This window comes from Rosa chinensis, chromosome 2, assembly GCF_002994745.2.
Source record: "Rosa chinensis cultivar Old Blush chromosome 2, RchiOBHm-V2, whole genome shotgun sequence".
NCBI classification, from domain to species: domain Eukaryota; kingdom Viridiplantae; phylum Streptophyta; class Magnoliopsida; order Rosales; family Rosaceae; genus Rosa; species Rosa chinensis.
In genome coordinates, this window is record NC_037089.1 from 14,042,410 (window position 1) to 14,100,381 (window position 57,972).

General features: G+C 42.2%; 1 protein-coding gene and 1 long non-coding RNA gene across 4 annotated transcripts; one reads left to right on the forward strand and one right to left on the reverse strand.

Moving 5' to 3' along the window:
• Positions 1-8,194: 8,194 nt before the first annotated feature.
• Positions 8,195-10,774, reverse strand: LOC112190341 (eukaryotic translation initiation factor 2-alpha kinase 3). The gene is made up of 8 exons (XM_024329777.2): positions 10,625-10,774; positions 10,132-10,205; positions 9,986-10,040; positions 9,726-9,855; positions 9,586-9,640; positions 9,375-9,472; positions 8,840-9,018; positions 8,195-8,705 (listed from the first exon to the last, which is right to left on the reverse strand). Exons 1-8 carry the CDS (start codon positions 10,653-10,655, stop codon positions 8,365-8,367), a joined length of 963 nt encoding a protein of 320 aa, XP_024185545.1. The 5' UTR covers positions 10,656-10,774; the 3' UTR covers positions 8,195-8,364.
• A 2,474-nt stretch (positions 10,775-13,248) lies between these two features.
• LOC112186077 lies at positions 13,249-29,561 on the forward strand. Of its 3 annotated transcripts, XR_005807389.1 has the most exons (4): positions 13,249-13,377; positions 13,459-13,696; positions 29,008-29,125; positions 29,322-29,561. It is a non-coding gene; the product is annotated as an uncharacterized LOC112186077 (long non-coding RNA). The 3 variants fall into 3 exon arrangements; XR_002930627.2 differs by lacking the exon at positions 29,322-29,561 and having other exon boundaries at positions 29,008-29,308; XR_005807390.1 differs by lacking the exon at positions 29,322-29,561 and having other exon boundaries at positions 29,011-29,308.
• The last annotated feature ends 28,411 nt before the right edge of the window (positions 29,562-57,972 follow it).

A 57,972-nucleotide genomic window follows, 5' to 3' on the forward strand; every position in this document is an offset into this window, starting at 1 on the left:
TCGAGTAACAAAACTGAAATTGTGTTTTGTGTTTTAAAACTATGCTTCAGTTTTATCTTCCAAAGAAGTGGTCAAGTATGGTTTTAGAATACAAAACAGCAATATGCATGCTTGATGAAAATAAATATGGATACTTAGAAATTTTTCTTCTGTCTAAAGATGTGGATAAATTTCTTTGGATAACTTGTTTTCATTGAACATGGTATATTGATAAAGAACTTCAGGATGTTATGCTTCTGCTCAAAAGTGTTGCTTAACATTATTTTTTAGTTATGGACTGATATGAATGCAAGTATGGTTTGTTTAGGTTTTCTGTATGTTTTTGTTTTGGTTGCTTAAAGCTTAATAAAACACAGAAAACTTAAAGTTATTTTCTTTACAAATTGAGAACTCACATGAATTTTTGTTTTGCTCCTTAGGTAACTCTTACATGAACTTGAATAGTGTCTTGATGTTAACTGGAACCAACTATAGAGCTTGGCTAGATTCTATAGAGAACTATATGGGAATGCATGAGAACATAGACTATTGCTTCACTGAGGACAAACCTGAAGAGTTAACTGAAAAGAGCACTAAGAAGGAAACTGATCTTTACAAGAAGTGGCATAGATCCAATAGAATGGCTAAGAACCTCATTCGTACCTCTATGTCCAAGACTGTCAGAGGAAGTATAGAAGAACCTGAGCTAGCATCAGATTTTTTGGAACTCATAGGTGCTAAGTTTAAAGAAAGTGAAAAGGCAGAAGCTGCTAGGCTAACCAAGGAGTTTCATGATTTGAAGTACATGGGTTCAGGGGGAGTCAGAGAGCATATTATGAAGATGATCAATATAAATAGCAGACTCAGGGAGCTCTTGATGGGGGTTAGGGATGAGCAGGTAGTGCATTATGCGCTACATTCCTTGCCTAACAGTTTTAGTCATCTTAGGACCAGTTACAACTCTCAAAAGGGTAACTAGACTCTAGATGAACTTATATCCATCTGTGTGGATGAGGAATCTAGGATCAAGGAAGAAAAGGAACCTGCTACAACCATTAACCTCATTGAGAAGCCTAAAAGGAAAAAACCCCAAAATAAGCTCAAGCCTATCAAAGCCATAACTAAGAGTTCAACAGCTGCAGTGGCCAAGGAAAACAGGCCATTTAGGTTCAAGTGCTACTTTTGCAAAAAAGTAGGACACATGAAAAAGGACTGCACTGGCTATAAAAACTGGTTAGCCAAAAAGGGTAAGATTTTTTCTAATACAGTTTTTTCCTTAGAAATTAATCTTATAAATGTTGAACCACAGTCTTGGTGGATAGATTCAGGCTCACCTATTCATATTACTAATTCTTTGTAGGGATTCATAAGGAGGAGAATCCCAAAAAGTGATGAAGTGAACCTGTGTGTAGGCAATGGCATGAGAGTGGCAGTCAAGGCTATTGGAACCTTAAAGCTCGATTTAGGATTAGGAAAATTGTTAGTTTTGGACAATGTTTTTTATGTACCTTCCATGAGAAGGAATTTGGTTTCAGTTTCTCTTTTAGTAAAATCTGGTTGTAGACTTGTTATGGATAGTAATGAAATTCTTATTTCTAAAAATTCTGTTCAAATTGGTTCTGGTGTTATTATGACTGATTATTTACAGTTAAATTGTTCAATGGCTCAACAAGAAATTTTACTTGTTGAAAATAACACAAACAGTACTAACACTTTAACAGGTGTTAAAAGAACCAAACTAAATGAAAAGTCTGCATTTTTATGACATAGAAGACTCGGCCATGTTTCAAAAGAGAGACTGAAAATTTTGGTGAAAAACAACATCCTAAATGAACTTGATTTTTCTGATCTAACAGACTGTGTTGAATGCTTTAAGGGAAAAATAACTAATACTAGAAAGAAGACTGCATATAGAAGCCAAAATTTATTAGAACTCATACACACTGATATATGTGGACCATTTAGGCATCAAACTATCTGTGGAAATGTATATTTTATCACATTCATTGATGACTTTTCTAGATACAGTTATATTTATCTACTTTCAGAAAAGGCACAAGCATTGAAAGCCTTTCAAATCTTTAAGTCTGAGGTAGAAAAGAAAATCAAAACAGTGAGGTTAGATAGAGGGGGAGAGTTCTATGGAAAGTACACTGAATCCGGCCAACAAAAGGGTCCATTTGCCTTGTTTTTGCAAGACAATGGAATTAAAGCTCAATACACAACACCCTATAATCCACAACAGAATGGTGTTGCAGAGAGAAAGAATAGGACTCTTTTGAACATGGTTAGATGTATGATGTGTACAACCGGTTTGCCTAAATTTCTGTGGGGTGAGGCTTTAAAAAATGCAAATGATATTTGCAATAGGACACCTAGCAAAGCCATAGAAAATACTGCTTTTGAGCTTTGGTGTGGCAGGAAACCTAGTCTTCATCACTGTCATGTTTGGGGATGTCATGCAGAAGCTAGGATTTATAATCCAAGCTTGAATAAACTTGATCCCAAAACTGTTAGTTGCTATTTTATAGGTTATCCAGATAAATCTAAAGGCTATAAATTATATTCTGCTCATCATTCACCTAGAATTTTTGAAACACATCAAGTAAAGTTTCTAAGTGAAAAAGTTCACAATACAAACCTTGAGGATTTAACCTCAGATTTTGAGGAAATTGTGTCAGATGAGAATGTAAGTGTAGCATTGCCTTTAGAACAAGATGTAACTGATCATGTCACTGGTCACGTAACTGACCATGTCACTGACCAAGTAACTGTACCTGGTCGAGTAACTGGCCAAGTAACTGACCATGTCACTGACCAAGTCACTGACCAAGTAACTGTACCTGGTCGAGTAACTGACCATGTCACTGACCAAGTAACTGTACCTGGTCAAGTCACTGACCATGTAACTGACCACGTAACTGGTCAAGTAACTGAACCTCACCATCCTCCAGTGGCTCAGCCTAGAAGATCACAGAGAGCAAGAAAACCAACTTATGGGGGGGGGGGGGGAAGAAAGTGACTACATTGTTTATCTGCAAGAAGCAGAAATTGAAATGGACTGTGCAGAGGACAATGATCCAACTACATTTAATCAGGCCATTGAAAGTAGTGAATCTCATCAATGGCAGCAAGCAATGGAAGCAGAAATTAATTCCATGAGTCAAAATGCAGTTTGGGAATTAGTTGAACCTGACCCCAACCAGAAGCCTATAGGTTGTAAATGGGTTTTCAAAACCAAAAGAGATGCAAATGGCAATGTAGAGAGACATAAAGCAAGATTAGTTGCCAAAGGTTTTACACAGAAGGAGGGCATTGATTTTACTGAGACTTTTTCTCCAGTTTCTACAAAAGACTCGTTTAGGATAATCATGGCTTTGGTGGCTCATTTTGATATGGAGCTGCACCAGATGGATGTTAAAACAGCTTTCTTGAATGGTGAACTAGATGAAGTGATTTATATGAGGCAGCCAGAAGGGTTTGAACAAGCTGGAAGTGAAAACTTAGTGTGTAAGTTAAGAAAATCAATTTATGGCCTAAAACAAGCTTCTAGACAGTGGTACAAGAAATTTGATTCTGTGATTTCTACTTTTGGATTTACAGAAAATCTTGTTGATGAGTGTGTTTATTTGAAGACAGTTGGGAACAATTTTATTTTTCTGGTACTCTATGTGGATGATATACTTTTGGCTAGCAGTAACATTAAACTGCTTAAAGATACCAAGAGTTTTCTGTCAAAGAATTTTGACATGAAAAACTTAGGAGAAGCATCCTATGTACTAGGCATTGAAATTAAAAGAGATAGAGCACAGAGACTACTTGGTTTGTCTCAACAGAATTATATTATCAAAATTTTAAAGAGATTTGGTATGGAGAAGTGTGCAGCTGGAGAAGTTCCCATGTCCAAAGGAGATAAGTTAACCAAGAAGCAAAGTCCCAATAGTGATGTTGAGAAAGAAAATATGGAGTCAAAGCCTTATGCCAGACTTGTAGGAAGTCTCATGTATGCATAAGTCTGCACTAGGCCGGACTTGTCTTTTGCAGTAGGGATTTTGTCAAGATTCCAATCTAATCCAGGCCATGAACATTGGGTAGCTGGGAAGAAAGTGTTGAGATACCTGTAGAGAACTAAAAGCCACATGCTAGTTTATAGGCAAGTGGAGGATCTGAAACTCATTGGATTCTCAGACTCGGATTTTGCAGGAAATTATCCAGACTCCAAGAAGTCGACTTGTGACTACATTGTTTATCTGCAAGAAGCAGAAATTGAAATGGACTGTGCAGAGGATAATGATCCAACTACATTTAATCAGGCCATTGAAAGTAGTGAATCTCATCAATGGCAGCAAGCAATGGAAGCAGAAATTAATTCCATGAGTCAAAATGCAGTTTGGGAATTAGTTGAACCTGACCCCAACCAGAAGCCTATAGGTTGTAAATGGGTTTTCAAAACCAAAAGAGATGCAAATGGCAATGTAGAGAGACATAAAGCAAGATTAGTTGCCAAAGGTTTTACACAGAAGGAGGACATTGATTTTACTGAGACTTTTTCTCCAGTTTCTACAAAAGACTCGTTTAGGATAATCATGGCTTTGGTGGCTCATTTTGATATGGAGCTGCACCAGATGGATGTTAAAACAGCTTTCTTGAATGGTGAACTAGATGAAGTGATTTATATGAGGCAGCCAGAAGGGTTTGAACAAGCTGGAAGTGAAAACTTAGTGTGTAAGTTAAGAAAATCAATTTATGGCCTAAAACAAGCTTCTAGACAGTGGTACAAGAAATTTGATTCTGTGATTTCTACTTTTGGATTTACAGAAAATCTTGTTGATGAGTGTGTTTATTTGAAGACAGTTGGGAACAATTTTATTTTTCTGGTACTCTATGTGGATGATATACTTTTGGCTAGCAGTAACATTAAACTGCTTAAAGATACCAAGAGTTTTCTGTCAAAGAATTTTGACATGAAAAACTTAGGAGAAGCATCCTATGTACTAGGCATTGAAATTAAAAGAGATAGAGCACAGAGACTACTTGGTTTGTCTCAACAGAATTATATTACCAAAATTTTAAAGAGATTTGGTATGGAGAAGTGTGCAGCTGGAGAAGTTCCCATGTCCAAAGGAGATAAGTTAACCAAGAAGCAAAGTCCCAATAGTGATGTTGAGAAAGAAAATATGGAGTCAAAGCCTTATGCCAGACTTGTAGGAAGTCTCATGTATGCATAAGTCTGCACTAGGCCGGACTTGTCTTTTGCAGTAGGGATTTTGTCAAGATTCCAATCTAATCCAGGCCATGAACATTGGGTAGCTGGGAAGAAAGTGTTGAGATACCTGTAGAGAACTAAAAGCCACATGCTAGTTTATAGGCAAGTGGAGGATCTGAAACTCATTGGATTCTCAGACTCGGATTTTGCAGGAAATTATCCAGACTCCAAGAAGTCGACTTGTGACTACATTGTTTATCTGCAAGAAGCAGAAATTGAAATGGACTGTGCAGAGGACAATGATCCAACTACATTTAATCAGGCCATTGAAAGTAGTGAATCTCATCAATGGCAGCAAGCAATGGAAGCAGAAATTAATTCCATGAGTCAAAATGCAGTTTGGGAATTAGTTGAACCTGACCCCAACCAGAAGCCTATAGGTTGTAAATGGGTTTTCAAAACCAAAAGAGATGCAAATGGCAATGTAGAGAGACATAAAGCAAGATTAGTTGCCAAAGGTTTTACACAGAAGGAGGGCATTGATTTTACTGAGACTTTTTCTCCAGTTTCTACAAAAGACTCGTTTAGGATAATCATGGCTTTGGTGGCTCATTTTGATATGGAGCTGCACCAGATGGATGTTAAAACAGCTTTCTTGAATGGTGAACTAGATGAAGTGATTTATATGAGGCAGCCAGAAGGGTTTGAACAAGCTGGAAGTGAAAACTTAGTGTGTAAGTTAAGAAAATCAATTTATGGCCTAAAACAAGCTTCTAGACAGTGGTACAAGAAATTTGATTCTGTGATTTCTACTTTTGGATTTACAGAAAATCTTGTTGATGAGTGTGTTTATTTGAAGACAGTTGGGAACAATTTTATTTTTCTGGTACTCTATGTGGATGATATACTTTTGGCTAGCAGTAACATTAAACTGCTTAAAGATACCAAGAGTTTTCTGTCAAAGAATTTTGACATGAAAAACTTAGGAGAAGCATCCTATGTACTAGGCATTGAAATTAAAAGAGATAGAGCACAGAGACTACTTGGTTTGTCTCAACAGAATTATATTACCAAAATTTTAAAGAGATTTGGTATGGAGAAGTGTGCAGTTGGAGAAGTTCCCATGTCCAAAGGAGATAAGTTAACCAAGAAGCAAAGTCCCAATAGTGATGTTGAGAAAGAAAATATGGAGTCAAAGCCTTATGCCAGACTTGTAGGAAGTCTCATGTATGCATAAGTCTGCACTAGGCCGGACTTGTCTTTTGCAGTAGGGATTTTGTCAAGATTCCAATCTAATCCAGGCCATGAACATTGGGTCGCTGGGAAGAAAGTGTTGAGATACCTGTAGAGAACTAAAAGCCACATGCTAGTTTATAGGCAAGTGGAGGATCTGAAACTCATTGGATTCTCAGACTCGGATTTTGCAGGAAATTATCCAGACTCCAAGAAGTCGACTTGTGGATATGTATTCATGCTTGCAGGAGGTGCTATTGCTTGGAAAACCATGAAACAAACACTTGTTTCAACTTCTACTATGCAAGCCGAATTTATTGCAGTATATGAAACTGTGTGTGAAGGACTTTGGATTAGAAATTTTCTCATGCAGACCAAAGTATTGAGTCACATTGTGGCAGACACACTTGTGATTTATTGTGACAATGAGGCTGCAGTTTTCTTTAGCAAGAACAGTAAAAGGTCAAATAATTCCAAGCATATTGATCTAAAGTATTACAGTGTTAGAGAAAGAGTAAAGCATGGTGAAATAGCTGTTTTGAGTATTGACACAAATTCACAGCTAGCAGATCCTTTCACCAAGGCATTGTCAGTAGCAGCATTCCAGAAAAATACAGCAAGCATTGGAATTTTAGCTAATTTAGATGCTTAGGTTCAGTAGAGAGTTAGTCTAGTTGGAGCATTAAAATTCTAAAGTTTTTTTTTTTTTTTTGACTACTTGTGTTTTAGTTGTGATCTTTTATTTTGTTTATCACAACTTCTTTGTAATGACAGATTTTATTATTAATAAATTTTGAGGTATTTTCAGATTTTGGTTATTGCTGCAGTTTTTGTTGAATGTTCTGAAAATTATCGATTTTGTGTTTAAAGTTATACTTGCTACCAGATGGCTTAAATCATGTATAGCATGATGTTAAGGTTCAAGCAATAATTTTAAGCCATCAGTGTTCAGTAAATTTGCTTGAGTTTCTGGTTTTAGAAACATAAAGTAGGACCTAATATATGTTTACTTGTTGATACACATTAACATATATTGTATCACTTCTGGTTTGACATATGTGGATTGCAGGAGCTTGTGTTTGTGGTTTTGAAACTCTGCATTTTTGTTAAAATGTATACTGTTTCTTGCTCTGCATAAGTAAATGTGATCTGACCATGTTGGAATGGATTTTCGATTTGAGTTTGTTATCTGGCGCGCACTTCAGTAAGTTAAGTAGGTTTTGATGTTCTCTGGTGCAAATCATCGAGCATGATATGTGTGAGTCCAAGGGGGAGAATGTAAGATCAAATATGGACATAACACATATCATCATAAAGTAAGTGATGATTAGCTTAATATCAATCCTAGTTAACATGGATACAAGCAGTAAATCAATACTAGTGACTTAATGAAGTAGTGTATCAATTCATTAAGGATAGTAATCTATTGCTTAGTCTACAAGAAAGGCTACAAGTTGTGATACATTAGGAATCTAACAGTGAAACCTAAATCGACAAGGAATGCTTTAATGGGAAGCTTCTTGAGGTTTAAGTCACCTATATATACAGATGAATTGGTCCCTGATTACTACCGACGTTTTGCATATTGTTCTGTCCATTGAGAAGCTAGTTGGTAAGTAACAGAAGGCCATATTCAGTGTTCGTGTTTGCAGCTGCATAAGATGGAATCCATGCCAATGATTGCTGAAGGTAAGCCTTAATCCTTTTATGATTGTGTGCATATGTTGTGAGCATGTATATGGTTTCTAACAAGCTTCTCTATTGATCAATATTTCATGTCTCTTAGAATATCATGTATCACATGCCCACGGCACACCATACAAAGCTGATTAATTGCGTTATAGGAATGAAATTGAGATTTACAGTTATCATAGCTGAAATGACATGTTCTTAGCATTGAAGAATATCTCCTAGAATGTCTCAGATGCCCAATACCTGCTGTTGCTTTAAGAATCAAACTCCTGAATAGCATCCTCTATCTTGCGTAGGTTCTCCACGATATCTGATGATGATGGTCTTTCTGATGGATTTTTTTTCAGCATGTTTGTCACCCAAGTCTTCAGCACACCGTTAGGCCAGTAGGCAGGAAACACTGGTTCTTCTTTTTTCAGGTCAGGAAACACCTTTGATGCTTCTGAATCTGTTCTGATGTTGAGAAACATCTGCACCAGCAGAATCCCCAGACTGTAGACATCCGCTTTTGCATTGACACATTTATCATCTGCAGCGTATGGAGGTGGGGGATTTCCTAAATGAATTACATCATCACCTTCACCTATGATCCGGGCTGCAGACCATAAAAAGAGAAGTGTCAGTCAGGACACTCTTAACAGACTTGGCATTCTCTAGTCAAGTTTTAAACTACCAGTTCACGTTACAGTAACTCTTAGTTCTAGATTGCAATGCCAAAAGTTGACTTACAGAGTCCAAAGTCTCCAATTTTTGCTTGGTTCTTGTTCAAGAATATATTTCCTCTGCCAAGATCACCATGCATTATGTTGTGACTGTGGATGTGTGCTAGGCCGCGTGCCACCTGTGAGAAAATATATGCACATTCTTCCTTTGAAAGTTCGGCACTCCTCATCTTTTGCTCCAACGTGCTGTAAAAAAGACAACAGTAGTGTTAACTCAATATTAATATTTAAATTTCAAGATAAAATGTTGCGAATGCAGTCAATTGCAACTTCAGATTGAACCGTGTATTACTTGTTTCCATAGTGAATTCCATGCAGTTCCTTATCAATCATTCAATCTAATGAGTTTGTGACTTTACTTGCAGGAAACAAAGACTAGAACAAGAATCATGGAATGCTAATAGTGAATCTTGTATGCAAAGAGGTGACAAGAACTTGTTGCTTTAAATGAAGAGTTATAAACATGCAGAGTAGATAAGCAACTCATGTATGCATTTTAAGGCTATATGAATCTCTTGCTTCTAATGAGGAGTGGCGATTACCTCTCACATAGTTGCTGTTGTATGTAAAGACATGGATTGGTTTCCACAATATCAGGTTCACCTCCAGTAGTGCCAACAAAAGTGCACTCCATCCAGGTCTAAACCAGAAAAAGGAAAAGAATAAGAGATAATAGATGTTAGTCTTCATATATAAATCAAGAACTCAAAATACAAAAGGCAAAATACGAAAGGGTCAAATGTTGCAAATTACCGAGTGATACCGAACAACAGCAGGATGATCAAATGTGGCTAAAATGATAGACTCCCTGCACTCAGTATGTTCTTGGAGATTTATATATACAAAACACACAGAATGACAGAGTAACTAAAATTGTAGCTTAATCTTGCTACCTTAATAGGTCTCTATAGTTGCCATATCCATCAGTATTGTCCCTGTTACCAATTGATATTTTCTTTATGGCATAAGTTTGGTTGTCTATCAGGTTCTTGCATCGAACGACCACGCCGAATGCGACAGCCCCTTGAAATGTATAACAGTATAAATAAGCAAATAGTATGAAACTATGAATAAACCTAGTGTGAGAGTGTATGAATAAATTCAGTTTTATAAGAGGTAATCCGAAAACAAAAACTTAATTTCAATTTATTACCAATAAACTCTTCTGCTGCCACATCATACTCAGAGCGAAACTTGGAGTAGGTTCTCTACATCCAAAGTACCAAAAATCAAAATAAGTACAGAAAACAACAACAAAATTATGTAAATAGCAACTAAACGATTTTAATACTTTCTTACCTCATCAACATTAGACACCTGGTAGGTCTGGATAGTGACTCCAGTGTCAGGACATATAATTCCCGGCGGCACATCTAAACAAGCATTAGCAAATACAATTACTACACTATATCACTTCCTCTAGAGCCAAACCAATCGTTAGAGATTTTTTTTAATTTTTTTTTCAAGTTGAATCGCTAATCTCAAATGTTGCATTTCATGAAAAACCTCCAAATCTAACACACAAGTATCCAGAAGCACAGCGAATTCACTAGATCTCAAGCAAACGAAATTCAAATAAGCAGTAAACCACACTGCATAGTCTTCAGCTCAATTAGGATCCAAATCACAGAGAAACTCAGGAATCCTCAAAATCGAACTAAAGGAAAGCAATATCAGATATTTTATCAAATTATCAAAGCATTTTGAAGCAGAATTTGATCGTAGGAATCGATTTACGAGGACCAACAAGAAGTAAAGCAAGCAAACGAGAAATTGAGATCGGTGAGCATACATGGAATTTGAATAGGATTCGCGACTTCCATTGTGGCTTGCTCCGATTCTTCCACTGAGCTCCTGAAGAAAACCTAATTCAAACCAGAGAGAGAGAGAGAGAGAGAGAGAGAGAGAGAGAGAGAGGGAGGGAGGGAGCGATTGAGTCTGTTTGGCTCTTTGGCTCTGGTTTTGAAAATGCGGAGGAGGTATATAAAGGCTGACGCTCGGGTCGGGTTCCTTTCTCGGTGCGGGTCCGCACGGGTCTTTACTCTTTCTTTGAAACGCGGGTCTTTACTCTTTAGTTTTATTTATTTATAATTGGTTTTGTTTATTAAAACTAGAAACTGCTCACACCCTCTGGGTGTGGAAAAGTGGGTGGTTATCAGTTTAAAAATGGGTAGTTAATATATATTTTTATTGTTTTAGTGTTTTGAGGATTATGTCCTGTAGAATGAAAATTGTGCTTTGTTTTTTAATATTTTAAGGGTATTTTAGTACATTTTTTTAGTTTTGGCTAACAAAGCATGTTCTATTAATATTAGTATAGATTTGAACATTTTTCTACTTCATCACTAATTAAACTGTCTTCTAACCTTTTTCTTTACCACACAACATGCGACGAGAAAACCCCCATTTCGTTTTACTCTTCATTTTTTTTTTCCTTAATCGAAAGATTCAAAACTAATGATAGGTCTTATATTTTTGCACATTAATAAACTGAAGCTTCGACGGAATCATTTGTAACCAAAATAATTTTATATTAACTCTAATTTTTTAATGGAACAAATCTTTCAGAATTCTTGCAAACCATAGCCGTCATGGCTGGGAATCCAAGCAACGCCGGTCAGCGCCTACCCCAAGAGGAATCTTCTCCGCCGCTCGCTGCCTCCTTGCAATGATCCAACGTCGATCTCAGTCGATGAGCTCTCAACCAGACTGCCTCTCCACAATTTCTTGGGAAAGGGATAGTTTTGCAATTGCCGAACTCTCACACTGGAGTAAATTAACGAGGGAGATTTCAGTCAGGATTCTGGTCGAATCAGACAAAATAGAGCGCGGCTCAAGGCCGATGTTGGGTTGCCAGGGTTGGCGACGATTGGGTCACATTGGACGGGAAATCGTGGTGGCTGGCATCCTGTAAGTGCAGCAGCGGTTTCGAACGTGAAAGGGATCAACTTGATGCCGGATGTGGTTTGGCGGAGTAGAGGCTCTCACTACCATATAACATGAAAGGGAAGTTATGTATCCGTACCATTCTGGCTTGAATTAAATGAAAGTTGTCTGGCTTGATTCAAAAAAAAAAAATGGAACAAATCTCTCTCTAAGTGGTTGGCGTTGCGCTCTTTATGTGTGGCCAACCAAGTACAATAAAACAACTTGTTTATTTTGACATAATTGGCTCAATTGCTATAACAATTCTAAAACTATTTGGGACTTTCTGTGTCTTATCTCTATTATCCTACTTTTTGATAAATTGTTGGTGTAGTATCATATTATAGTTTGTTCTACCTTAGCTCTAGTATCAAGTCATTTGTGGCTTGTGTCTGCTCCCAAACTTGTTTAGACATCATTTCTAAACTATTGCAACAGTGTATATACTCTTCATGGTCATCGTGATCATGTTCGAGTTTATAATGTTGAGAAAATTGTCAAATTTGACACTTCCACTTTTTGATAACCAACTAGTCCTTCCCTAACATCACATAAAGGTATTGAGGACCAGAATGGTGCACAATTAATACCTTCATAATTGATTTGAAAATTGGATAACAATTCTTCATTTTTTGCAGGGATACATGAGGAATTGGACAAACAATACGGTTGTTTAGATGTTATTGGCCCATAGGGAAGCCCCAAGATCGCCCAGAAGAACAAATGAGAAACTCCTTGTTCAGAGAAGGCATCGCTTGAAGACCCAATTCTTTGATGAGCACCAAAAACTCTCTTGACGATTGACTGCCCAAGATGATGATGATGGTGATGGGTTCCACTTTTCCAGCTTCAGATCCGCAGCCAACCATAACCAGTCTAATAGAGGTAACTATTTTCTCTTCAGATCCGCAGCCAACCATAACCAGTATATAAAGGCTGACGCACGGGTCTTTACACTTTTTTTGAAACGCGGGTCTTTACTCTTTAGTTTTATTTATTTATTTATAATTGGTTTTGTTTATTAAAATTTGAACATTTTTCTACTTCATCAATAATTAAACTGTCTTCTTATCTTTTTCTTTACCACACAACATGCGACGAGAAAATCCCAACTTCGTTTTACTCTTATGATAGGTCTTATATTTTTGCACATTAATAAACTGAAGCTCCGATCGAATCATTTACAAATTTTATATTAACTCTAATTTTTTAATGGAACAAATCTATCTCTACATTGTTGGCGTTGCGCTCTTTATGTGTGGCCAAACCAAGTACAATAAAACGACTTGTTTACTTTGACATAATTGGTTCGATTGCTATAACAATTCTAAAACTATTTGCGACTTTCTGTATCTTATCCCTATTATCCTACTTTTGGACAAATTGATGGTGTAGTACCATATTATAGTTTGTTCTACCTTAGCTCTAGTATCAAGTCATTCGTGGCCTGTGTCTGCTCCAAAACTTGTTTAGAATGTTATTTCTGAACGATTGCAATAGCGTATATACTCTTCATGGTCATCGTGATCGTGTTCGAGTTTATAATGTTGAGAAAATTGTCAAATTTGACACTTCCACTTTTTGATAACCAATCTAGTCCTTCCCTAACATCACATAAAGGTATTGAGGACTAGAATGGTGCACAATTAATGCCTTCATAATTGATTTGAAAATTGGATAACAATTCTTCATTTTTTGCAGGGATACATGAGGAATTGGACAAACAATACGGTTGTTTAGATGTTATTGGCCCATAGGGAAGCCCCAAGATCGCCCAGAACAACAAATGCGAAACTCCTTGTTCAGAGAAGGCATCGCTTGAAGACCCAATTCTTTGATGAGCACCAAAAATTCTCTTGACGATTGACTCTCCAAGATGATGATGGGTGCCACTTTTCCAGCTTCAGATCCGCAGCCAACCATAACCAGTCTAATAGAGGTGACTATTTTCTCCTTATTCATTATATATATATGGAATCTCAGTAAATCCCAGTTTTCATTTGCAGTGATGTTTTCTTTTTATAACTTTATAACCCACCCAAGCTAGCACAAAGAAGCTATTAGTGTTCTACTGATTTCCCATATTCATTGCATCTGGGGCATATGGGGTTAATTGTTCCTGAATATATGAGCAAACTGGGCAGATCATAAGTCAGTAATCTCCAAAGAAAATTTGATCCCTTTTTGTAAAAGAGCCAAATAATTTTGTATAATCTGTTTGGCTCCAAAACCAGCTGGTGTGCAAACAGTCTCTTTTGGGCGAGTGGTTGCGCAGGCGTGCCAGCACCGCGGGGTGCAGTCGTTGGGGTAGTCCCGTGACCTGACTTCTTCTTCAAGCGCTATGGACGAGGAGAGCACCAACCTCGTCACAGGGTTCTTTTCTTGCCTTCCGGAGAAGGACTTCTTGCCTTACGCGGGTAAGGGCTTTGGTTGTGGTCTCTTTGCGTTCACCAAATCGATACTCAACGTTGAGAGGCTGAGCAGAGCAATCACTGGGAAGTTTGAGAGAAGCACGGGTTTGCTAAAGCGTGACTTTAGCTTCGCTGGGTGCGAGGGCGTTACCCTTGCTTCGCTGGAAGTAACAGTGGCGGTTGTGCTCGCAGTCGGCTCCTGGAGAGACTGGGACTGGAAGTACGGTCGCCGGGTTGAACTGGTGAGGCTGACAGTCGGCTCGCGAGGAGACTAGGACTGGCGGGCGGTCACCGGGTTTCAACGAGGTTGAGGATTTGCTCCGGGGAGGCTTTGTAATCGCTGGGATTGATTGATTAGAGAGAGATCGCTTTCTGTATTGTCTTTAGCCTCTATATATAGGCTATTGCAGATTCATTGTCCAAATAGGAATGAAATACTATATTTTAGGCCACAGTTATTGGCCTTGAATCAAATCAAAACTCTTAATAGTTTTGATATCTATCGTAAGCGATAATTAATGTTATCCGCCTCTGTCGTCGCTAGAATGTAGGCGAGTATCGGCCAGAGAAACATTTTGCCTTTTAGAATCCTAGACGTGATCGCTGGATGCGAGCAGTAGGATGCGCACGTATCAAGTGCAAATATATCTTCGCGCCCTTCTGAGCGCTCAAATCTTCATGCAATTAATGATGATATCTCCTTATGAGATACGGGATAAGCGGCATCACGACCCAAGTCCATGTAATCCCATTTTGGGCCGCAAGTATCGGCCCACTGGCTCAGACCCACTAAAAGATTTTGCCAAACTTACTTTTGGGCTCAAACATTGCCCCCCAGGCCCCGAAATCAGGCCTGCTAAAATGCAACTGATTGAAGGGGACTTAGAAAGAAGCGTCGGTCGCTTGAAACGATGCCATTAATAAGGGTCGCGTCCCCTCATTTGTGAAACGCTTTCTGTCGCATCGTTTCCCTCACAAAATTCTTTATTTAAACTCACAGCCGCACTCATCTCTGCTCTATCTTCTTTGCAAACGATCCAGAAATGGCTCCCCCTAAGAAAATTGTCGTCGATCAGGAAGAAGAATTGAACGAAATGGCTGCTCGGACCTGGGGCACCAGTATCGGGGCTCGCATTCATCTAGAGACCACTATTCACCGACCCCTACTCCTTCGTTTTTCCAATCACCACACCGGATTAGGCCCAGCACCGCAAGGTGTTATCCCAAATGATGCCATCGCTATGTACGGTCTTCCTGTCCGACTGCCCATTCTAGTCCTCCGAAGGACTCCCGGAGACTTTAGCGGTTGGGGTGTCCAAAACCATCGAGCCAAGATAGGGAATTGGCCATCCTCCATTAGTGCGCAGGAAACCTCTTGGTATCGCGAGGCGCGGGCGCGAGATCTAGGTCGCTGGAATGCTGCGGGTATCACCCATGCTATTGATTTGTGCTTCCACCTTCCTCACGGTGGTAATCGCTCGCCACTCGCTGCTTTCCTCTGTTTCTGGAATACCTCCACCAACACATTTGACTTCAGATTTGGTCAAATGAGCATTACCCTGTTGGACATCCTTGCTATCACTGGCCTTCCCATCGATGGCGAGCCGTATGTGCATGGTCAATTTGACTGGACCAATTTCACTTTGACCATGGCCCAGCAAGGCCGCAGCGCTCATAGTGGTTCATACCCAAGATGGCTGGCATATTACAGCCGGGAACACAATGCGACCGGAGGAATCGCTTTCCTTGAGTATTGGCTCTGTAAATTCGTATTCTGCACCTCCTCCTGCAAGCCCACTGGTACCTGGACCTATTTAGCAACGGCTCTCTACAACGGCCGCAACATCGGGCTCGGACAACCGGTCTTGGGCGCTATTTATCGCATGCTGTACCAAGCGACGATGCACCCCTTTGAGACCAACATTTCTGGACCCTTCTGGATCTTGGACTTCTGGATCCAGACCTACTTCCCATTCTTCCGCCGCGAAGATATCCTGCTATCTCCGCCGGTCGATCAACTGTTAGGTCGATGGTTTTGTTGCGAGGACAAGTACTCATCTCCCCCTACTCTGAATGCTTTTCTTATCTGTACTTGCTAGACGACATGCCATACTGTGATTTAATTCTGGGGAGACGATTCCCTTCTGTGTTACAATATGGATTCCTCCCTGGCGATCCTCGTTATCCCGACCGCGCTCGCCTGGCGTTCCGCCGCGCCATCTCTTGTTCAGACATTCGGCTCGCTACCGAGGAACTCAGCTATGAGCTCTACGCTCCTAACCATTTCGCCCGCCAATTTGGCCTTGTCCAATTGGTACCAATCCCTCCGTATGATGCTTGGAACTACAACACTTCCTGGAGAAGATTCGGTCCACCTTCCGGGCCCCCACCGGCACAAAGTATGCTCGTGCTGGTCGACCTTCCCGATTGGGCCCAAAGCCTAGAGGCTGTCGACGGAACTGAAGAAGGGTATGAGATTTGGTGGAAAGAAGTCTCTGTTAACTGCTGGACTCAACCAGATGACGAACTCTTCGCTACTCTCTTTGGCGAGCTCAGGAACCCATAACCCACTGATATTGAAGTGCTCGCTCGCTTTTCTGAAGACGCCAACAGGCCTCGACCCCTCCAAGTGGTCAGGCCTACGCGAGTTCCTCGCCCGGCCCAGGCTGGCATCGTAATTCATGAACCACCTCCGGAAGTAAGTACTGCAACTCTAATTTCTGCAGACTCCTTCTTTGTTTCATTTACTCATTCTTGTTTGTATTAGGGGAGTGCGCCGCGCCCTGGCCGCCGCACAAACTATGCTTCACCGGCCGCTGGATAGACTGGAAAACAAAAAGCAGTACTTGCTGAAGCTACAGCTGAGGGCTCTTCTTCCTCTTCTGATGACGATGATCTACAAACCGTAAGCACCCTTTGTCTTCAGGACCAACTTTGTGATTTGAATGCTAATCTCTCGCTTCTCCCAGGTCGTGGCTGCTATAGCCCGCAAGCGTAGTCGCTCAGATGCTCATACTGGCACCTGGGAAGAAGATGAACCGATGGCCGACCGGCTGGTAAGAAACAAAGAGCCTATGTTAGAAATTATCCCTGTCTCTGCCCATGTTTCACACCCTTCTCCTTTACAGGTTCGTCGCAGACCATCCAACCATGCCGGAGAAGGCTCTTCATCCGCCGCTCAAGGGACAAACGCTTCGCCAGCGCCAACATCCGTGGGACCTGAAAATCTTCCACCTCCCGTCAGCACTGATGGCGGCTCAGCCTCCATCCCTGTACAGATCATAGAAGATAGTTCCGATGAAACGGAAGAGAATGCGCCCCTTCCGGACGCATCGACTGAGGAACTGCTCGCTACACAACCACCAGCACTCGCATCACCTGATCGCAATCCTGATGAGGAAGCTCAGGAATCCATGCCAGTAAACGTCTCATGCGAGGGTCCTGTGGCAGAGGTATTCTTAATTGAAAATTGGTGCCTTAGTTCTTAGTCTTCTTGTACACCTGACCGTCTTTCCTTTTGCAGAGTGACGTCCCTGTTGAGGAGGTCGCTGTCCCTGACCCTGCTGATGACGGCATGGCGAATCAAGAACCTGCCCCCCAGATTCCAGAGATAGTTGCTGATATGGATGCAGTACCAGAACAAGTTGCGGCCCCGACCATCGAACCTCAAGTAGGCCCTGCTGCTGCTACCGCTGACGCAGACATCATCGCTGCAGTTCCTCCTCCTGAGCCTCCTAATAGGCTGGAAAGACTTGTTCGCGTACTCGAAGTGGCTCCCCCGAGGGTCGCGGATGAAGCGAGGGACAATCTGCAGCGACTCCTGGGTCCTGACATTTTACTGCCGGGCGCAGCTGCCAGAGCTCAAGAATATCTGATGGTACTTCACCGCGAACGCGCCATTGCTGAAGATGAATTCGTTGAAGTATATGAGCTCTTGCAAAATCTTCCTGCAAGGATCAAAGATAGGACGACCGCGGCCGCGCAGGCCAAGCAGGTTCAGGCTCACTATCACGGCCTTGCACAACAAGCAGAAGTATCTCGCGACTCTCTAAGCGATCAAGCGATTCGCGTTAGGGATCTGAGAATCTCACAGAACCACCTTCGGACCCACATTCAGGATCTCCAAACCCAACTAATCGAAGCCCAGGCCCAACTAGTGACGGTCACGGCCCAACTGGCGCAGGAGGAGCCTCAGATAGAACAGCCCCTAACGGCGCTAGAAGCAATGTCTCAGAACTTGGCTCAAGCGCGCGAAGCAGTTCGACAAGCAGAGCACGCTGCTGCCGACGCTAGCTTTCGTCTGGATGAGCACTTGCTTCGCTTGACCCATGCGGGTCGAAAACTTTAGGCCTCCTGTTTTAGGCCCATTTTACTTTGTATAAGGATATGTTTAATATATACAATATTCAGCCCGCTTTGTTCGGCCCAAATATCACTTAAGGTTTGCCAATTAATGAAAAGCAAGACCGTTGAAAAGATAATCCTAATTTGGGCGGTTGCTTTCTTGGAGACCGTCCTGCTTCCCACGCGTTTTCAATATCTTCCATTTCCGAGATAATCGCATTTAACCGCATTGATTCTCTTATTGATGGCGTTGAAAGCGTCTCAACTGCCTACCGCACGGTGTGAGATCAACCCTATAAATACCAGCTGCCAGAGAAGAGCGACAACCCAACCACCATATTTCTTCCAAAGATGAACTCGCCAGCCCTGTTGCTTTTCCTCCATTTTCTAAAGTCTTCCCACCGTAATCTCACCCTTAGCCACAGATTCTTAGGCTTCATGGCTTAATCTCAAGACCTGGTTAGGCTTCATGGCCTAATCTCAGGTCCAGCGGCGTGTCTTTGGTTACTGAAAATCTGGATGAACTTGTCAGTCTCAGTTAAACCGAAGAACACGCTGCGCTCCTAACGCGGCAGAACCAAATTATGAGGAGTCCAACTTTTCAGATTGCCTGCGCGGAGCAAACGGAGGAGGGGAGGAAGGCCACTTTGAGGCTTTCCTTTCTGCCTCCGCGGTCTATCTCTGGGGCCTGGGCACGCACTTTCTGATTTACCCCAGGAGGTAGATGTGGTTGTGAGTCCCGCCTGCTCTGGAGCCCAACTCTGCCTGGAGGAAAGGCCCCAGCAGGGGAGTGAAGGCCCTCTTTTTCCTTCTTCCTCCAGCATCGATGACAGCAGCGGCGACTTAGATGGGAGGAGGATCTGATCATAGGGGGAAGAATGCTCTGAGGTGGTAGCGTCTAGATCCTTCTCCACACGGCCACGGCGAACACTTTAAACTTTCATGTCTGTAGCTCGCATGTGAACCTGTATTGCTCTATTCTGTTGTATGCTTCTGGCCGCAAAGCCACTTTATGAATAAAAATGCTCGATTTAAATAATCCAAAATGAAAGCCTCTTGTATAGGCCTTTGTATTTATTCTTAACACGTTTTGTCAAGATCATGAATAACAACCTAGTAACTGATAACATGAACTATAATCATAAACAAAACCTCTTGTATAGGTTCTTAAAATGAAGCCTCTTGTGTAGGCCCTAATAGATATTGAGATGTTGCCCCCCAATGTTCAGCGGGGAGCAGAAACAAAACAGAAAGGCCACAGAGAAAAGGCCGAATAACCATAACGCTGCGAGCCGATGAAGATTAAGGTTGCCCCCAGTCGGAGTAAAAACAGAATCGGGAGGATCGTCAAACTCCCAGACACTGGGATAATATTTTTTCAAAAACCGACCGTTAATAGGGTTGCGATGGATAGCGCCGTCGATGTCTTTGAGGTGAAAAGCACCGCGCTCCAATATTCGGTGGATAACAAAGGGTCCCTCCCATCGCGGCGTCCATTTACCGCGACCGGTGACCTTTTCACCCAGGGGTAAAATGGCCTTCCAAACGAGGTCACCGTCTTTGAAACTGCGACCCCGCGTCCTCTTGTCATAGGCGCGGGCGATACGCTGCTTGTCCATCACCAAATTGTCCAAAGCGGCCAAGCGCTACTCGCTTAAGTCTTCGTGCTCCTGCCACATTGCTTGAACATAGTCCTCACCAATCAAATGATGCTGTTCTTGGACTCGTAAGGAATGCACATTAATTTCTAATGGTAAAACAGCGTCATGTCCAAACATAAGCGCGAACGGCGTCGTGGCGGTGGGGTTACGTTTAGAAGTGCGATAGGCCCAAAGTGTCTCGTACAAAGTATCGTGCCACTGTCTAGGATTCTCCACCAACATCTTCTTTAGTAAGGTAATGATTATCTTGTTGCTTGCCTCCGCCTGGCCATTAGATTGAGCATAATATGGAGTACTATGGGTGAACTGAATGCCAAAGTCATGCACCAGCTCTTCAACGGGGCCTCCCATGAACGCTGCCCCCCTGTCCGACACCAGCACTTCAGGTATGCCAAACCTGCAGAGAATATTACGGAAAATAAACTGGCGAATGGTAGTGCCGGAGGCCTCCTTTAGAGGTTCTGCTTCAACCCATTTCGTGAAGTAATCAGTGGCGACAATGATAAACTTGTGCTGTAGGGAAGAATGAGGATGGATCATCCCAATCAAGTCCAGCGCCCAGCCTCGCGCAGGCCAAGGTTTAATGATAGGTTGCATAGGGATGTTAGGAACATGCTGGACAGGACCGTGTGCTTGACAATCCGCACAGCCTTTGGCGAATGCAATACAATCCTTCAAAATGCTGGGCCAATAATAACCATGACGTCTGAGGAGCCAACGCATCTTAGGTCCGGCTTGATGAGATCCACATATCCCCGTGTGCACCTCGCGCATCAATCTTTTGGCTTCGCGACCGTAGACGCATCGAAAATCTATACCATCTTCGCCACGTCTGCGTAGTTCATCACCTCTAAGGAAGTAATTCAATGCGAGGAAACGAATTTTCCTATCAGCGCTGGAGTCTGGTCGTTTGAGGTATTCAATCAGTGGGATCCGCCAATCAACATCAATGGGCTCGAGTACCGCAACCACGGGCTCATCTGGAGGATCAGGGCGAGCAAGCCACGAAGGTAGTGTACGGCGCTCAACCTTCAGAATGCGCTCGCGCACGCCGTATTTCAAGCTAATGCCTGTAGACAGCTGAGCGAGCTCATTGGCAGCAAAGTTACGTTCACGTGGTATATGTTCCATACCAACATCTGTAAATTGGTCCAGAAGCTCAATGGCGCGGCTCAAGTAGGGGATGAGCAGCCAACTCGTACAGCGATATTTTTCCAGAAGCTGATTGATCACGAGCTGAGAATCTCCGCGAATCTGAACGTCCCGGACGCCCATTTCCAACAGGACTTCGAGTCCAATGATGAGAGCTTCATATTCAGCCTGATTATTAGTACATTGGAACGTGAACTGGAAAGAATAAGAGAAACGGTCACCGGCAGGATTCTCCAAAACAATCCCTGCGCCGGCCAGAGCATCTGTTCGTGAGCCATCAAAGAATAACACCCAGGGTTGTAGAAAAATAGTAGCCTGATACCAGACCTCGTATTCAGGAATGTATGCTTTATCTGGTCGAGTCGTGGCGTTGCAGGCAATTTCTAGCTCTTTCAGTACGGGTATTTCTAGCTGGGGATGATGTGCTAGAAAGTCTGCGATAGCCTGCCCTTTGACCGCCTTCTGGGGTACATACTGGAGCGAAAACTCTGAAAGTGCCAATACCCATTTGCCAATGCGGCCTCTCAAGATAGGCCGGGACAACATATATTTGACCAAATCGGTCTGAGCGATGATGCAAGTAGTAAAGGATAACATGTAATGTCGCAACTTGCACGCCGAAAAGTATAGGGTTAAGCACAGCTTTTCCATGGGGGTATACCTTGTCTCGCAATCTGTCAGTACACGGCTGAGATAAAACACAGCGTGCTCGATGCCGTCCTCATCGTCCTGAGCGAGCAGGCTACCAATGGAGGCGGCGGCTGCTGAGATATACAGTTTTAACGGGACTCCGGGTCTAGGGGGAACCAAGACTGGTGGGCTTGCTAAATAGGCCTTGATACTATCGAAAGCCTCCTGATGCTTGGATTCCCACGCAAATTCATTCTGTCCTTGTAGTCCCAGCAACGGTGAGAAGGGCTGGATTTTCCCTGCAGAATTAGAGATGAAACGCCGTAGAAAGTTAATCTTACCCAAAAGACGCTGTAATTCCTTCTTCGTCCGTGGGGGAGATGCATGAATAACTGCGCTTGCCTTGTCCTCGGGGACCTCAATTCCTCGCTGGTGGACTATAAACCCCAGAAAGTCTCCGGCTAACACTCCAAACACACACTTGGCCGGGTTCATTTTGAGTTTATGTTGGCGCATGCGCTCAAACACTTTCCTGAGATCCGCGATGTGATCCCCTCGCTTCTGAGACTTGACGACTACGTCATCAATGTATACCTCTAACACCTTTCCAAGTATGTCGTGGAAGATCAGGTTCATGGCTCTTTGATACGTCGCGCCGGCGTTCTTCAGGCCAAAAGGCATGACTACATATTCAAACACTCCCGCGAAGCCAGGGCAGCGGAAAGCAGTCTTGTGTCTGTCTTCTTCAGCGACCGGAATCTGGTGATATCCCGCAGTGCCGTCCATGAAGGACAACAGCTCATGGCCCGCCACCGCGTCCACCAACATATCCGCGACCGGCATGGGGTAAACGTCTTTAGGTGTGGCGAGATTCAAGTCTCTATAGTCAACGCAGACTCTTATCTTGCCATTTTTCTTTCGGACAGGCACTATATTAGATAGCCACTGGTTATAATTGGCCACCCGTATGATGCCTGACTTGTGCATTTTCTCTACCTCTTCCTTTACCAAGATCTGGGTCTCGGAGTTCATTCGTCGAGGCTCCTGCTTGACGGGCCTCTTTTCAGCAAGAGTTGGTAATCGATGACAAACCAAGTCTGGTGACAGGCCGGGCATGTCCTCATACTTCTCCGCAAAGCAATCTTTGAACTCTAGCAATAATTCGATGAGCCTCTGTTTCTCGTTAGGCTCTAGGTAAGCACTGATGGATACTTCCATAGGCTCGCTTACCGTACCCAGGTTGACTTTCTCTGTAGGGTCTTTAACCTTTGGAGGTGTATCGTCCAGCGCTGCCGGAGCGAGCTGAATGTGGACGTCCTCGTCATCCTCCGGATTAGCAAGTTCTTCATTGACGACCTCTAAGGTCGCGATGCGATCGTAAGCCTCTTTTTCCACCATGTATGATGACAACCGCTCGTGTATTGAGTGTAAGGCTTCCAGTCCCTCCTCAATGAGGTCGTAATCCATTAATCAGTTAACGGTTTGGGCACAGCATGGCCGGGTCGCTCCAAGCCTTCTTTTGCGAGCGTGAGACCCCACTGTGCCAGTTCAGAGGCCGTCACCCCTGTGGGGCGGCCCTTATCGTCGATGCCACTAACCTGCAATGGAGTGATAGGTTCCAAATAGTATCTGGCATCTACATAATTTGCGGAGACTGGAAACGGACGGGGATCGGCTGGGACCACCTCTGCCGTGTCTGTTTCTCTATTCCACATAACCAACTCTTGGTGAAGTGTCGACGGAACACAGTAACTCCGATGGATCCAATCCCTCCCCAAAATGGCGCTGTAGGCCGCATAACAATCCGTCACGAAGAAAGCATAGACTCCCTCTGCTGGTCCGACTTTAATACGCAAGAACAATAGCCCTAGGGTTTTGGTGACAGTTCCTGCAAATTTTTTAGCGCAAGAGATGTGGATTGGATTTTCTCCCGCTTGATTCCAAGCAAGTGCATGGTCCGAGTAGTGACAACATTAACGGCCGCTCCAGTGTCAATCATGATTTTGCTGACTTTGACACCACCGATATCTGCCGTAATGTATAGCGGCCGCATGTGTTGGACCATGGCTGGTGTTGGCTTAGAGAAATGCATGAGCAACCTTTTGTCTGGAACCCCCGCTGGTTCTGGTAAGGCTCCGTCTTCTACCGGAGTTGCGGCTGCGGACGTGACCTACAATGGTTGCGCACCCTCTTCGTCTGTCTCCTCCACGCAACACTGGGCAGCGACCGGCAAGGCATATCTCGCGGGGAGCACATAAACCATGTTGCAAGAAACATTATCTGGTTCAGTCCCCTCCATGTTGACATCCAGATCAATCTTGGGTTCTTCCAATGGGATATCAGTCTGGAACTGCCGAGCCAAGCGATCTACCAGCGACTCTTCTGTAAGGCCTTCTACCTGACAGTGTTCAGGCCCTTGTGACTCGATTTCTTGCTCAAGTACCAACGGCTTAGGGTTTTCCGGTTCCCTACATTCTTCTGGGGCGGAAAGGATCACACTTTGGACTTTCTTAGGTCGCCATTGCAAAGTGCTAACCACTCTGTCCTTGCCCCCCAGTCTGTCGAAGACTGAAGCTTTGACCGCCGGTGCTTCATGGGAGAGTCTGCGCCGAACGTGCGGTCGCCGAGTTGGCGTGCTGTTCCTTTGGGTAGGCGGCGGTGAGATCTCTTTAGTAATCCTGCAAAACACACTGGGCTTTGAAGCTCCCATTAGCGAATCTGTTTGCTTGTCAAGACCACGAAGAGGTCTTAGTGGTTTAGCGGCCAGTGCCTCAAGCTCTTTCTGGTATCGTTCAGGCGACTTGACCAATTGGGAAGGTTTGATTAGGCCTTGATCTAAGGCCTCTAGAGTGCGCTTGGCTTCACCGAAACGGCGCTGCAGCTTCCTCTTTCTGGACGGGCTAATCTCCACTGCCTTCCCCTTTTCCCTGGTGTACCATCTACCTTCTTTGATGGGATTAGCTGCTGCAGGTGGTATATAGGGCTTGGTCAAAACATCCTTGCATTCACTTCTGACCTTTTCCCGCTCTGGTTCTTTCGCGGTTGCTTTTAATTTCAGGAATAAATTGGAATCTCTGGGAGGAGGTGGTGTCACTTTCCCCCGTTCCCTCGGGCTGGTAGGCTGATAGTTCCGCGATGGGGAAGTCCACTTAACTGGTGGTAGAGAACCAAAGCGAAATGTCTGCTCAACTTCTTCATGTGGCGTTTGGATACCACATTCCTCTTTACATCGCGAACAAAGAACCACAGGTGAGGCCTGCTTGGTCGTCGCAATTTTATCCTTAACAGATGCCTCACCTGCGGCGGATTTATAACCCTGTTCGCTTGGGGCCAAATCCAGTGTCGGTTTCCGTTGCTGCTTCCTGCTCCAGTCTATGTTGACCATATTAACCCCAGTATCAGGGAAGGGGTCCACATTCACTAGTGCCGTCGCGGTGACTGGAGCTTCGACCTGCAAGTTACCGTTATTAAGCCATACCTGAATTTGGTCCTTAAGTTTTACGCAGTCCGCAGTGTTGTGGTTCCACAGGTTATGGAACTTGCAGTATTTCTTTCCTTTCAACTGCTCTGGCCGCGGAAACGGCCCAAAATCAGTTTTTACCATCTTCGCAGCAATCATTTCGTCGAGAATCTCGTGCGCTTTGTTGGCATCGTAGGTATATGCCGCGAACTCCGGCTTAGTGAAAGCCATTGACTTGAGCTTAACAGGCTCCTTGGACATCTTCAACTGTTTCAAAGATGAGCTTTTCTTCCCAGTCAGTTCATAGGCAGCTATATCATTATCCTCTTCATCTTCATCGTCCTGGCTCATCTCTGGCGTACCGCGGTGATAATAAGGGTCGTAAGTGGTCGGCTAGTAGCTCAGGGCCGCTACCGTACGGTGTTTACCGGGCACATACGTTCCTTTAGAAGCGTTCTTCCTTGCATCTGTTTCTCGAAGGAGATGCTCAAAACTGCCTACTTCTGTGATGAGTTCCCCCATCGACTGTATCATGCTGCCATGCTGCTTCTTTCTTTGCCGGGGTTCCAAGCCTTTAACCGCCAACTTGACCAACTCCTTCTCGGGCAGAATGACGTTCAGTTTGGCTTTCTGGGTTTGAAAGCGCTGAAGATAAGAGACTGCTGATTCTGCGGGCTGTTGGGCCATCTGAGTAAGAGAGGCCAGATCTACCTCAGGCTCAATATTCCCAAAAGTTGCCCGGAAAAGTAGTTCCATCGCCGGCCAATCCGTTACTGTCCCTGGCCTAAGTTTAGAGAACCATCTGAAGGCAGCGCCGGATAGGGAGGTACCAAAGATCCTGCACTTGAGGACGTCATCGTTCTGATATTGGCCGCATTGCACCCTAAATCTGGCCAGATGAGTGGCCGCATCTTCCGTGTCCTCCCCTGAAAAAGTAGTAAAAATAATGTTCTTATAACCTCGAGGGAAAGGTGCGAGCATGATGTTTGGCGGGAAAGGTCCTTCGTACACTCCATCTGGCTGGGCCCTAGGGTTTGCCATTCTGATCATCTCCTCCACCTCGTCCCGTCTCACGTAATCCGGACCCGGAGGTGGAGGGGGTATCACCAAAGCTCGGTGAGCAGTTTGCTCAGGGGCTATCTGGTTTACTATTGTTGATCCTTCCCCGCCATGTACAGTGCGGGTAGCCGTTTTTGGCGGGAGAGTCACTGCAGGAAGAATTTCTTCCTTTGACAGAGCGGTTATCTTGACCGGAGTGCCAGTTTGGTCGAGCGCATAATAGCTTCCTGGCAGTTCTTGATATGTTATTTCCGCTCCGTCACTGTCATACTGGACTAAAGTCGCAGGTTCTGACGCAGCTCCTGTACTTTTCGAGGCTTGATGCTTCCTGGCAGCCTGTCCACCTGATGAAGCAACCTTTTCCTTACCGCCAGGAATAACCAAGGCCTGCTCCTTGTTCTTCGATGGAGTAGCAGCAGCCATCGTCGACGAAGAACCGACGTTCTGGTTGGCCTTGTCGCGCTGATTTGGTGGCACGTACTTGCCTGAACCGGACGACTGGCCAAGAGAACCAAGGATGGTATTAGGGTCTCCTAAAGCCGTGTGCATCACCTCCTTCGCGTGGTTCAATTCAGCTCTCTGCATAGCCACTTCAGTTGCCAAGTTGGCCCCTTCCTTGCGGAGATCAGCAATGTTCGATGTGGTTTGCTTGGAATGATCTGCTATAGCATTCAGAATTGTCTTATGACGCTCATCTTGTGCGGCAGCGATAGTTATAGCTTGCGCTTTCAAGGCGCTCTCTGTCTGTGTGACCTGCTGCCTGGTATTCTCCGCATAAAGAGTCATGCGCTGTTCCAACTCGCGGAGGAGCTTCTCTGATTTCGCGGTTTCTCTGGCTAGATCCGCGTCCACCTTCTTGCGATGGTTATCGACATTCTCCATAAGGATCGCGATAGTCTCATCGACGGTTGCTCCCTCCGGGATAGGCTTTGAAACAAAAGCCTCTTCCGCTTCCACTACAGCGTTGACAGTGGAAGGACTAACAGGCTCGCTAGCCTGATTAGTGTTGACGCTCTGACCTTCAGTTGCGGCCAAGTGATTCTCACTTTGCGAAGTTGACATACTGGATGATTGAGCCTGCAGAGAGAATCGTTGCGTTACTTGTTCCTCAGATAGACCACGACAGTCCGCACGAGAATGCGATCTGTAGCTGGAGGTCTTATGCTTTGGGCAGCTAGCGTAGCCTTTTTGGTAAGGGTTATTGCTAGACTTCCCAATGGTTGCGTTCAGAAAGAAACCCTAGTATGTTGTCCCACTGGGCATGCCAAAATGTTTGGCTCCAAAACCAGCTGGTGTGCAAACAGTCTCTTTTGGGCGAGTGGTTGCGCAGGCGTGCCAGCACCGCGGGGTGCAGTCGTTGGGGTAGTCCCGTGACCTGACTTCTTCTTCAAGCGCTGTGGACGAGGAGAGCACCAACCTCGTCACAGGGTTCTTTTCTTGCCTTCCGGAGAAGGACTTCTTGCCTTACGCGGGTAAGGGCTTTGGTTGTGGTCTCTTTGCGTTCACCAAATCGATACTCAACGTTGAGAGGCTGAGCAGAGCAATCACTGGGAAGTTTGAGAGAAGCACGGGTTTGCTAAAGAGTGACTTTAGCTTCGCTGGGTGCGAGGGCGTTACCCTTGCTTCGCTGGAAGTAACAGTGGCGGTTGTGCTCGCAGTCGGCTCCTGGAGAGACTGGGACTGGAAGTACGGTCGCCGGGTTGAACTGGTGAGGCTGACAGTCGGCTCGCGAGGAGACTAGGACTGGCGGGCGGTCACCGGGTTTCAACGAGGTTGAGGATTTGCTCCGGGGAGGCTTTGTAATCGCTGGGATTGATTGATTAGAGAGAGATCGCTTTCTGTATTGTCTTTAGCCTCTATATATAGGCTATTGCAGATTCATTGTCCAAATAGGAATGAAATACTATATTTTAGGCCACAGTTATTGGCCTTGAATCAAATCAAAACTCTTAATAGTTTTGATATCTATCGTAAGCGATAATTAATGTTATCCGCCTCTGTCGTCGCTAGAATGTAGGCGAGTATCGGCCAGAGAAACATTTTGCCTTTTAGAATCCTAGACGTGATCGCTGGATGCGAGCAGTAGGATGCGCACGTATCAAGTGCAAATATATCTTCGCGCCCTTCTGAGTGCTCAAATCTTCATGCAATTAATGATGATATCTCCTTATGAGATACGGGATAAGCGGCATCACGACCCAAGTCCATGTAATCCCATTTTGGGCCGCAAGTATCGGCCCACTGGCTCAGACCCACTAAAGGATTTTGCCAAACTTACTTTTGGGCTCAAACATAATCCTCCAACACTGTTTTAGCTTGTAGGGAAAGACTACAAGCTTCTAGATATCCCAAGTTCTCTTTAATTGCAAATCAGAGTACTTTTGAGTTCCAAATTGCAAATTAGAATTGTGCCTCGTTGCATAGATGAAAATAGTATCTGAAACATGTAGATAATATAGCGGATTGCTCTGTCTTATTCAATGTACGTAAAACCAAAAGTGAACTCACCGAGGCCAAAATCTTCAATTTTCAGCAGGCCATTGCTGAAGAATATATTTGCCTTCTTAATGTCTCCATGCATGATATTGTGACCATGAATGTGTTTTAGGCCTTTTGCGGTTTCCATGAAAATGTGTGCACATTCTTCCAGCGTAAGTGCTCCAGCCTTCATCTTTTGCTTAGCACAACAACAGTAAAGTGTTAACTCCATAAATTCATGTAATTATCAAGATAAAAGGTTACCAGTGCAGTCAGTTGCACCTTCAATTGAACTATGCTATTACACACTATAATGTGAATCTCATGCAATTTTTCCTTTGTCTAAAAACTGCATTGTTGTGCTTGCAGGAACAAAAGACCAAGTCAAAATTAGTTTCTGTAGACCAAGTAAAAATTTGTTTTGTCTGTAGACTAAAGTAGTAAGTTATCTTGGGTGCAAAAAGGTTTTAGGAATTAGTTGCTTGAAATGATATCATTCTCTCCCTCCCTTCATCTTAGAGTGGTAGGGAGGATAGTATGTAGTTTTATTTTGAAATTTTTATGGAGTACTCTTTTTGCCTCTCACTCGGAATTACCGAGCGATGTTTTGACAAGGCCCATTGCTATCCCATTCGCTGTAAGGTGATTGGAAGTTATCAGTGGAATTCATTTTCTGATAAAACCAAATTTACTTGTTGCATGAGATGAAATATTTATGAATGATAAATGTGCAGAATATATAGATTCTTTTAGATATGAATCTGTTGCTTTAACTGAGGAGCGGTCACATAGCTCCTGCTGAATGTACAGGCATGGTTGGTCTGTTTCAATTGGAGGTTGGTATTTGAGGAAAGATCCATTAGAAAGGAACGATCATCAAAGGTTTCAATTCACAATTTCATCAAAGGAACGATCTACATGCACCACAATAAAAAAGCAGAGGCAAAAAGTATAATGTTTTTTATTTATTTATTTATTTTTTTAAATAAAAATATTATTAAAAGAAGAGGAAAAAGACAAAAAAGGAAGAGGGGGACATCAACCAAAACCCCTTTCAAAGAATTGAAAAGAAGGCTGAGAAGGAAAAAGGAGAGTACCAGCCACACAAATACACCATATAATTAAGCAAACTATAGGTGACTATGCAGCAACAAATAAAAGAAGCCACCAGCTTCATGCTTCATAATTAAACCAGTGAGCCCATGCAGCATCATATCCAAGTACTACCAAACTTTGCATTTTGAGTAAGAGATCGGTACCGCAAGACAGCCCAGCAGTGCAATTTCTCAATATATTATTAATCAAGCAGCTGAGGAGGACATTTGCGAAGCAGCCCGTCCCACTGCATAAAACAGAGCAGCACCTCCCATAGAGCAAAACAGAGCAGCTTGCGCAGGGTGGATTCCCATTTAAACCAATTAAGAAGATCTATAATAGGGGAAGCCCTGTGCATCCATATGCAAGTAAGGGTAGACTTCAGGAGGTGGATTGTCATACCACACCAGAGAGGAGGAGACCAATCCCATATTAGCAAATCTATCATCCACCGAGTTCCCTTCACGAAGAACATGTGAGTAAGTGAAAGACATGCTCCGAGCTCTTGTCAAACAGCTGAACCAAGCAACACGAAGGGGCCAAGGAGGAGTAAAAGAAGAGGATGAAAGGCATTGAACAGCCGCCATAGAACCACTTTCTAACCATAGGTGATGCCACATTGCCACCTAAACTTAAAGGCAAACTCAATTCCAATAATAATTGCCATAAGCTCAGAGAAGAAAGCTGTATGTGTCCCTAATCCTTGACAGAAACCGCCTATAAAACGACCAAAACTGTCCCTAAATACCCCACCACATTCTGCTGGGCCAGGATTCCCTTTAGCCAAACCATCAGTGTTCAGCTTAAGCCAAGGAGGGATGGGAGGATGCCAGAGAACAAGCCGCGGCGCTGCACGATGTTTGACAACTAGAGCCACACCCAAGCTTGAGAGTAAATTCAAGTCAAAAACACCATTGGCATGACCAAGAGTATGTGGGGCAATAAATCTAATCCAGGCCTTAATCGAACAGAAAACCTGCATAAGGGACGGCTGCTTATTCTCAAACCGAAGCTTGTTACGGGATTTCCAAATTGCCATTAGAGCGAAGAGACCACTTGCAAGCCATAAATTCTTAAGTTGAGGAGAGAATGCTTTGCTCATGAAAGAGTCCCAGAAGTCAAGAAGAAGGCCATGAGATGGTAAGTACGTACCATAGCAACAAGCAAGCCATTGCCACACATGTTGAGCAAAAGAACAATTAACAAATAAGTGAGGTAAAAACATGCGTAGAATTTGTGGATTTTCGGCTTCCATTGTGAAATCTTGCTTTGATCGTTGAACTGAGCTCAGTGAGGAAAAGAAAAACCTAATTTCAAATCTCGGAGAGAGGGAGAGATAGGAGTGTTTTGGCTCTGGCTTTACTGTTTGGCTCGATTTTGAAAATGAGGCGGGAGGTTTATAAAGCCTCACGATCGGCTCGGGTTTATACAGCCAAAGCAGCACAAAATTGCTCATGGTTTAGTGGACATAGGCTGTAGGTACAGGAATTTGTTGAGTGGTGATGGGGTTGCACACATAGAACTGGTTAGTTCCCGACTTCAATAACAGTAGCAATCCATTGCAATAATCTAGATTCTCTTCAAGATCATATTCATCATCATCCCATTCATAATATCGATATATCTGCCACTTTATCTTTGATCTCCTAAAAGCGCCAGTTGAGTCATTAAAAAAAAGTAGAGACAGCTAGTGCATGCGTGTGATTTCAAGGTTATCTTCCATGACATGATAATTATATAGAGAAATATATTCATGCGAGGCAAATAAGATGATTCCTTGTCCCTGGGGCTACGCATGTTATGACTCAAAGGGGACTAGATGGTGACGAAGTATAGACCCAAAGGAGGCGATTGCACATAAAATGGGGTATTTCACTCCTCCCTAGCTATTTTACAATAAACATTATATTTTATTTTATAGTATATTATCATCACATGTTCACAGTCTACACTATAAAAAGACAAAACTTCAGATACTAAAAATAAAAATATGGAGTGTAGATTTCACTCTCCCATAAAATCTTTGCACTCAAACATCAGAAAATAGTCGGTGCCTTCTCTCCACCCACAATTGAGGGAGCCTCTTGGAGGAGGGGGGGGGATTATCTTCAATAAATGCAAATAGACTCTTTAGTGGTAGAACTCACACCACTAGTCCCTCAAATATGTGTAATGATAGCTTTTAACCATATACACTCACGAACCGCCTCATGTAGAACAATGATTTCAGAGTGGTTCGAGGAGGTAATCACAAGGGTTTGCTTGGTTGATCTCCAAGATATCGCTGTGTTCCCAATGGTAAATACATAGCTAGTTTGGGAACAATCTTTATGTGGGTCAGAGAGGTACTCAGCATCAGCAAAATCAACGCAAAATCAACCAAAACATTATTTGGGGTTTCGGTGTAGTGAGTGGCGCTTTCTCCATCAACATTTCCTTTGGGGATAGAAGTTCCATATGCAGCCACTCTTGTCTCTCTGCAGAAAAAGAACAGTCCCAAGTCAATGGTTTCTTTTATGTATCGGAAAATATTCTTGATATCATACCAGTGACGCTGCTTTGGCGCTGAGCTAAATCTAGTTAACAAGTTCACTGAGAATGCAATATCTGGTCGAGTGCATTGGGCTAAATACAATAATGCTCCTATTGCACTTACATAGGGAATTTCATCTCCCAACACCTCTTCGTCATCTTCGTTTAGATGAAATGGATCTTTCTTTGCATCCAAACTTCGACCGGTCGTGAGAGTGCTAGCAGGATGTGCTTTGTCCATGTTAAATCCCCTGAGCATCTTTTGGACATACCCAGACTGGTGGATTAATATTCCACAAACTTGGTGCTCTAGTTCAAGGCCTAAACATAATCGAGTTTTTCCAAGATCTTTCATCTCAAACTCGGATTTCAAGTAGCTCGCGGTTTCTCTTAATTAATCAAGAGTATCTATTATGTTCATATCATCGACATATACAGCTACAATTGCAAATCCGGAACTTGTTTTCTTTATGAATATGTAGGGGCATAATTTATCGTTCTTATATCCTTTCCCAATCAAGTAGTCACTTAGATAGGTATACCACATTTGCCTGGATTGTTTCAATCCGTAAAGTAAGCATTTCAACCTAATTGCAAACGCACTCCGTAATTTAGAGTCACTTGATTTGGGTAATGTAAGGCCATCATGCACTTTTATATATATATCTCTGAATCAAGATCCCCATAGAGATATGCAGTAACCACATCCATGAGCTGCATTTCCAGTCCTTCGGAAACTACCAAGCTAACTAAGTAGTGAAACGTTATAACGTCCATTACAGGAGAGTATGTCTCTTCGTAGTCAATTCCAAGGCGTTGTGAGAAATCTTGTGCCACAAGGCGAGCATTGACCTCAGGACTTCATTTTACTCTTTCTGACAAAAACACATTTATGTTCTATAGGCTTTACACTCGGTGGGGTTAGCACTACCAGACTAAATACCTGTCTCTTTGCTAGAGAATCTAGTTCTGCTTGGATTGCTTCTTTCCATTTAGGCCAATCTGCTATTTGTTGACATTCTGCAATAGAGCGTGGTTCGATATCATTGTGCTCTATGATTTCTTGAGCAACATTGTATGCAAATACATCATCAATGTGTATAGAAGATCTTTCCATCAACTCATACTCACTCTCATAATCCATTGAGATTTCTTTGTTCTCTGGAATCATTTCAAACATTAGAACGTTCTCCAGTATTGATTCATGGACATAACTATAATCAGAGACAATCTCATGAGAGGGATTCTCCACATTGATGATTAATGGATCGGTTTGTGCCTTACTAACCCTCTTCTTCCTTGGGTGACTGTCAGTCAAACCAAATGGCCTCCCCCTCTTCCTTTGGGGAGCTACGGCCTCAATCATATACCTCCACTAAGTGTGGCTACAGCGCCTCTATCTGCGTCACCGTGCCCCTTGTTGGGGACTTCTAACCTTGTAGGCACATTCATAGCTGGTATATGTGATCTCGTCACTTTTGCCATATCAGTAAACGTATCAGGCATCGAATCTGCTATGTTATGAAGATCGATTATTCTTTTCACGTCACTTTCACATTGTGAAGTGTGGGGATCAAAATGAGACAGAGTGGGGACAAACAATGACAAATCCTGTCATTCCCTTGGAAAAACCTTTTCCCTATCTCCCCCTAACGATGGGAATAAGACTATCTCATCAAAGTGAAAATCCGCAAATCTAGCGGTAAAGAGATCGCCTGTCAAGGATTCCAAATAGCGGATAATGGTTAGAGATTCATATCTAACATAAATACCTAATTGTCTCTGAGGACCCATTTTTCTGCACTGTGGGGGAGCAATAGGTCTATATACTATGCAACTAAATATGCGTAAGTGTGAAATGTCAGGCTCATATTTAGTTACCAACTGGTACGCAGAAAATGGTTGGATAGTAGTGTGTCTGAAACGAATAAATAAAGTTGCGTGCAATATTGCATAACCTTAGGAAGATATAGGCCGGTTAGTGCTCATAACCAGTGCCCTAGCCACTATTTGTAGCCTTTTGATGGTGGCTTCTGCGAGACAATTTTGTGTATGCACATGGGGTACAGGATGCTCTACATCGATCCCAATATACATGCAATACTCATCAAATGGTTTTGATGTAAACTCTCCAACGTTGTCAAGCCTTATATACTTGATAGGGTGATCAGGGTGTTGACCCTTTAAATGTACAATCTGTGTTAGGAGTTTTGCAAATGCAACATTTCTTGTAGACAATAATGCGACATGTGACCAGCGTGTCGAAGCATCCACCAGAACCACAAAGTACTTGAATGGTTCACATTCTGGATGGATTGGTCCACATATATCTCCTTGTATCCTTTGTAAGAATAGAGTGTTTTGTTTTGTATCTTTAGCATATGAAGGTCTCGATCCTGTTTTTGCTAAAGAGTAGGTTTTGCAAAACGAGTCATGTGCCTTTGAAATAGTCAATGAGGCATAATGGGAGAGAGGTAGTGCTTCTGGTACTTCAGAAGGTAATGACTGCATTTGAGCAGTACTAGGACTGACACCTTGCAGTGTGGCGGATTTTTGTCCCATTTTATCTTTCACTTGAAAGAATGGATGTCCGTGTGAGTTCTTTAAAATACGTATTGTCATGTCACAACCAGGGTGCCCTATGCAGTCATGCCAAAGCCTGTATGAGTCAGTGTCCCACATTTCATTGTTAGTGACAACATAGGATTCAATGATCCGAATAGTAGTGAGGTACAGTCTACTAGATTGACTCATTAGTTTCTCTAAAATGCATTTCCTTCCATATTCATTAGATGTAATATAAAGGTATTCGGTTCCATTCTCACAGTAGGTTTCTATATGATAACCTTTGACACAAATATCTTTGAAACTTAACAAGGTTCGATTAGCTCTTAGTGCATACAGAGCGTCTGTGACTTTAAATATTGTCTCGTTAGGCAGCAAAAATTTGGCAGTTCCTCGCCCTTTTATTGCTTGTGATGATCCAAATATCGTAGTCACAGAGGAATTATAGGCTATTAATTCAATGAATAATTGCCTATTCCTTAATATGATGTGGGTAGTCCCACTATCAACTAAGCACTCAAGTTCTCCTCCATTCATTCCTACAAGTAAATGAGAGGTATTATTAAATATTTCAAAAATATATCTCATATTCTTTTAGAGTATTTCTATTTAGGTAGAATGATAATCTTTTCATTCTAATTTTTTTTTCTTCTAGATGTATTACTTTACATCCTTATAGTGCTATTTCGAACCATGTATATGTGTGTGGTAAATAAAATCGAATAAATTCAATGCTTCAGAATAAAATATGAAATTTATTAATAAGCCAACGATAATCAAATCAAGGTCTTGTTCAGAAATCTAGTTCATCAAACCATTATTTAAATAAACTTTAAGACCAAGCAATAGTCTTATTAAAAAGAGGGTTATTATCACAAATGATACCTGAACTATACCTCAATCTTATCGATGGTACCTGAATTTCAATTTTGATCACAACTAGCACCCGAACTTTTTGATTTCATTTTAAATAGTACCTAGAGCCACCTCCGGTCATTATTCCGACTAAAAACGGCATGTGAGGCAGTCATAGTGATGATTTTTGATGATTTCAATGGTTGCGATCATATATAGTGATGATTTATTAGTAATACACTTGCCTTAAACTTTTTTTTTCTTTTAGATTTAGCTTTTTTGGCCGGATTAGTGACCAAAGATGGCCTTAGGTACCATTTAAAATGAAATCGAAAAGTTCGGGTACTGGTTGTGATCAAAATTGAAGTTCAGGTATCATCGATAAAATAGAGGATAAGTTCAGGTACCATTTGTGATAATAACCCTAAAAAAAATGAGCCATTATACCTTCATAATTATCTTTGGAAAATAAAATAAAGCAGATCAATCAAAATATAGAGCATCCATTGACTGAGCAAGTTCCTTGTTGCCATTGAAGTCTGCAATTGTAAGGTTGGCGTCTAGGTCATGGCCTTCTTCTTCCATATAGTGAGCTTCTTGTTCTTTAGACTCCCTATACCTCTTGTAAGTGGCTGCTACTCTGTTGCTTGCTCGGCAGTTCTTGTACCAATGCCCAATAACTCCACAACTATAGGTTCATTGCCAACTCTTTTCTTTTTGACTGAAGGGTTCTTAAGTGCCTTTTGCACCTTGTTTCCATGACCACTAGGGCCAGCACTTTGTTGAAAGCTCGTGACATTCGAGCTTGATTGCATTCCAAGTGCTGCTGCGCATCAAGTCTCTTTTGATCTAAGGCTTCCAACTCTTGAAAGTGTAACTTGACATTCTCTTCATCAGTCAGTCCTTCTTTCAAAGAAATCCTCAGAGATGGAATTTGCTTCTCCAAGGGTAAGACAGCTTCAACACCATATACAAGGGAGTAAGGTGTACGTAGCTTTTATGGGAGTTCTATATGTCTTTCTATAGACCCAAAGCGCCTCGCCCATTCTTTCACGCCAATCCCTTTTTGTTTTGCTGACAACTTTCTTCAAAATATTACACAATGTCTTGTTAAATGCTTAAGCCAACCCATTAGCCGGGGAGTTATACATAGAAGAAAAATGCAGCTTAAAGTGATATTTCTCACAGAGTTTCTCCATGGCACTATTGGAAAAGTACTTGGCATTGTTTGTGATGATGCAGCGCGGAACACCATATCGTTGAATGATATTCCCTTTGATGAAGTCTACAACATTTTCTTTCTTTATTTCCTTAAGCAGCACCGCCTTTGCCCACTTTGAAAAGGAATCCGTAGCAGCTAGAATGTATAAGTGACCGACGGAGGATTTTGGAGTGATGGGCCCTACATCATCAAGTCCCCACACATCGAATGGTAGGAAGCAATCGTTGGATGTAATGGCTCTGGTGGTTGATGGATGAAGTTTGCATGAAACTGGCAAGTTTGACACATTTGTGCATAGTCCATGCAATCTTTAACCATGATGGGCCAATAGTAACCCATCCTCTTCACTTGAAAATGAAGCTTAGGACCTGAGTGGTGAGCTCCGCATACTCCTAAATGAGCTTCCTCCATAACCTTAGCCACTTCCTCTTTCCCCAGACATCTAAAGAGCAATCCATCGAATGATAGTCGATAAAGAATCTCCTTGTAGTAGAAGAAGCGTGGTACTCTTCGTCTTATGTCCAAGCGTTGCTTTGGGTCATCGGAAAGCTTATTTCGCTTGAGGTAATCAATCAACGGGTACCTCCAGTCATCAACATCAATCACGTAAACAGAGGTAACATTGGAGTCTTCATGCCAAAGCTCAGAGATTTTCGGTACGATCCACCGTTGGCATATTTGAAGGTGTATGATTTCATCCTCTGATAATGCCAAAGCTGCTGCTAAGTTGGCCAAAGCGTCTGCCGTTTGATTTTCTTTTCTTGGCACAAGCGTTAGTGTGATATCATCAAAACCCTTTAAGATTTGTGTGGCGAGCTGAAAATAAAGAACTAAATCCTCTTTCTTCACTTCATAGATAGTTAGTAATTGATCAACTACTAACTTCGAATCTCCATACACCTCTAGATTTGAGATTTTCATTTCAACTGCGGTTTGTAGTCCCATAATTAGCGCTTGGTACTCAGCAACATTATTGGAACATAGTTCACCAAGAGTAAAGGCATAAGGCAATATCTGCCTTTGTGGAGAAATAAAGACCACACCAGCTCCTACCCCATCTGCTCATGAATACCCATCTAATAACATTTGCCAAGCAAGGAGGACCTCTGTATTAAAGACTTCTTCGTCCGACAAGTCATCTGAAATCTCCCAATCTGCAGGGATAGGATGGTCCGCTAGGAAATCAGCCAATGCTTGTCCTTTAACCGCTTTGGCCAGTATGTAGATGATTTCATACTAATTGAGGAGTAGTGCCCATTTCACCATTCTCCCTGTTAAGACTGGTTGTGACATAACAAACTTGACTGGGTCAGCTCGTGCCACTAAATGCACTGTGTAAGCTTGCATGTAATGTCTTAACTTTTGGATGGAGAAGACGAGTGCAAGATAGATTTTCTCTATTGATGGATAGTTCAATTCCGGTCCTGTGAGAATTCGACTCAAGTTATACAACGCTTCTCCTTCTTTTCTTCATTTTCTTAGGCTAGGAGTGCTCCGAGTGATCGCTCTTAAGCAGCAATGTAGAGGATAAGTGGCTTCCCAAATATGGGTGCACCTAACACTAGAGGGTTTGCCAAGTACATCTTTATGCTTTCAAAGGCGTTATGGCAAGCTTCATCCCATACGAAAGGTGCATCCTTCTTCAGAAGTCAACCGAAAGGCTGACAACAGCCTGCGAGGTTCGATATGAACCGTCTAATAAAGGCGAGTTGTCCTTGGAGACTTTTTAACTAACTCGCGTAGATTTCTTGGCTCAGGCATGTCTTGAATGGCCTTAATCTTTGACTGGTACACTTCAATGCCACGTTGTTTCACAATGAATCCAAGAAACTTGCCTAAACTGACACCAAAAGCACATTTAAGACGGTTCATCTTGAGCTGGTACTTGCGTAGTCTATCAAACACCCTTCTTAGGTCTTGCAAGTGACCCATCCTCTTTTTTGACTTGACCACTAAATCATTGACATAACATTCCACGTACTTGTGAAGCATGTCTCCGAAGATTTTCTGCATAGCACGTTGATATGTTGCACCAGCATTTTCCAACCCGAATGGCATGACTTTGTAGCAATAAATGCCTTTGGGAGTGCGGAATGCAGTAAGCACTTCATCTTCTAAGGCCATCCTTATTTGATTATATCCGGATGACCCATCCATGAAGGATAAAGCTTCATGCCCTGTTATTGCATCCACCATGAGTTCAATGATGGGCAAATGGAAGTTATCTTTCGGACACGCATCATTTAAGTCGCGAAAGTCCACACATACATGGAGTTGTCCATTCTTCTTCTTGATAGGAACAATGTTTTCAATCCACTTAGGATATTGAACCTCTCTAATGAAACTTGCAGCAATCAACTTATCAACTTCAGTTTCAATTTGAGGAAGGAGTTCTATACGAAAGCGTCATGGTGTTTGCTTGATCGGTCGAGCCTCAGGTTTAATTACGAGACAATGAACCACTACCTATAGGTCAAGGCCAGGCATTTCTTTGTACGTCCATGCAAAGACATCTTTATATTCAAGCAGTAGATCATAGTATTCCTTTTCTTCTTCGGGATTTAGCAAAGCGCCCACGAAGATAGGTTTTGGATCTTCCTCAGTTCCTAAATTGAGCTTTTTAAGCTCATCAACAGTAGCTTGCCCCTTGTCTTCAAGTTCTGGAGGAGCTTCATCTACTTCATCCTCGGAATGATCATGGTCATCATCTTCGAAATCCTTTGTTTTTGTCACTGTATCTACTTCATCCTAGGAATGATCATGGTCATCTTCTTTGAAAGCCTTTGTTTCTGTCACTGTGATATGATAGGTGGACTTAACAATCTCATCTTCGTCATTGCCATCAACATTACCCATTTTGACTTGGCCAGTGAGTATGATGTATGCTTTTTCACTTTGAGTTGTTCACTTGAGCTCACCTCTAACACAGAGCGTCGATTCATGCATGATGGGATGAGACTTTGAATTTCTTTGTCATTTCCTTGGTCATCACTCCTCTTTCTCTTTTGCCTTTGTTGCTCTTTGGGTGCTTATATCCTCTCAAGTGCCAACTTTCAAGGGACTACCTCCGATTTCTTATTTTCTTCAATGGAAGATGACAACCTATTGAACACAGAAGCTTGAGTGGTCATTTGGGTGATGCGATTGAAAACTGAGATTTGACTTGTTGAAGTATCGACACGATCAAATACAGAAACTCGAGGCGCTAACTCATCAACTTGTTCAGGCATCGCAGCTTGAGAATTAGGATGAATGCGATCAAATGCCGAAACGCGAGAGGCAGATTTAGATTCCTGAGTCTCTTCTTCTATTACTTCAACACTAATGTGTTGCGTGCTTGTCTTCACAACTTTTCTTCTTCCTGAAATTTTAATTGGTTTGCGTGGTACAAAACCAAGACCTGCTTTAGCAGGTTCAGCTGTGCATCCTTGCTCTCTCAACCACCTTTGAGATTCATTAAGTTCATGCACATTTTTAACAGGGATGACTTGGTCACTTTCCTTGTTTGATGAACCGAAGTCATATCCAGCCATTGCTAGCAGCATGTAAGTGTTAGGGTCGAATCCTTCCTTTTTCCTTTTGTCAGGAAGTGTCTTATGCTCTGTCTTGCCTTGAATTGGTTTGACAAACCCCTTTAGCGGCTGCTTGGTGGGAGTTACGTTGCTCAACTTCGTCAACGGTATGGTTGATGTTTCTTTTAGTAATTCTACGTTTTTCTCATCTAACTTTCATGGACGTTCTTGCTCATTTGCCTCCACAAAAGGAGATTCCCCTTCTTTTCGCCTAGACCTTGGCACATAACCAAGGACTGGAGTAGAGGAATTGATTTTGTTCTTTGAAGCTGCCACATTAGTTTCCAATGAAACTTTATGTGGTTCCTCATTGCTATTTCTTGCCATGCTGGATTCCACTTCCTTGTTACTCACTTCTGCAGTCTTCCCTGTAGAGGGTACTCCAATTGGGAGAACTTCCCTTACTATTTCATCATCCATGTAAAACTTGGAATCTGCAAAATAAGATTCAGCTTTAGTGAATGGTTTAGTATCACCTGCTACTATTTTTACTCCGCCATAGTAGAACTTGAAGCATTGATGAAGAGTGGAGGGGACGACACCATTTTCATGAACCCACGGTCGTCCCAACAATAAATTGTAGGAGGTCTTCGCATCGATCATGTGGAACAAAGTGTTCGACTTCATTTCTCCAATTGTCATCTCTACTCTGATCATCCCTATGACTCTTTGCCCCCCTTGGTTGAAGCCTTGAATCATGAGATGGCTTCGAGACAACTCTTCCACATTGATACCATGCTGCTTCATAGTCGACTTAGGCATGATGTTTACAGCAGACCATCCGTCTACAAGTATGCGATTTAGCTTTTGATCTCGCACATACCCTATCACGAAGAGAGGTCTATTGTGCGGCTTAGAACCTGACTGAAGGTCTTCATCAGTAAAGTGAATGGCATCACAATCTGCAATGCAAGTGACGCATTCCTTCAGTTTCACCTTGTTAATCTCTGTGGAGTACTTGCCTATGTCGATCAGCACATGTACCAAAGCACATCTTACCTATTTTGGCAATTGTAGTAGATCAGAAATGCTGAAGTGCAATAGTAGGTCTTCTAGTTGCTTCAACACCTTGTTCTCCTCTGACATTTGGTTCATATTGACCGTGCTTGACTCAGCCTTGGTAGAATCCTTCGAACCAATTTGGTAGCTTGTTGTCATGTGGGCAGCTCTCACCTTTTCTTGTTCGTTGCCTCTCTTGGGAAAGACTTTTGTTGATGAAACCACACTATGGGGTCTTCGAACGAAAGGATTGCCCCTCTCTTTGACAAATCTTGTCCCACCTTTCTCGAGACAATGACGACTTTCTTGTGATTGCTTGCATTTTGCTTGAGTGATAGGTAAACATGGCGATGGGCTCTTACGTGCCTTCCTTCGAGTAACAAGTATCCATCCCTCATCATCGACAATTGAGTCAACTTTAGGGGTAGCAACAAGTGCGAGGCTCTCGCTTGCTAGATTGGCTTGAATTCCTCTAACTTTGACTTTATGCATGGTTTTCTCGAAAGCTGATATGGTGCTTTCATTGGAAGAGAAGGCAACATGGCCGGCTTGAATGACCCAAGCATGATGGTAGTAAAGTGTAAACCTCAGCAACATCGTCGACATCCAGCTCAATCCTTCCTTGCTTGGCAAGATTCATTATTAAATCTTTCTGAACGAAGCATTTCTCAACTGGGTGACTAACGATCCGATGGTACTTGCAGTATTTCGGGTCCTTGACACGATGCATTTCCTCTGGCGGATTGCATTCAGGGAGCTCTATCACCTTCTCCTCAAGTAAATCTTCCAACACGCCTGCCACGTCAGAATCTGGGAAGGGATATGTCTTTTGTTGCCATTCCTTCAAGGAACACTTTGTTCTATCGTAGGTGCGAGTTGGCTCTACTTTCTTAACCTCTTGATCTTGTGTAGAGATTTTTACTGGGGTAATGTTGACGGTCATCAATTCTTTTGTAGATTTCTTCGGTGCCTTGTCAATATTGCTTCCGAAGACCTTGTCTTTCCTTTGGTCAACAATTGACTCTTTCTTCCTTTTGTGGCTAGCTATACTCAACTCCATGTCATGTGCTTGCGTAGCCAGCTCTTCAAACGTACGGGGCTTGATTCCCTATAGGATGTATAGTAAATCAAAGTGCATGCCTTGGATGCACATTTCCACTATAGATACTTCTGATAGTTGATCTTTGCAATCGAGACTCAACGAACGCCACCTATTGATGTAATCAACTGCTCGTTCATCCTTCCATTGCTTGGCTCTAGTAAGTTCCATCATGCTCACTGTGCGTCTCATGCTATAGAAACGATTCAGGAACTCATGCTCCATCTGATCCCAACTATCGATTGACTCAGGTTCCTGATCTGTGTACCATTCGAAGGCGTTGCCTTTTAATGAACGTACAAACTGCTTAACAAGATGATCTTCCTCCATTCCAGCATTGTTGCAAGTCTCGAAAAGATGAGCAATATGCTGTTTTGGATTGCCCTTCCCCTCGAATTGCTGAAACTTGGGCGGCTGGTACCCATATGCATCCTCAGGCTGTCTATTCTTTTTGTGTATGGCTTAGAGTACATGAGAGAATCACGAGAGGGACCTCCATATTGAGCTCTAATGGAGTTGTTGATCATGTCTTGTAGCTGCTGGACGGACAAAGAACCAAGTAGGCTTTCACTGTCCTTGTCATTCGCCTTTGAACTTTTTTCTTGTTTATCTTTGTCGTCCTTGTATGGAATCCTAGCAGAATCCTCATCATTTTGTTTCTCGAGCCTGCTCCAAAGTTGAGCAATCTGCATATCCTTTTCTTTGACTGTATTAGTGAGCTTTTGAACCGCCTCCATCAGATTAGCTATCTGCTCTTCAAGTATGGTTGCCCCAGTCATCATGACTTGCATTGCTGAGGGGTGAGACGCACCGTCTAACTGCATCCCAGAAGTGTTATTTTCTTCAGTATCAGGACTTTCATGATATGATCCGGTGCTCAAGTTGTCATCAGAGGCAGGTGAGCACGACCGTTCCTTTGATTTTGTATTTGGAGCTTGTCTCTCTTCACTTCGAGGGACATGTTTCCCTGCCCCAAAACTTTCCAGGGTGATAATTGGTTGGCGAAGCTTAGAAGGCAAAGCCACAAATTTTGTAGGCTGAACCTTTGCCATGCTTTGGGTGACACAACCAGATGAGTTGCTGCTTGATTTCGAGGTTGTTGGCTTGGACTTGTTTTTCGAGATGGCTTGAGTGTTCTTGGAAGCCATTGCTTGGACGGATTACGGAGAAGGAGATGAGAGGCAAAGAGGTCCCACTGTGCGTGCCAAATTGTAAACACGGGAATCTGAAAACAAATAGAATGCAGACACGTGTACAAAAATAATAATTTTATTAATAATTCAAATGCGGGTTACAATCTTTGGGTAATTCTCTGATTCTATCTCCGATGGTATGCTTGAATCAAGGGTGATTGACGTTTGATCTTGAGTTGTATGATGGCCATGAGGGTTGACATGTGACAAGTGCTTTGGTTTGAGGTTGGTGACGAATCGGCTATTTTGCAGCTTGAGAGTTCTTCACACTCTTAAGGACTTCTAAACTTTGGGAGTGATTTTTCTCTCTCTGGCTAAAGTCATTCTTTGGATTTGAGAGGGGGTATTTATAGTGTCGGCATCTCTCTCACTTTAGAATGTCTTGATGACACGTAATTAATTGCATTTTTCTTAATAGCATAATTGAATCAATCAGCCTCAATTAATTGATTTAATCACGACCATTAAGGAATTTAGCTAATTAATTTGATGAATATTTTAATTGTATTTCATTAATAGCATAATCAAATCAATCAGCTTTAATTAATTGATTTAATCACGACTATTAAGAAATTTAGCCAATTAATTTGATGACTGATTTTCATCTTAATTATCAATTTAAATAAATTGACATCTAATCAACAAACAAAATTTAATACTTGATTTGACTCGGAATCAATTGATTTAATTTGATTGATCCGCTTTAATATCACCTAATGTAGTCGGAACAAATTTATTTATTGTCGTCGAGCTTTTTGTATGCCGACATGTGTCATTCTTTGAGTCCACATGGTTTTACTGACTCACGAGCCACACATACATTTTGGTGGGACCCGCATGCCAACTAAATTTGGTTGGTCATAATTTCAAGTGTTGACCGAATTATTTAACGAATTTTATTTTCATTAAATTCTTGTGTCTACAACCCGGTCTAGAGCTCTTCTCCAAAAAGCCAAACATTCAGTCTGTGTGTGCCAATATCAAGTTCGGTGCTTTGCTTTCTAAAAGAAGGCAAATACTCGTCGCTTCTGAGTGCTGAGATCGAGTTTGGTATTGTTGAGACCAAGTTCATGGCTTGAAGCAAATTTGTGTTTGGGTTCTGGAACTGACACCGAGTGGCATTTTGGGTAGACGCCGACACCGAGAGCAAGAGGTGCTGGGATGAGCGTTGACGATAAAGTGAAGAAATTGCCAGGAGGATCGCTGGAGAGTTGTTCATCGCGAACCATTTCCTTCTTTGGGTGCTGTGTTTGGACCTTGGACAGAACGACGTTTTGAAGTTTGAAATTTGGATCTTGGAAGGACAAACCGACGCCTTGAATCTGGACAGTGATGGTTGGGTTGATTATCTTGAGATCTTTAAGTTGAGCTCAAAATAGAGTGGCCATGACAGTAGCAACTCATGATTTACCAAAGAAACCAGATGAGATTTGGTTTCTCTCTCCTCTAGTCTCTCTCATAAACAGATCCAGAATCATGGCTTCCAGAGACCAGAACGTGTGATGATAATAATAATTATTCGGAGAAGGAAGGCTGGGAAAGTGGTGTCTTGTAGTGACGGCTGTTGGATCATAATTCATATACATATTTGTCCCCTAAAACATGGAAATTACTTGTTCTAAAGTCCAAATTTAATGTTGACTAATCCAATTTCATTATTTCCCCAATCTTATACTTTTTCTTAACCTTTGTGTTTATTTATATATATTTATTATGTTTTCCTTATCATGCTAGGAAATGATGGAGAAGAATGGAAATGCACTAAAAAGTCAACCTTAGAACATTTTCTTACTCCGGCTAGGAGAAAGTGAGCTAGACAAGGAAGAAGGAGCGGCCGCCTGAAAAAATGAACTCCAAATGAGTTGAAACTCTGCAGATAAATTCTATACATCCAAATAAACATTTCTTATGAAGAGTGCAAGAGCCAGATAGAAGTGGAAGACCTTCAAACAATCAGTCCAATTTTCTGTAGAAGCAAAACTGGAAAACTGGACCTGTAAGGAGTCCAGTAGCATTTCCGACCCAACCACTATTCCAAAAGCTCTGAAATTCTAGAAGGATGATATACACTCATAAAGGAACATTTGTTATGAAGAAGTCATAAGCAAAATCTGAACTTTTAGTGGAGAAATAATTGAAGGAATAAAGGGGCAGAAACTGACCTAAAACCAGCTCAATATTCACATGTTCATGTTTCCTACCCACATGAAGAAAGCTAGATGCTTTTCTCTTTTTCCTTGGATATATTTTTCTACTCCATTCTCTTTAATAGATCATCATCACTTCCATGTTTCTGCACCTTCATGCTTTGCTTTCATTTCATCATTACCCCATCTTTTACTTATTTTATAAACCACTCTCATACTCTACTTTCATTATTTTTCTTTCTCTCATCATTTCACTCTTCTTTTTCTTCCCTATTTAAACACATTCTCCTCTCACTCTTCATCACCCATTCCTTCATCCCATTACATCTGATTTCTCTCTTCATCTCCTTCACAAAACCTCCATCTCCACCTCCCAAAATCCAAACTCACAATACCCAATCTACTCCATCATCACCACCACAACTACCATCTTCCACCACCATAAACTTCATCACCACCACTCAAAGTTAGCCAAAGGAGCATCATATATTCATCACCATTTCATTCATCATCACCATCAAGAAGTTCATTATCCATCCATTCCACCATCAATGAGGATTCAAGGAGCATTGAAGGAGAAAAATGAAGGAGAAGCTACCCATTGATTTGTCAAGCTTCAACTAGTTCTTTCTTCCCTTAACTCTTTAATTTACCTTGATTTACTTTATAGATTTGATGCCAATTTGTATGATTATGAGTGAGTAGTTACTTTGTTGGGGCTAGGGTTGAAAGCCGTAGCCAAACTTGTATGAATTGATGTTTTAATTGACATTTGTTGTTATTTGTGATTTTCATCTTCATATGCTAATTCAAGAAGTGAATGCATTCATTCAAACTTAACTATTTTGAATGTGTTGTGTTTGTCATCTCATGAAAAAATGTTTAGGGAGTAGTTAACCTTGAACATTAATAGCATGATAGCATCCTCTATGTGCATGTGAGGGTAGTGAGTTAAAATCACCCAGATCTAGGATTGGTTTGCTTGCTTGATTATCTAAACTCAAATCTTTATGCATCTAGGAGCAAGGAATTGATACTTATCCGGTAATATAACTTGTTCTTGGGTAGTTAGTTTCGCACTTATCCGGTGGAAATTGATAAAATAAAGGGAAAAAGATGCAAACAGTACCTGACCTTTGGCCCATTAGTAACTTTAGTACCTGAAAAAAAAAATATCACTTTGGTACCTCAAGTTCGAACCACGACCCAACATTAGTATCTGGACCGTTAACTCCGTTAAGGAGACTGCCAGCTGTCATATTTTAAAGGGTATTTTCGTCTATTTGTATCTTAATTAAATTTTTTTTTCTTTAAGCATTTTTCCTCTCTCTCTCTCTCTCTCTCTCTCTCTCCTTCCTTATCTTCTTCTTCCCTCTCTGCAGATCAACCTGCAAATTCCTCATCCTTCCTTCATGTGTCTAGGACTATAATCCAGCTCCTGCTTGGCCTTCTCACACGAATAGACCCATTGATGCCTTAGAACATAAACAGTCGGTGGACTTCCAAAGGAAGCTTTGATTCCATCAAAATCAACCCAAAAATACTCAAACCAAGATGCATCAAAAATTCATACACAATAACCAAATCCAGAAAGCATGAATAAGAAGAAAAAAAAATTAGATATGAGGACGCAACTGCTTAGTCTTCCCTCCAATTAATCACGAAAGCCTCCACCTCCTAACATCCCCATCACTATCGTCTTCTTCATCATCGCCCCTGCAATTGTTTTCGCAGTCCAATTTCTACAAATCGGGGCGATTTCGCCTAAGAAACTCGATACCCAGGTCAGAAAACGCGGCGAAAAGCAACCCAAAACTCAAAGGTACTCAACTCTAAATTGGGAAGGAGGATGGTTGCTGGTGTTTCAAAGCAACTGGGTTCTGGTGAAACTGGGGAGTTAGGGGAAGAGGAAGAAATTCATGAAATTGATGTGGAGGAGATCAAAACGACGAGGCAGAGCATCGTTTGAAATTGATTTTGAGGGAACGGCAGGGAATTGGGGAAAGGTTGGGGCTTTGGATGTAAAGATTTGGGTTTAGGGTTTAGGGGAGATCGTCCTCTTATTCGTATCGGGGAGATCGCGGCGGTGGATTGTGCAGTGAGGAAGGGGGAGACTGCGGCGGCGGTCGAGTTTCGGGTTGTCCCTCGTAGGATTGATCGCTGGTGGGGATTGGTGTGGTGGGGTCGGAGGCGGCATCGTGACGGGATGAGGACAAAGAGAAAGAAGAAGAGATTGAGTGGAAGGATGAGGAATCTGCAGGTTGATCTGCAGAGAGGGAAGAAGAAGATAAGAAAGGAGAGAGAGCGAGAGAGGAAAAAATGCTTAAAGAAAAAAAAAATTAATTAAGATACAAATAGACGAAAATACCCTTTAAAATATGACAGCTGGCAGTCTCCTTAACGGAGTTAAGCGGAGTTAACGGTCCAGATACTAATGTTGGGTCGTGGTTCGAACTTGAGGTACCAAAGTGATATATTTTTTTTTTTCAGGTACTAAAGTTACTAATAGGCCAAAGGTCAGGTACTGTTTGCATCTTTTTCCCTAAAATAAAAGGAGTTTAAGCCTTTGTAGTCTTATCCGGATGCAAAGAGGGTAATTGGGAAATTAGAATAGCATCACTTGTATTTGAACTTCAATACTTGTAAGGGACGTTAGTGGTAGACAATCCAACCCCTAACTTCATCCATTATATTACTAGTTTAGTTTAGAGTAATTTAGTTTACATTTGAGCATTTAATTTAATTTGGTTCACTACTCTATCCAACAAACAATTTCACTATCACCACAATGCACATACTCACCATGAGCCTAGATTTCCTTGTGAATTTAGGTTTGTGATTGTACATTTGCATATTCTAGCCCTCCTTAGGTTAACACCCTAGCTAGTGAAAGGAATCCAATCCTCGTGGGTTCGACAACCTTTCTTAAATCCCTATACTATTACTTGTACCCCTTATACTTGAGGGTGGCTATTTGGCTAAGAATGGCCAGTGAGGGAGGCAGAGGTTGTGGGTGCCCAGAGAAAGTTTATGGGTGAAAGCTGTGGCGGCGCGTAGGCTGATTTTAGGCTCTACCGGACGACGCCGAGGCTAAGCTAGACTCCTTGAAGGATCGTGAGTGCTCTAGTGGTGGAGGTGAGCTGTGTTTCAGTACTAGAGACCAGCCATGGTGGAGAGAGAAAATCCCAGATCCACTTTCTCTCTCCTCAAAACTCACCATGAAAAGAAGCCCAGAGGCTAAAAAACTTGATTTTGATGATGGTTTATTTTCTGAGTTCCATTTTCAAAACCCAAAATCCTGTAACGTTGGATTGAGATAGTGTGAAGGAGGTGAGCTGCGCAGAGTCGGTAGAGACCAGTTATAGAGGAGAGAGAAAGTAGATCTGATATCTTCTCTCTCTCCTATGAACTTTTTGTAAGCTTGAAACCCAGAAACTAATAGGTTGTTGAGCTAAAAGGGAGATGTTGTAGAGCTGATAAATCTCATCTTGATTAATGAAAGTTATCGTAGCAGAAAGATCGAGGAGGAGAGAGAAAACTGGGTGCTGGAAAAAATTCTAGTGGGACGATGAAATTGCTCCGTGGTGAGCTCGTGGCACCACTGGAGGGCTCCTTCAAGCGCCAAATACTTCTGGGTAAGAAATGGGGTTGTTGTGAGAGGTTTCACCTCCGAGATCCGTACCTGCCAACCATGAACAGAGGTCCGAGAGAAGACCGGGCCAACCAGCCTTAGACCCTCCGATGCCTAAGTCAGATACATGTAAGAATATATACTAGGTATGAGTAAATGGAGAGTGGTGGCTTACCTTGAATGAGTAGAGAGGCATGTATTTATAGTGTGAGGATGAGTTTGTCACCCATTTATTTCTAATGTGGGACTAGCTGTGGTCCACCCAATACCACAAAGTGTATGGTATTGGCATCATGTCTGGGATTTATTGGCGTTACTTTAAGTGGCTAATGAGCCTTGTGGTTCTGATACTTGTGCTTGAGAGGTATCTATACCAACAGAAAGAGTTACCTATTTTCTGAAGAAACTGTGTTGGTGAGTGTCCATGAATCAATATTCAGCAGACTCGTAGCATTTTGCATCCTCCTATTATGCTTGTATAATTAAGATTACTCACATAATTAATTAAAATGGTAGGATGATAATATGCATAAACCTCATTCGATCTTGTGAGATTTCAGCCTGAGCAGATGAGCATTCTGAATCTATGTGTGATGTTGTGCAGTTACCCTGGACATTCAAAAGTGGACATTGGTAAAGTTAAAAGTTTAATTATGGACAAATTTCAGTTTAGTACCCTAAGGTTTGGGGGTAACATCATGTCAGTCTCTGCCCTTTCAATTTGATCAACAACACCCCTGTGCTTTCAATTTCAATCAGCCGTGTCCAAATTTTACTATGTCGTCCAAATTTGACGTTAAGTTTGACAGAGGGGCCCACTTAAAGGGGTAAAAATGTCATTTCAAAAATATTTTCTTCTTTTTTCCTCCTCTCTCTCTCAGCTCTGATGGTTTCTCTCTCATTCTCTCATTCTCTCCTCCCTCTTTGTCCTCTCCTCCTCCTGTCTTCTCCGATCAAGCTCTCTCCTTACCTCAGCGTCCATCGCCTTCTTCTTTCTCTCCCTCCTGTACTCTGCGTAATCGTTCGACTTGGCTAGATCGTACTCTTCTGGCATCTTCATCTTCGTCTGCTGGGATTTTTCAGTTTCGTTTTTCCGTTTTGGTCTCTCCCCGAAGGAATGGATCGGAGAATGGCCAAACTGATTGGAGGTGTTTGGCTTGGGATTATCGATCTCCATAGACGACATCGGGATTGTCGATCTCCATGACATCGTCTGGTTCTAGTTCTCTATTTGGCTTGAGATTGTCGATCTCCGATGTTTCTGCATTTTCCGGTGACTCCAACCACTGTTTAACTTGCATGTGGTATGAAAATTAATCCCCTCGTCATGCACTCCACTTTAGTCTACTTAGTTTTTCAATTCGATCGATTTTGACTGATTTTGGTCTTGGGGTTGCTTCAGCCTCGAGGCTGTCTTTGATGCCGGCAAGTTTTTTCGGCGCTTCTGGGCTTGTTCTGGCTTGACAGCACTTGTGGATCAAACATTGAGAAGCTTGCGGGGTTGCAGCATCAAACATCATCAGTTCATCATCAACCCAGTTTCGACAGTGAGTCAGGGGAGCTGAATTTGGTTGATCGAAGTCGATTTTCGAAGGTATATCCCGAACTTTGAATCAAAATGTGGAAGTTGAATGTATTGTGGTTGATTAAGTTCAGATCGAGTTCTCCCTGGTTATTGCTTTTATCAGATTGTTGTAACTATACTAGTTATTTGAGTTGAGAAGGAAATTTGGATGAGTTAATGAATTTGTTATTGGTTTTTGGACTGGAATTGATTGCTTGCGTTGTATGCTGATTGTAAAGTGCAGTAGAAAATGGTGATTTGAGTTTGTTTCAGATTTGGGGTTTTTGGTTAATTTTCAGGTGAATTGGGATATGTATCAATGCTGGGGCTTGAATTTTTGTGATGCAAGAGACAATCAGATTCAGTGTAGTGTGATCGTTGCTTGTGGCAGCGAGCAAGGAATCGAATTCAAGATTTGCCAGAAGCTGGCAGAGGCGCCGGAGATAGTTGCGGGGAGAGGAGGATCAGAGGAAGAGAAGAATAAGAGTGTTTTTTTTTTTTTTAATGTGGAAATTAAGTGAAATGTCAAATTTACCCCTGTATCTGGGCCCACTAGCTGAGTTTGTGACTGCCACGTCAGCATTTAACGTCTGATTTGGACGGCACAGTAAAATTTGGACACGACTGATTGAAATTGAAAGCACAGGGGTGTTGCTGATCAAATTGAAAGGGCAGGGACTGACATGATGTTACCCCCAAACCTCAGGGTACTAAACTGAAATTTGTCCTTTAATTATTTATTTCGAGCTGGTTGTTAATGCATCATAACATAGAGAAAACAGATTTCAGCCAAACATCAGAGGCAGCTAGTGTGGCATGAAGATAAACTTCTCATACCTTTATATCATTTGATCAGCCTCCTAAGACAGTAGCTTGCAATCGATGGTTTGACGGAGCTGTCTGTGGAGAAGAATAGTACTGAAACTGCCGATTTTAGTGCTCGACCACAAACACGACCACAGAGGATCAAAGTTTACACAAAACATAAACAAGTAACGAAAGACAAAAGGAGATGCAGCACTCCTCCTAGGCCAACACAACCAGGCCCAAAACTGGGTGGGCCCAAGGGACAAGTCCATGGCCCAATCCAGATCAGCCCAGCCCGAACCCAGGAGCTCCCCAGCCTCTACTACTGTCGAAACTGCCTTATGCCGCCCCTCAGAACCTCTACCAAGACTGCCATCAGTTGTCGATCAAGGCCAAATCCACCAGCCTAACCCTCCGCAGCCTCCTTTTCCAAATCCACAGCCCACCACAGCTTACATCAACCAACCCCTGGAACAGCTCACCGAAAACCCGATTGAGGCCAGAGATCCTCAAGATCTGACATCAGATCACCAGAGATCCTCAATACAATCAGCTATGCGCTGCTTAGACAAGTCCTATTTGAAACAGGAGGACACCAAATCGGGAGACAGAACCACCCAAACCCATCGCTACACTTCACGGCCAACGGCGGATCTGCAACTGACACACACACTCTTCTCCTAACCACACCAAGCACCAACCTGAGATGGTAGACAAAGGCTAAAGCCAAGCGAAAATGGTCGCCTCCAAACAATTCCTCTCCCGGCCGAGACGCAGCAGCAGGACGTTCAACCGGAAAAGAACCCCACTCTCTCTCTCTTTCTCTCTCTCTGTTTTTCTAGGCGCGTGTTAAACAAGCTGTAACTTAATTGGTTCTTCTATATTGAGTAATGTAAATGATCTTTCGTTTCTTCACTTAAATCGGCAGTCACTGTTCTTCTCCACAGACAGCTTCGTCAAACCATCGATTGCAAGCTAGTGTCTTAAGAGTCTTATCAAATGACATAAATGTATGAGAAGGTCATCTTTACGCCACACTAGCTGCCTCTGATGTTGGGCTGAACTCAATCTGTTTTCTATATATATATATATATATATATATATATATATATATACACGGGCGGGTTCTGAAGCGGACGTCCGCACTTGGCTAAAGTGTCGACGGCGACGCAGCGGCGGCGTTCCAGGCTTGGCCGGCGGCTCGGGGCTTGGTGGACGGAGGCCGGAGGCTTGGCGGACGGTTCTGGGCAGCGTTCGAGGTCGGAGGAGGTCGGAGTTGCAGGTTTCTGGGCAGCGAGCTCACCTGCAACTGCAGGTTTCTGGGCAAGGCTGCAACCACGTCGCCGGCGACTCCACCGACTGCAGACCCGTCCGTCTGACCCGTGGCGTCCGTCCAGCAAGCTCCGCCGCTCCATCGCACCCGAGCCGAGCTGCAGCAGCGCCGTCCGCACTTTAACGAAAGTGCGGACGTCCTCTTCAGAACGCTGTCGTGTATATATATATATATATATATATATATATATATATATATGTTATGATCTGCATTAACAACCAGCTCAAAATAAATAATTAAACTTTTGGCTTGGACATTAATGTCCACATTTGAATGTCCAGGGTAACTGCACAGCATCAACGCATATAGATTCAAAATGCTCATCTACTCAAGCTGAAATATCCCAAGATCGATCGAATGAGCTAGGTTTATGCATAGTATCATCCTACCATTTAATTATGTAAGTAATCTTAATTATACAAGCATAATAGGAGGATGCAAAATACTACGAGTCTGCTGAATATTGATTCATGAACGCTTTTACGCAGTTTCTTCAGCAAAAAGCTAGGTACGTAAGTAACTCTTTCACTGCCTCAAAAGTACGTTGATGCCAAGTCCAATAATCCATGATTGATCTTTTATGACATGAGATACTTCTGATTAAAGAAACGTTCTCAAGTGGATGACTTTTTGCATCAAATGCTCTCTAAATTAGTCATCAATGCGTTTTTAGGAAACGTGGACTACTAAGGGTTCAAAATGGACTGAACACTACTAAGTCGGTCGGCCCAAATTCAAATAGGATAGTCCTAAGCGCTCAAGTCAAACATAGGGATGAAAACTCCCTTACATTGGCTTAATTAGTTTGATTTCATTTTCATGGATTGCTAATCTTAGCGTCAAAGTTATGCTGCTCATGCATTGTATCATTAATGTCACATTATGCTAACCTTACGACAATGGACGCTCTTGGCCAGGTCAGTCAACTCTCTCATGCTTTTTTGTAACCATACTTCAGACTATGTAACGTTCTAGACTTCCATATATGTAGATTTCTTATAAAAATGTTAATATTAATAAAGAGGCACATATGAAAGAACAGCATGCTACAATACTTTACGCTTCTGCGCGCACTATTTTTACTCTGACCTACTTTTGAAATCTTGATAAAAATGGTATGGTAGAAACTGAGTTTTGTATGGAGCTCGAGGCATTTGCCAAATTATATTTTTCTAGCGGCAGGTTTAAAATTCTTTACTATGGTCTGACGTTGGACATTTTCTAGAAAACTGTTGGTTATGGGAGTGTAAAACCTAGAGAAGCGATGCAAGAATTTGACGATAATAGTCTTAAGTGGCCAAGTGGGTTATATATGAACCTCCATTGTACAGATAGGGGGTGCAACACAAGTATTTCCTAGGAAGTCAAGTGTCATAATCAAACTGTCATTGGATTCATTTATTGAAAAAGCTAGACAGCAAGATATTGAAAAAGATAGACAGCAAGATAGAAGTATCAAGTGATGGTGTCTCTCCTCCTTTGGGTCCTGCCTTGTTCCCTTCTTTTTTATTATTATTATTATTTTTTTAGACAACTGGATTAATTAAATGATTGCTTGGAACTGTCCTTCCTCTTTTGTATATAAGGATGAATAGTTGTATACAGTGTGCTTCTTATTTTTATTTCATAAAGCTAATATTAGGATCCTTTTACCTGGTTTTGCACTGAGATCAGCTTAATCAGTTTGTGATTGGTAAGGCTGACTTTTATAGAAGTATGTATTTCCTATTGGATCTAGGAGATTGAGTTGCTTAAATGAGACTGGCTGTGAAACTATGAATCAGTTCAAGTCATCATCCTCAATCATTATGTCATCGTTTAGAAAATTGGTGCAAGTACTTTGGAGATTGAGTTGCTTAATAGTTAATTCAGACTTGGAATGAGTCAGCTCAGGTCCTTCTCAACCATCATGTCTTTATTTAGAAAATGAGTAAAACCCACCACTAGGGTCAAAACTTTTCTCCACCGAATAAAATGATACCCAACTTTCAAAAGTGATCAAAATGATACCTAAATTTTTAAAAGTGATCAAAATGATACCTAAATTTTTAAAAACAAATTAACTTGATACCCAACTTTCAAAAGTGATCAAAATGATACCTAAAGTTTTAAAAACAAATCAATTTGATACCTCAGTTTATTTTTTTTAGGGCTAAATACTGGTTACTACTCTGTGGTTTAGGTCCAAAATCAATTCAGTCCCTGGACTTCTAATTTCATCAAAAACACCCATGTACTTTCAATTTTGATCTAATAGGTCCAATTCATTAATATTCTGTTATGGGTTCAAGTTATAGTTGGATTATTTGTTGAAAAACTATTTATTTGATAGATTTCTTATAGTGAGACTCAACTATGCAGGCCACCTCAACACCACATCATAAAACATAAGCCATATATAAGCCATGTCAACAAGTTAAATGACTCAATTGTCGGAAGACTAACAAATTGGACCTATTAGATCAAAATTGAAAGTGCAGGGGTGTTCTTGATGAAATTAGAAGTTTAGGGACTGAATTGATTTTAGACCCAAACTACGTAGTAGTCAGTATTTAGCCCTTTTTTTTTTTAACTTCTTTGTTAAATCAAATGCAAAATCAAGCACAAAAATTGAAGTGATTTGTGGTCAGAGGGCCATCAATCATCTATAACCCAATCTTCTTCTTCTATAGAATTAAAAAAAAAATCTTCCATTCAATTTCAATTCTACCATCGATCGTAGAAACAAATAAAGTTCGGATGTTTCCCAACTTCTAAAAAAACAAAGAAAAATGGGAAGAGAGAGAGAGAGAGAGAGGCAGAGATAGAAGAAGAAGAGAATTAACAAAGTAAAATAAAAAATAATTGAAAAATAGTTTTTTTGTGTAAAATATTATTATAACCCCATAAAATATTGCACCGCACGTGATCAATTTTAACAAAAAGTTACAAAAAATTAAACCGAGGTATCAAATTGATTTGTTTTTAAAACTTTAGGTATCATTTTGATCACTTTTGAAAATTGGGTATCAAGTTGATTTGTTTTTTTAAATTTAGGTATCATTTCGATCACTTTTAAAAATTTAGGTATCATTTTGATCACTTTTGAAAGTTTGGTATCATTTTGTCCGGTGGAGAAAAGTTTTGACCCTAGTGGTGGGTTTTACTCTTAGAAAATTGGTCTATGTAATCAAACTTCAAGGTAGAAGGTCATTTTTGCATGTCAATAATGGGGACCACATAACACTTTAAGAAACAATTTATTGGCTAATGGCTATTTATAATATTTTGAAGAAAGTCATGGATGAAGTTTCCTGTGCAGCTTCTCAAAAAAATCAAAAAAATAGTGTACACGCTTTGCATATTCTACTGGTTGGCGGAAGCGTCGCAAGACTGACAAAAAGCATGACTTGGCTGCACAAGGCGTTTCGTTGGCACAAGACCGGCAAGACCAAGGCTATAAGAGCATTTCCACTGGTCTGGTATTGACCGGCTGCCATGTGGGATTGATGATGTGTTGACCGGGCAAGGGGAAAAAGAAGCCTCCACCGGCCCAAATTTAGCTAGCCAAAGTTTGGCTTTCCTTGACCAAGTCCAAAAAAAAAGCCAAGGCTGTGACTTTTTTCTTGCCCAAGCTTGACCGGCTGCTAGCTCGGCCCAAAGGTATCGTGGCTGACTTCAGCCACGGACACGCAGAGAGAGACAAGGAGGAGAGGAAGCGTAGAGAACACTGACGAATGAGGAAGCGCTAGCGAGCAGACCTCGTCTGCCCCAGTCCCCGAGAGGATGTCGGAAAACTGGAATTCCGGCTGGGTCATGTCGCACGGCTGTGGGAGGCCTTCAATCTCCTTTTGGGCTGCATGGTGAGGTGGTGTGAGGCACCACCGTGGGGAGGACGAGCAAGCTGAGTTGAGCCCGTATGGCCCGGGTCCGTGGCCGGAGGATGCAAAACGGCGCCGGAAAACTAGGGTCGGGTCGGTCGGGACCCGGCAGGTCTGAGGAGACGCGGTGGAGAGAGAAGAGAGAGTTTCAGGGGTGAAAGTGAAGAAAAGAGGAAAAATCTGTCCTTATGAAAAAGGACCAGAAATTTTTGCAATTTATAGAAAATTTTCAAAAATTCATAACTAATTCATACGAACTCCTATTTTTGTGTTCCACACATGCACAAACTCATATCGAAGATCTCTATAACTTTCATGAAGGAAGTTTTCCCAAATTATGTATGCATAAAAAGTCAATTTTCGAGACCCCCCTAAAAAACGTTCATTTCGAAAATAAAATCGATTCGAAAAGCTATAACAATCACAATTATGACATTAATTATCCATAAATCTCCATTATTACCATATTTTTACATCAAATCTATTTCAATTTTCCAATTATAAAAATAAAATATAAAATAAATCAATAAACAGTAAAACTGACTG

What these genes read in the sequence shown, in the direction of transcription:
- LOC112190341 (XM_024329777.2), bottom strand. Translation starts at nt 10,655, where the DNA reads ATGGAAGTCGCGAATCCTATTCAAATTCCAT. An exon ending in GGCAGCAGAAGAGTTTATTG is followed by an intron (nt 9,856 to 9,985) that starts GTAATAAATTGA and finishes ATACATTTCAAG; the next exon opens with GGGCTGTCGCATTCGGCGTG. An exon ending in CTGTTGTTCGGTATCACTCG is followed by an intron (nt 9,473 to 9,585) that starts GTAATTTGCAAC and finishes TTTCTGGTTTAG; the next exon opens with ACCTGGATGGAGTGCACTTT.